Raw genomic sequence first — 71848 nt, 5'->3', positions numbered from 1 at the left:
TGGTGATGTCCATCTACGAGAGGGGATGTGTGATCTACGTACCCTTGTAGACCGTACAGCAGAAGCGTTAGTGAACGCGGTTGATGTAGTGGAACGTACTCACGTCCCTCGATCCGCCCCGCGAACCGTCCCGCGATCAGTCCCACGATCTAGTGCCGAACGGACGGCACCTCCGCGTTCAGCACACGTACAGCTCGACGATGATCTCGGCCTTCTTGATCCAGCAAGAGAGACGGAGAGGTAGAAGAGTTCTCCGGCAGCGTGACGGTGCTCCGGAGGTTGGTGATGATCTCGTCTCAGCAGGGCTCCGCCCGAGCTCCGCAGAAACGCGATCAGAGGTAAAACCGTGGAGATATGTGGTCGGGCTGCCGTGGCAAAGTTGTGTCAAATCAGCCCTAAAACCTCCGTATACATAGGGGGAAGAGGGGGAGCCTTGCCTTGGGGTCCAAGGACCCCTAAGGGCTTCGGCCGAGCCAAGGGGGGCAGCCCTCCCCTTCCAAACCGAGTCCAACTAGGTTTGGAAGGAGGAGTCCTTCCCCCTTTTCCCACCTCCTCTTTTTTTTTCTTTTCTCTTTGATTTTTCTTCCTATGGCGCATAGGGCTCTTTTGGGCTGTCCCACCAGCCCACTAAGGGATGCTGCGCCACCCCCAAGGCCTATGGGCTTCCCCGGGGTGGGTTGCCCCCCCCCCCTGGTGAACTCCCGGAACCCATTCGTCATTCCCGGTACATTCCGGGTAACTCCGAAAACCTTCCGGTAATCAAATGAGGTCATCCTATATATCAATCTTCGTTTTCGGACCATTCCGGAAACCCTCGTGACGTCCGTGATCTCATCCGGGACTCCGAACAACATTCAGTAACCAACCATATAACTCAAATACGCATAAAACAACGTCGAACCTTAAGTGTGCAGACCCTGCGAGTTCGAGAACTATGTAGACATGACCCGAGAGACTCCTCGGTCAATATCCAATAGCGGGACCTGGATTCCCATATTGGATCCTACATATTCTACGAAGATCTTATCGTTTGAACCTCAGTGCCAAGGATTCATATAATCCCGTATGTCATTCCCTTTGTCCTTCAGTATGTTACTTGCCCGAGATTCGATCGTCAGTATCCGTATACCTATTTCAATCTCGTTTACCGGCAAGTCTCTTTACTCGTTCCGTAATACAAGATCCCGCAACTTACACTAAGTCACATTGCTTGCAAGGCTTGTGTGTGATGTTGTATTACCGAGTGGGCCCCGAGATACCTCTCCATCACACGGAGTGACAAATCCCAGTCTCGATCAATACTAACTCAACGAACACCTTCGGAGATACCTGTAGAGCATCTTTATAGTCACCCAGTTACGTTGCGACGTTTGATACACACAAAGTATTACTCCGGTGTTAGTGAGTTATATGATCTCATGGTCATAGGAACAAATACTTGACACGCAGAAAACAGTAGCAACAAAATGACACGATCAGCATGCTACGTCTATTAGTTTGGGTCTAGTCCATCACGTGATTCTCCTAATGGCGTGATCCAGTTATCAAGCAACAACACCTTGTTCATAATCAGAAGACACTGACTATCTTTGATCAACTGTCTAGCCAACTAGAGGCTTGCTAGGGACAGTGTTTTGTCTATGTATCCACACATGTAAATGAGTCTTCATTCAATACAATTATAGCATGGATAATAAACGATTATCTTGATACAGGAATTATAATAATAACTATATTTATTATTGCCTCTAGGGCATAATTCCAACAGTCTCCCACTTGCACTAGAGTCAATAATCTAGCCCTCACATCATCATGCGAATTACATTGTAATAAATCTAACACCCATACAGTTCTGGTGTTGATCATGCTTTGCCCGTGGAAGAGGTTTAGTCAGCGGGTCCGCTAAATTCAGATCCGTGTGCACTTTGCATATATTTACGTCATCCCCTTCGACGTAGTCGCGGATGAGGTTGAAGCGTCGTTTGATGTGTCTGGACTTCTTGTGAAACCGTGGTTCCTTTGCTAAGGCAATTGCACCCGTGTTGTCACAGAACAAGGTTATTGGATTCAGTGCGCTTGGCACCACTCCAAGATCCGTCATGAACTGCTTTATCCAGACACCCTCCTTAGCCGCCTCCGAGGCAGCCATGTACTCCGCTTCACATGTAGAATCTGCTACGACGCTTTGCTTGGAACTGCACCAGCTTGCCGCACCCCCATTAAGAATAAATACGTATCCGGTTTGCGACTTAGAGTCGTCCGGATCTGTGTCAAAGCTTGCATCGACTTAACCTTTTACGGCGAGCTCTTCGTCACCTCCATACACGAGAAACATCTCCTTAGTCCTTTTCAGGTACTTCAGGATATTCTTGACCGCCGTCCAGTGATCCACTCCTGGATTACTCTGGAACCTACCTGCCATACTTATGGCCAGGCTAACGTCCGGTCTAGTGCATAGCATTGCATACATGATAGACCCTATGGCTGAAGCATAGGGGACGGTGCGCATATGCTCTCTATCCTCATCAGTTGCTGGGCACTGAGTCTTACTCAATCTCGTACCTTGTAAAACTGGCAAGAACCCTTTCTTGGACTGTTCCATTTTGAACCTCTTCAAAACTTTATCAAGGTATGTGCTTTGTGAAAGTCCTATCAGGCGTTTTGATCTATCCCTGTAGATCTTAATGCCTAGAATGTAAGCAGCTTCTCCTAGGTCCTTCATAGAGAAACTTTTATTCAAGTAATCCTTTATGCTCTCCAAAAACTCTACGTTGTTTCCAATCAGCAATATGTCATCCACATATAATATTAGAAACGCCACAGAGCTCCCACTCACTTTCTTGTAAATACAAGATTCTCCAACCACTTGTATAAACCCAAATGCTTTGATCAGCTCATCAAAGCGTTTGTTCCAACTCCGAGATGCTTGCACCAGTCCATAAATGGATCGCTGGAGCTTGCACACCTTGTTAGCATTCTTAGGATCGACAAAACCTTCGGGTTGCATCATATACAACTCTTCCTTAAGGAAACCGTTAAGGAACGCCGTTTTGACATCCATCTGTCAGATTTCATAATCGAAAAATGCAGCTATTGCTAACATGATTCTGACGGACTTAAGCATCACTACGGGTGAGAATGTCTCATCGTAGTCAACTCCTTGAACTTGTGAAAAACCCTTTGCCACAAGTCGAGCTTTATAAACGGTCACATTGCCGTCAGCGTCCGTCTTCCTCTTAAAGATCCATTTGTTCTGAGTAGCCTTGCGGCCCTCAGGCAGTACTTCCAAAGTCCACACTTTGTTCTCATACATGGATCCTATCTCGGACTTCATGGCTTCTAGCAATTTGTTGGAATCTGGGCCCACCATTGCTTCTTCATAATTTGCAGGTTCATTGTTGTCCAACAACATGATTGATAAGACGGGATTACCGTACCACTCTGGAGCAGCACGTGGTCTCGTCGACCTGCGTGGTTCGACAAAAACTTGAACCGGAGTTTCATGATCATCATCATTAACTTCCTCCTTAACCGGCGTCGCAACAACAGAGGTTTCCCCTTGCCCTGCGGCACCATCCAGAGGGATGAGAGGTTCGATAACCTCGTCAAGTTCTATCTTCCTCCCACTCAATTCTCTCGACAGAAACTCCTTCTCGAGAAAAGCTCCGTTTTTAGCAATAAACACTTTGCCCTCGGATTTGAGATAGAAGGTGTACCCAACGGTCTCTTTTGGGTAACCTATGAAGATGCACCTTTCCGCTTTGGGTTCCAGCTTTTCAGGCTGAAGCTTTTTGACATAAGCATCACATCCCCAAACTTTAAGAAACGACAACTTTGGCCTTTTGCCATACCACAGTTCGTATGGTGTCGTCTCAACGGATTTTGATGGTGCCCTATTTAAAGTGAATGCAGCTGTTTCTAATGCATAACCACAAAACGATAACGGCAAATCGGTAAGAGACATCATAGATCGCACCATCTCTAATAAAGTACGATTACGACGTTCGGACACACCATTACGCTGTGGTGTTCCCGGCGGTGTCAACTGTGAAACAATTCCACATTGTCTTAAGTGAGCACCAAACTCGAAACTCAGATATTCACCCCCACGATCAGACCGTAGGAACTTGATCTTCTTGTTACGATGATTTTCAACTTCACTCTGAAATTGCTTGAACTTTTCAAATGTTTCAGACTTGTGCTTCATTAAGTAGACATAACCATATCTACTCAAATCGTCAGTGAAGGTGAGAAAATAACAATATCCGCTGCGTGCCTCTACGCTCATCGGACCACACACATCGGTATGTATGATTTCCAACAAGTCACTTGCACACTCCATTGTTCCGGAGAACGGAGTTTTAGTCATCTTGCCCATGAGGCATGGTTCGCACATGTCAAGTGACTCCAAAAGTCCATCGGCATGGAGTTTCTTCATGCGCTTTACACCAATATGACCTAAGCGGCAGTGCCACAAAAATATGGCGCTATCATTGTTAACTCTAACTCTTTTGGTCTCATTGTTATGTATGTGTGTATCACTATCAAGATTCAATATGAACAATCCTCTCACACTGGGTGCATGACCATAAAAGATGTTACTCATAGAAATAGAACAACCATTATTCTCTGACTTAAAAGAGTAACCGTCTGGCAATAAACAAGATCCAGATATAATCTTCATGCTCAACGCAGGCACTAAATAACAATGATTCAAGTTCATAACTAATCCTGATGGTAACTGAAGTGAAACTGTGCCGACGGCGATTGCATCAACCTTGGAACCATTTCCTACGCGCATCGTCACTTCATCTTTCGCCAGCATTCGTCTATTCCGTAGTTCCTGTTTCGAGTTGCAAATATGAGCAACAGAACCGGTATCGAATACCCAAGCACTACTATGAGAGCCGGTTAAGTACACATCAATAACATGTATATCAAATATACCTGATTTTTCTTTGGCCGCCTTCTTATCAGCCAGATACTTGGGGCAATTGCGCTTCCAGTGACCCATACCCTTGCAATAGTAACACTCTGTTTCAGGCTTAGGTCCATCTTTGGGTTTCTTCGTCGGATTGGCAACAGGCTTGCCGCTCTTCTTTGAATTACCCTTCTTGCCTTTGCCGTTTCTCTTGAAACTAGTGGTCTTATTCACCCTCAACACTTGATGCTCTTTATGGAGTTCAGACTCTGCGACTTTCAACATCGCAAACAACTCGCCGGGAGACTTGTTCATCCCTTGCATGTTGTAGTTCAACACAAAGCCTTTATAGCTTGGCGGCAGTGATTGAAGGATTCTGTCAGTGATAGCCTCTTGCGGGAGTTCAATCCACAGCTCAGCTAGACGGTTTGAGTACCCAGACATTTTGAGCACATGTTCACTGACAGACGAGTTCTCCTCCATCTTGCAAGCATAGAATTTATCGGAGGTCTCATACCTCTCGATCCGGGCGTTCTTCTGAAAGATAAACTTCAACTCCTGGAACATCTCAAATGCTCCATGACGCTCAAAGCGACGTTGAAGTCCCGGTTCTAAGCCATACAAGACTGCACATTGAACTACTGAGTAGTCCTCCTTACGTGCTAACCAAGCGTTCTTAACATCCTGATCAGCCGTAGCGGGTGGTTCATCTCCTAGCGCAGCATTAAGGACATAATCCTTCTTCCCAGCTTGTAAGATTAGCTTAAGATTACGAGCCCAGTCTACAAAGTTGCTTCCATCATCTTTCAACTTAGCTTTCTCTAGGAACGTATTAAAATTCAGGGTGACTGTCGCGTGAGCCATGATCTACAACACAAATATATTCAAAGTGGACTTAGACTATGTTCAAGATAATTAGAGTTTAACTCAATTAAATTACTCGCTAAACTCCCACTCAAAAAGTACATCTCTCTAGTCATTTGAGTGGTTCATGATCCACTTACACTAGCTCAAGTCCGATCATCACGTGAGTTGAGCATAGTTTCAGTGGTAAGCATTCCCACGCTAATCATATCATCTATATGATTCATGATCGACCTTTCGGTCTCATGTGTTCTGAGGCCATGTCTGCACATGCTAGGCTCGTCAAGCTTAACCCGAGTGTTCCGCGTGCGCAACTGTTTTGCACCCGTTGTATGTGAACGTTGAGTCTATCACACCCGATCATCACGTGGTGTCTCGAAATGACGAACTGTAGCAACGGTGCACAGTCAGGGAGAACACAATTTCGTCTTGAAATTTTAGTGAGAGATCACCTCATAATGCTACCGTCGTTCTAAGCAAAATAAGGTGCATGAAAGGATTAACACCACATGCAATTCATAAGTGACATGATATGGCCATCATCACGTGCTCCTTGATCTCCATCACCAAAGCACCGGCACGGTCTTCTTGTCACCAGCGCCACACAATGATCTCCATCAACGTGTCGCCATCGGGGTTGTCGTGCTACTCATGCTATTACTACTAAAGCTACATCCTAGCAAAATAGTAAACGCATCTGCAAGCACAAACATCAGTATAAAGACAACCCTATGGCTCCTGCCGGTTGCGTACCATCGACGTGCAAGTAGATATTATCTATTACAACATGATCATCTCATACATCCAATATATCACATCACATCGTTGGCCATATCACATCACAAGCATACCCTGCAAAAACAAGTTAGACGTCCTCTAATTTTGTTGTTGCATGTTTTACGTGGTGACCATGGGTATCTAGTAGGATCGCATCTTACTTACGCAAACACCACAGCGGAGATATATGAGTTGCTATTTAACCTCATCCAAGGACCTCCTCGGTCAAATCTGATTCAACTAAAGTTGGAGAAACTGACACCCGCCAGTCATCTTTGAGCAATGGAGTTACTCGTAGCGATGAAACCAGTCTCTCGTAAGCGTACGAGTAATGTCGGTCCGAGCCGCTTCGATCCAACAATACCGTGGAATCAAGAAAAGACTAAGGAGGGCAGCAAAACGCACATCACCGCCCACAAAAACTTTTGTGTTCTACTCGAGAAGACATCTACGCATGAACCTAGCTCATGATGCCACTATTGGGGAACGTCGCATGGGAAACAAAAAATTTCCTACGCGCACGAAGACCTATCATGGTGATGTCCATCTACGAGAGGGGATGTGTGATCTACGTACCCTTGTAGACCGTACAGCAGAAGCGTTAGTGAACGCGGTTGATGTAGTGGAACGTACTCACGTCCCTCGATCCGCCCCGTGAACCGTCCCGCGGTCAGTCCCACGATCTAGTGCCGAACGGACGGCACCTCCGCGTTCAGCACACGTACAGCTCGACGATGATCTCGGCCTTCTTGATCCAGCAAGAGAGACGGAGAGGTAGAAGAGTTCTCCGGCAGCGTGACGGCGCTCCGGAGGTTGGTGATGATCTCGTCTCAGCAGGGCTCCGCCCGAGCTCCGCAGAAACGCGATCTAGAGGTAAAACCGTGGAGATATGTGGTCGGGCTGTCGTGGCAAAGTTGTGTCAAATCAGCCCTAAAACCTCCGTATATATAGGGGGAAGAGGGGGAGCCTTGCCTTGGGGTCCAAGGACCCCTAAGGGCTTCGGCCGAGCCAAGGGGGGCAGCCCTCCCCTTCCAAACCGAGTCCAACTAGGTTTCGAAGGAGGAGTCCTTCCCCCTTTTCCCACCTCCTCTTTTTTTTCTTTTCTCTTTGATTTTTCTTCCTATGGCACATAGGGCTCTTTTGGGCTGTCCCACCAGCCCACTAAAGACTGGTGCGCCACCCCCAAGGCCTATGGGCTTCCCCGGGGTGGGTTGCCCCCCCCCCCCCCCCCCCTCGGTGAACTCCCGGAACCCATTCGTCATTCTCGGTAACTCCGAAAACCTTCCGGTAATCAAATGAGGTCATCCTATATATCAATCTTCTTTTCCGGACCATTCCGGAAACCCTCGTGACGTCCGTGATCTCATTCGGGACTCCGAACAACATTCGGTAACCAACCATATAACTCAAATACGCATAAAACAACGTCGAACCTTAAGTGTGCAGACCCTGCGGGTTCGAGAACTATGTAGACATGACCCGAGAGACTCCTCGGTCAATATCCAATAGCGGGACCTGGATGCCCATATTGGATCCTACATGTTCTACGAAGATCTTATCGTTTGAACCTGAGTGCCAAGGATTCATATAATCCCGGATGTCATTCCCTTTGTCCTTCGGTATGTTACTTGCCCGAGATTCGATCGTCAGTATCCGTATACCTATTTCAATCTCGTTTACCGGCAAGTCTCTTTACTCGTTCCGTAATACAAGATCCCGCAACTTACACTAAGTCACATTGCTTGCAAGGCTTGTGTGTGATGTTGTATTACCGAGTGGGCTCCGAGATACCTCTCCGTCACACGGAGTGACAAATCCCAGTCTCGATCCATACTAACTCAACGAACACCTTCGGAGATACCTGTAGAGCATCTTTATAGTCACCCAGTTACGTTGCGACGTTTGATACACACAAAGTATTCCTCCGGTGTTAGTGAGTTATATGATCTCATGGTCATAGGAACAAATACTTGACACGCAGAAAACAGTAGCAACAAAATGACACGATCAACATGTTACGTCTATTAGTTTGGGTCTAGTCCATCACGTGATTCTCCTAATGACATGATCCAGTTATCAAGCAACAACACCTTGTTCATAATCAGAAGACACTGACTATCTTTGATCAACTGGCTAGCCAACTAGAGGCTTGCTAGGGACAGTGTTTTGTCTATGTATCCACACATGTAAATGAGTCTTCATTCAATACAATTATAGCATGGATAATAAACGATTATCTTGATACATGAATTATAATAATAACTATATTTATTATTGCCTCTAGGGCATAATTCCAACATAAAGCAATGGTGGGCCCGGATTCCGACAAATGGCTGGAGGCCATGAAATCCGAGAGAGGATCCATGTATGAAAACAAAGTGTAGACTTTGGAAGAACTACTTGATGGTCATAGGACTATTGAGTAACGATGGATCTTTAAAAGGAAGACAGGCGATGATGGTGATAAGTCACTATTAAGAAAAGCTCGACTTGTCGCAAAGATGTTTCCGACAAGATCAAACAGTTGACTATGATGAGACTTTCTCACTCGTAGCGATGCTAAAAGTCTGTTAGAATTATGTTAGTAGTTGCTGCATTATTTATGAAATATTGCACATAGGATGTCAAAACATTGTTTCCTCGATGGTTTCCTTGAGCAAACATTGTATGTGATACAACCAGGAGGTTTTGTCGATCCTAAAGATACTAGCAAGTATGCAAGCTCCAGCGATCCTTCAATGGACTGGTGCAAGCATCTCGGAGTTGGAATATACACTTTGATGAGATGATCAAAGATTTTGGGTTTGTACAAGGTTTATGAGAAACTTGTATTTCCAAAGAAGTGAGTGGGAGCACTATAGAATTTCCGATAAGTATATGCGGTTGACATATTGTTGATCAGAAGTAATGTAGAATTTCTGTGAAGCATAAAAGGTTGTTTGAAAGGAGTTTTTCAAAGGAATACCTAGATTGAGCTACTTGAATGTTGAGCATCAAGATCTATGGAGATAGATCAAAACGCTTAATAGAAGTTTCAACAAGATGCATGCCTTGACAAGTTTTTGAAGGAATTCGAAATAGATCAGCAAAGAAGGAGTTCTTGACTGTGTCGTAAGGTGTGAATTTGAGTAAGACTCAAAACCCGACCACGGCAGAATAAAGAGAATAGACGAAGGTCGTCTTCTATGCCTTAGCCGTAGACTCTAAAGTATGCCATGCTGAGTACCGCACCTGATGTGTGCCTTGCAACAAGTCTGTTAAGAGGTACACAGAGTGATCCAGGATTGAATCACCCATCAGCGGTCAAAGTTATCCTTAGTAACTAAATAGACTAAGGAATTTTTCTCGATTACGGAGGTGGTTAAAGAGTTTGTCATAAAGGGTTACGTCGATGCAAGCTTTGACACTAATCCGAATAACTATGAGTAGTGAAACGGATTCGTATGGTAGAGTAGATATTTGGAGCATTTCCGAATAGCACGTAGTAGCAGCATCTATAAGATGACATAAAGATTTGTAAAGAACGCATGGATCTGAAAGTTTCAGAACCGTTGACTAAAACCTCTCTCACGAGCAAGACGTGATCAGACCCCAGAACTATATGGGTGTTGGATTCGTTGAAATCACATGGTGATGTGAACTAGATTGTTGACTCTAGTGCAACTGGGAGACTGTTGGAAATATGCCCTAGAGGCAATAATAATTAGTTATTATTATATTTCTTTGTTCATGATAATCGTTTATTATCCATGCTATAATTGTATTGATTGGAAACACAATACTTGTGTGGATACATAGACAAAACAATGTCCCTAGTAAGCCTCTAGTTGACTAGCTCGTTGATCAAAGATGGTCAAGGTTTCCTGGCCATAGGCAAGTGTTGTTACTTGATAACGGGATCATGTCATTAGGAGAATCACGTGATGGGCTAGACCCAAACTAATAGACGTAGCATGTTGATCGTGTCATTTTGTTGCTACTGTTTTCTGCGTGTCAAGTATTTGTTCCTATGACCATGAGATCATATAACTCACTGACACCGGAGGAATGCTTTGTGTGTATCAAACGTCACAACGTAACTGTGTGACAATAAAGATGCTCTACAGGTATCTCCGAAGGTGTTCGTTGAGTTAGTATGGATCGAGACTGGGATTTGTCACTCCGTGTGACGGAGAGGTATCTCGGGGCCCACTCGGTAATACAACATCACACACAAGCCTTGCAAGCAAAGTGACTTAGTGTAAGTTGCGGGATCTTGTATTACGGAACGAGTAAAGAGACTTGCCGGTAAACGAGATTGAAATAGGTATGTGGATACTGACGATCGAATCTCGGGCAAGTAACATACTGAAGGACAAAGGGAATGACATACGGGATTATATGAATCCTTGGCACTCAGGTTCAAACGATAAGATCTTCGTAGAATATGTGGGATCCAATATGGGCATCCAGGTCCTGCTATTGGATATTGACCGAGGAGTCAATCGGGTCATGTCTGCATAGTTCTCGAACCCGCAGGGTCTGCACACTTAAGGTTCGACGTTGTTATATGCGTATTTGAGTTATATGGTTGGTTACCAAATGTTGTTCGGGGTCCCGGATGAGATCACGGACGTCACGAGGGTTTCTGGAATGGTCCGGAAACGAAGATTGATATATAGGATGACCTCATTTGATTACCGGAAGGTTTTCGGAGTTACCGGGAATGTACCGGGAATGACGAATGGGTTCCAGGTGTTCACGGGGGGGGGGGGGGCAACCCACCCCGGGGAAGCCCATAGGCCTTGGGGGTGGCGCACCAGCCCTTATTGGGCTGGTGGGACAGCCCAAGAAGGCCCTATGCGCCATAGGAAGAAAATCAAAGAGGAAAGGGAAAAAAAGAGGAGGTTGGAAAAAGGGGAAGGACTCCTCCTTCCAAACCAAGTTGGATTCAGTTTGGAAGGGGAGGACTCCCCCCCTTGGCTCGGCCGACCCCCTTGGGGCTCCTTGAGTCTCAAGGCAAGGTCCCCCCTCTCCCACCTATATATGCAGAGGTTTTAGGGCTGATTTGAGACAACTTTGCCACGGCAGCCTGACCACATACCTCCACGGTTTTACCTCTAGATCGCGTTTCTGCGGAGCTCGGGTGGAGCCCTGCTGAGATTAGATCACCACCAACCTCCGGAGCGCCGTCACGCTGCCGGAGAACTCATCTACCTCTCCGCCTCTCTTGCGGGATCAAGAAGGCCGAGATCATCGTCGAGCTGTACGTGTGCTGAACGCGGAGGTGCCGTCCGTTCGGCACTAGATCGTGGGACGGATCGCGGGACGGTTCGCGAGGCGGATCGAGGGACGTGAGGACGTTCCACTACATCAACCACGTTTCTTAATGCTTCTGTTGTGCGATCTACAAGGGTACGTAGATCGAATATCCCCTCTCGTAGATGGACATCACCATGATAGGTCTTCGTGCGCGTAGGAATTTTTTTGTTTCCCATGCGACGTTCCCCAACAGCTAGGACCAGTTTTTATGCATGTTTTACTTTGCCTAAATACAAGACAAATATTTCCCTGGAATATTTGTTATTGTACCTATTATATATATTTTTTTTGTTTTTTGTATGCAATATAACATCTCTACTATTAAAGAGGGATCTCTCGTCGTCGTGATGGTTCGACCTCGTTCGATTCCCTCCTAGCTCCTCCCTTCCACGTTCTCCCACCAATTTTTTTTCAATCCTTCGATCCCTTCGAAAACCGCTCTCACCCATTCTCTTTCTCCACCTCTTCGCTCACCTTCAACCCACTCCCCTTCCTGCTCCTCCCCGCCGGATGCACCCCCTCCTCTCCCCTTCCCCCTCCTCCCCGCCAGATGCACCCCTCCTCTCCTCTCCTCTGCCGCCCACCCAGATGACAACCACCAATTCCTTCCTTCACCTCCCCTTCTCGTGCCCCATCCACCACCGGATCCGGTCATTGCAGCAGGTGGCCCGACGCCCGCGACTGCACCGTCCATCTCATCTCGCCTGTGCAGGTACTTCCCTTATTTCCCCTCCATGCCATCTCTCACCACCAATTTCCCTCACCTCTCTTACCCTATTTCCAGATCTGGACCGTCAACCACCTTCTCCCGGAACCACCGCGTCCTCGGAACGAGCAGGACAAGAGGAGAGGAGGCAGGAGTGCGACGTCCGCCGACGACCTGGCCATCCTCCTGGATCTCACCAGGGGAGGATGGAGCGAGCAGGGCAATAGTAGGAGAGGTGGGAACAGGGCGACGTCCGACGGCGACCTGATCATCCTCCTGGATCTCGCTGGCAACCTCCTGGAGGCCGCCCGCCCGCCGTCAGTGTGGGGCCCATGACACCACTTCCTCGTGCTCCTCCTCAACACGAAGGAGGGAGGAGGTCGCCCGCCCGCCGTAAGTGCGGGGCCCACGGCACCACTTGTTGGGGAACGTCGCATGGGAAACAAAAAATTTCCTACGCGCACGAAGACCTATCATGGTGATGTCCATCTACGAGAGGGGATGAGTGATCTACGTACCCTTGTAGATCGTACAGCAGAAGCGTTAGTGAACGCGGTTGATGTAGTGGAACATACTCACGTCCCTCGATCCGCCCCGCGAACAATCCCGCGATCAGTCCCACGATCTAGTACCGAACGGACGGCACCTCCGCGTTCAGCACACGTACAGCTCGACGATGATCTCGGCCTTCTTGATCCAGCAAGAGAGACGGAGAGGTAGAAGAGTTCTCTGGCAGCGTGACGGCGCTCCGGAGGTTGGTGATGATCTTGTCTCAGCAGGGCTCCGCCCGAGCTCCGCAGAAACGCGATCTAGAGGAAAAACTATGGAGGTATGTGGTCGGGCAGCCGTGAGAAAGTCGTCTCAAATCAGCCCTAATTGCTCCATATATATAGGAGGAGGGAGGGGGACCTTGCCTTGGGGTCCAAGGGACCCTCAAGGGGTCGGCCGAGCCAAGGGGGGAGGACTCCCCCCCCCCCAAACCGAGTTGGACTTGGTTTGGTGGGAGGAGTCCCCCTCCCTTCCCACTTCCTCCCTCTTTTTTTTTCCTTTTCCTTTGATTTCTTTTTCTTGGCGCATAGGCCCCCTTGGGGCTGTCCCACCAGCCCACTAAGGGCTGGTGTGTCTCCCCAAAGCCTATGGGCTTCCCCGGGGTGGGTTGCCCCCCCCCCCCCCCCCGGTGAACTCCCGGAACCCATTCGTCATTCCCGGTAACTCCGAAAACCTTCCGGTAATCAAATGAGGTCATCCTATATATCAATCTTCCTTTCCGGACCATTCCGGAAACCCTCGTGACGTCCGTGATCTCATCCGGGACTCCGAACAACATTCGGTAACCAACCATATAACTCAAATACGCATAAAACAACGTCGAACCTTAAGTGTGCAGACCCTGCGGGTTCGAGAACTATGTAGACATGACCCGAGAAACTCCTCGGTCAATATCCAATAGCGGGACCTGGATGCCCATATTGGATCCTACATGTTCTACGAAGATCTTATCGTTTGAACCTGAGTGCCAAGGATTCATATAATCCCAGATGTCATTCCCTTTGTCCTTCGGTATGTTACTTGCCCGAGATTCGATCGTCAGTATCCGTATACCTATTTCAATCTCGTTTACCGGCAAGTCTCTTTACTCGTTCCGTAATACAAGATCCCGCAACTTACACTAAGTCACATTGCTTGCAAGGTTTGTGTGTGATGTTGTATTACCGAGTGGGCTCCGAGATACCTCTCCGTCACACGGAGTGACAAATCCCAGTCTCGATCCATACTAACTCAACGAACACCTTCGGAGATACCTGTAGAGCATCTTTATAGTCACCCAGTTACGTTGCGACGTTTGATACACACAAAGTATTCCTCCGGTGTTAGTGAGTTATATGATCTCATGGTCATAGGAACAAATACTTGACACGCAGAAAACAGTAGCAACAAAATGACACGATCAACATGCTACGTCTATTAGTTTGGGTCTAGTCCATCACGTGATTCTCCTAATGACATGATCCAGTTATCAAGTGACAACACCTGCCTATGGCCAGGAAACCTTGGCCATCTTTGGTCAACGAGCTAGTCAACTAGAGGCTTACTAGGGACAGTGTTTTGTCTATGTATCCACACAAGTATTGTGTTTCCAATCAATACAATTATAGCATGGATAATAAACGATTATCATGAACTAAGAAATATAATAATAACTAATTTATTATTGCCTCTAGGGCATATTTCCAACAGTCTCCCACTTGCACTAGAGTCAATAATCTAGTTCACATCACCATGTGATTCCAACGAACCCAACACCCATATAGTTCTGGGGTCTGATCACGTCTTGCTCGTGAGAGAGGTTTCAGTCAACGGTTCTGAAACTTTCAGATCCGTGTGTTCTTTACAAATCTTTATGTCATCTTATAGATGCTGCTACTACGTGCTATTCGGAAATGCTCCGAATATCTACTCTACTATATGAATCCGTTTCACTACTCATAGTTATTCGGATTAGTGTCAAAGCTTGCATCGACGTAACCCTTTACGACGAACTCTTTAAGCACCTCCATAATCGAGAAAAATTCCTTAGTCCATTAGTTACTAAGGATAAATTTTGACCGCTGCTAGTGATTCAATCATGGATCACTCTCTGTACCTCTCAACAGATTTTGAGTCAAGGCACACATCAGGTGCGGTACACAGCATGACATACTTTAGATTCCACGGCTAAGGCATAGAAGACGACCTTCGTCTATTCTCTTTATTCTGCCGTGGTCGGGTTTTGAGTCTTACTCAAATTCACACCTCACAACGCAACCAAGAACTCCTTCTTTGCTGATCTATTTTTGAACTCTTTCAAAAACTTGTCAAGGCATGCATCTTGTTGAAACTTCTATTAAGCGCTTTTGATCTATCTCCATAGATCTTTGATGCTCAACGTTCAAGTAGCTCAATCCAGGTATTCCTTTGAAAACTCCTTTCAAACAACCTTGTATGTTTTACAGAAATTCTACATTACTTCTGATCCACAATATGTCAACCACATATACTTATCAGAAATTATGTAGTGCTCCCACTCACTTCTTTGGAAATACAAGTTTCTCATAAACCTTGTACACACCCAAAATCTTTGATCATCTCATCAAAGTGCTTATTCCAACTCCGAGATGCTTGCACCAGTCCATTGAAGGATCGCTGGAGTTTGCATACTTGTTAGTATCCTTAGGATCGACAAAACCTCATGGTTGTATCTCATACAATGTTTACTCAAGGAAACCGTCGAGGAAACAATGTTTTGACATCCTACGTGCAATACTTCATAAATAATGCAGCAACTACTAACATGATTCTAACAGACCTTTAGCATCGCTACGAGTGAGAAAGACTCATCATAGTCAACTGTTTGATCTTGTCGAAAACATCTTTGCGACAAGTCGAGCTTTTCTTAATAGTGACTTATCACCATCATCGTCTGTCTTCTTTTAAAGATCCATTTCACTCAATAGTCCCATGACCATCAAGTAGTTCTACCAAAGTCTACACTTTGTTTTCACACATGGATCCTCTCTCGGATTTCATGGCTTCCAGCCATTTGTTGGAATCTGGGCCCACCATCGCTTTCTCCATAACTCGTAGGTTCACTGTTGCTCAACAACATGACCTCCAAGACAGGGTTACCGTACTACTCTGCAGCAGTATGCGACCTTGTCGACCTACGAGGTTTGTAGCAACTTGATTTGAAGCTCAATGATCACCATCATCAGCTTCCACTTCAATTGGTGTAGGTGCCACAGGAACAACTTCCTACGCCCTGCTACACACTGGTTGAAGTGATGGTTCAATAACCTCATCAAGTTCTGCTACTCTCCCACTCAATTCTTTTGAGAGAAACCTTTTCTCGAGAAAGGATCCGTTTCTAGAAACAAACACTTTGCTTTCGGATCTGAGATAGGAGATGTACCCAACTGTTTTGGATATCCTATGAAGATGCATTTATCCGCTTTGTGTTCGAGCTTATCAGACTGAAACTTTTTCACATAAGTGTCGAAGCCCCAAACTTTCAAGAAACGACAGTTTAGATTTCTCTAAAACTCAGTTTATACTGTGTCATCTCAACGGAAATACGCGGTGCCCTATTTAAAGTGAATGCAGTTGTCTCTAATGCATAACCCATAAACGATAGTGGTAATTCGATAAGAGACATCACAGCATGCACCATACTAAATAGTGCATGGCTATGACGTTCAGACACATCATCACACTATGATGTTCCAGGTGGCATGAACTGTGAAACAATTTCCACATTGTCTTAACTGTGTACCAAAAACTCGTAACTCAGATATTCATTTCTATGATCATATCGTAGACAGTTCATCCTCTTGTTACGACGAACTTCACTCTGAAACGGAATTGAACTTTTCAATATTTCAGACTTGTGATTCATTAAGTAAATACTCTAGTATCTACTCAAATCGTCAGTGAAGTAAGAACATAATGACATCACTGCGTGCCTCAGCACCCATTGGACTGCATACATCAAAATGTATCACTTCCAACAAGTTACTATCTTATTTCATCTCAATGAAAACAAGGCCTTGCTCATGTGGTATGATTTGCATGTCACTAGTGATTCAAAATCAGGTGAGTACAAAGATCCATCAGCATGGAGCCTCTTCATGCAATTTACACTAACATGACTCAAGCGGCAATGCCACAAGTAAGTGGTACTATCATCATCAACTCGTATCTTTTGGCACCAATGTCATGAACATGTGTAACACTACGATCGAGATTCAATAAACCATTGAAGGTAATTATTCAAGAAAACACAGTAACCATTATTCTCTTTAAATGAATAATCGTATTGCAATAAACACGATCCAATCATGTTCATGCTTTAACGCAAGCACCAAATAACAATTATTTAGGTTTAATACCAATCCCGATGGTAGAGGGAGCGTGCGACGTTTGATCATATCAACCTTGGAAACACTTCCAACACGTATCGTCACCTCGCCTTTAGCTAGTCTCCGTTTATGCCGTAGCTTTCATTTCGTGTTACTAATCACTTAGCAACCGAACCGGTATCCAATACCCTCATGCTACTAGGAGTACTAGTAAAGTACACATCAACATCATGTATATCAAATACACTTCTTTCGACTTTTGCCAGCCTTCTTATCTACCAAGTATCTAGAGTTGCTCCGCCTCAGTGACTGTTCCCCTCATTACAGAAGCACTTAGTCTCCGGTTTGGGTTTAATTTTGGGTCTCTTCATTAGTGCAGCAACTGTTTTGCCGTTTCACGAAGTATCCCTTCTAGCCCTTGCCTTTCTTGAAACTTAGTGGTTTTACAAACCATCAACTATTGACGCTCCTTCTTGATTTCTACTTTCGCAGTGTCAAACATCGCGAATCGCTCAAGGATCATTGTATCTATCCTTGATATGTTATAGTTCATCACGAAGCTCTCACAGCTTGGTGGCAGTGACTTTGGAGAACCATCACTATCTCATCTGGAAGATTAACTCCCACTTGATTCAAGTGATTGTCGTACTCAGACAATCTGAGCACACGCTCAACGATTGAGCTTTTCTCCTTTACTTTGTGGTCAAATAATCTTGTTGGAGTTCTCGTACCTCTTAACAAGGGCACAAGCATGAAATCACAATTTCATCTCTTTAGAACATCACTTATGTTCCGTGACGTTTTAAAACGTTTTCGGTGCCTTGCTTCTAAGCCATTAAGTACTTTGCACTGAACTATCGTGTAGTCATCAGAAACGTGTATGTCGGATGTTCACAGCATCCACAGACGACGCTCGAGGTGCAGCACACCGAGTGGTGTATTAAGGACATAAGCCTTCTGCGCAGCAACGAGGACAATCCTCGGTTTTACAGACTCAGTCTGCAAAGTTTGCTACTATCAATTTTCAACTAAATTTTCTCTAGGATCATATAAAAAACAGTAGAGCTATAGCGCAAGCTACATCATAATTCGCAAAGACCATTAGACTATGTTCATGACAATTAGTTCAATTAATCATATTACTTAAGAACTCCCACTCAAAAAGTACATCTCTCTAGTCATTTGAGTGGTACATGATCCAAATCCGCTATCTCAAGTCCGATCATCACGTGAGTCGAGAATAGTTTCAGTGGTAAGCATCTCTATGCTAATCATATCAACTATACGATTCATGCTCGACCTTTCGGTCTCATGTGTTCCGAGGCCATGTCTGCACATGCTAGGCTCGTCAAGCTTAACCCGAGTGTTCCGCGTGCGCAACTGTTTTGCACCTGTTGTATGTGAACGTTGAGTCTATCACACCCGATCATCACGTGGTGTCTCGAAACGACGAACTGTAGCAACGGTGCACAGTCGGGGAGAACACAATTTCGTCTTGAAATTTTAGTGAGAGATCACCTCATAATGCTACCGTCGTTCTAAGCAAAATAAGGTGCATAAAAGGATTAACATCACATGCAATTTATAAGTGACATGATATGGCCATCATCACGTGCTTCTTGATCTCCATCACCAAAGCACCGGCACGATCTTCTTGTCACCGGCGTCACACCATGATCTCCATCATCATGATCTCCATCAACGTGTCGCCATCGGGGTTGTCGTGCTACTCATGCTATTACTACTAAAGCTACGTCCTAGCAAAATAGTAAACGCATCTGCAAGCACAAACGTTAGTTATAAAGACAACCCTATGGCTCCTGCCGGTTGCCGTACCATCGACGTGCAAGTCGATATTATCTATTACAACATGATCATCTCATACATCCAATATATCACATCACATCGTTGGCCATATCACATCACAAGCATACCCTGCAAAAACAAGTTAGACGTCCTCTAATTTTGTTGTTGCATGTTTTACGTGGTGACCATGGGTATCTAGTAGGATCGCATCTTACTTACGCAAACACCACAACGGAGATATATGAGTTGCTATTTAACCTCATCCAAGGACCTCCTCGGTCAAATCCGATTCAACTAAAGTTGGAGAAACCGTCACTTGCCAGTCATCTTTGAGCAAAGGGGGTTACTCGTAACGATGAAACCAGTCTCTCGTAAGCGTACGAGTAATGTCGGTCCAAGCCGCTTCAATCCAACAATACCGCGGAATCAAGAATAGACTAAGGAGGGCAGCAAAATGCACATCACCGCCCACAAAAACTTTTGTGTTCTACTCAAGAAGACATCTACGCATGAACCTAGCTCATGATGCCACTGTTGGGGAACGTCGCATGGGAAACAAAAAATTTCCTACGCGCACGAAGACCTATCATGGTGATGTCCATCTACGAGAGGGGATGAGTGATCTACGTACCCTTGTAGATCATACAGCAGAAGCGTTAGTGAACGCGGTTGATGTAGTGGAACGTCCTCACGTCCCTCGATCCGCCCCGCGAACAATCCCGCGATCAGTCCCACGATCTAGTACCGAACGGACGGCACCTCCGCGTTCAGCACACGTACAGCTCGACGATGATCTCGGCCTTCTTGATCCAGCAAGAGAGACGGAGAGGTAGAAGAGTTCTCCGGCAGCGTGACGGCGCTCCGGAGGTTGGTGATGATCTTGTCTCAGCAGGGCTCCGCCCGAGCTCCGCAGAAACGCGATCTAGAGGAAAAACTATGGAGGTATGTGGTCGGGCAGCCGTGAGAAAGTCGTCTCAAATCAGCCCTAATTGCTCCATATATATAGGAGGAGGGAGGGGGACCTTGCCTTGGGGTCCAAGGGACCCTCAAGGGGTCGGCCGAGCCAAGGGGGGGAGGACTCCCCCCCAAACCGAGTTGGACTTGGTTTGGTGGGAGGAGTCCCCCTCCCTTCCCACTTCCTCCCTCTTTTTTTTCCTTTTCCTTTGATTTCTTTTTCTTGGCGCATAGGCCCCCTTGGGGCTGTCCCACCAGCCCACTAAGGGCTGGTGTGTCTCCCCAAAGCCTATGGGCTTCCCCGGGGTGGGTTTCCCCCCCCCCCCCCGGTGAACTCCCGGAACCCATTCGTCATTCCCGGTACATTCCCGGTAACTCCGAAAACCTTCCGGTAATCAAATGAGGTCATCCTATATATCAATCTTCGTTTCCAGACCATTCCGGAAACCCTCGTGACGTCCGTGATCTCATCCGGGACTCCGAACAACATTCGGTAACCAACCATATAACTCAAATACGCATAAAACAACGTCGAACCTTAAGTGTGCAGACCCTGCGGGTTCGAGAACTATGTAGACATGACCCGAGAGACTCCTCGGTCAATATCCAATAGCGGGACCTGGATGCCCATATTGGATCCTACATATTCTACGAAGATCTTATCGTTTGAACCTCAGTGCCAAGGATTCGTATAATCCCGTATGTCATTCCCTTTGTCCTTCGGTATGTTACTTGCCCGAGATTCGATCGTCAGTATCCGCATACCTATTTCAATCTCGTTTACCGGCAAGTCTCTTTACTCGTTCCGTAATACAAGATCCCGCAACTTACACTAAGTTACATTGCTTGCAAGGCTTGTGTGTGATGTTGTATTACCGAGTGGGCCCCGAGATACCTCTCCGTCACACGGAGTGACAAATCCCAGTCTTGATCCATACTAACTCAACTAACACCTTCGGAGATACCTGTAGAGCATCTTTATAGTCACCCAGTTACGTTGCGACGTTTGATACACACAAAGTATTCCTCCGGTGTCAGTGAGTTATATGATCTCATGGTCATAGGAATAAATACTTGACACGCAGAAAACAGTAGCAACAAAATGACACGATCAACATGCTACGTCTATTAGTTTGGGTCTAGTCCATCACATGATTCTCCTAATGATGTGATCCCGTTATCAAGTGACAACACTTGTCTATGGCCAGGAAACCTTGACCATCTTTGATCAACGAGCTAGTCAACTAGAGGCTTACTAGGGACAGTGTTTTGTCTATGTATCCACACAAGTATTGTGTTTCCAATCAATACAATTATAGCATGGATAATAAACGATTATCATGATCTAAGAAATATAATAATAACTAATTTATTATTGCCTCTAGGGCATATTTCCAACACCACTTCCTCGTGCTCCTCCTCAACTTCGAGGAGGGAGGAAGCCGCCCTCCCGCCGTCAGTGCACTTCCTCGTGCTCCTCCTCAAAATCCTGTGAGGCTTTGCTTCTCCCCTTCCCCTCTGTTCCACAATGTTTTTTGTAATTTTTGCCCATGATGTTGCTTGCACGGATCAAAAAAATCATATCATCTGTTGGTACTTTGTCCGTTGTGTGTTTTGATTTTGTGATTTTCAGTGCATTGTTTCCTGATTAACATGAATTTAGTTTTATACATCACCTTAATTTTGATTAATTACTGACCATGGTGAGCAAGATCTAAACAACAAGAAATGCACTTATTAACTTGACATTGTTAATTAAAAAAATTTGATGAAGCACAGACTTATTTCAGCAACAGTCTCTGCCTTTGCATGTCAGTTAATGGATCTGGCACCTTTTTGTACAAATCAATGGATATGACACTTAGTGTTATGGATTTTATGAACAACTCACAAATTAACGTCATTGATGTGTATGATATGTATGCATACTTGAACATTATGATATGCGTGTATACTAGCATGGTAGTAACTTGAATGCATCAGTGTTCGTGCCATAGAGTTGTTTTCCGCATCCTTCCTACGCGCGACCAAAAAATCAACCCGCTCGAGAAAACAGTCCACTAAAATAAAAAATAGACCCATGACCCACGAACACATGCCCCTTCCTTATCAAAGGACAACCTCGTTCCTCAAAATTTTCCAACCGAACCCACCTCCTTTTCCGCATGTGCCACCCACATCGTAGCCCTCTCTCGCACGCATGTGCCGCTCGTCCTAGACGGTTGCTACCGCCTCTATCGGTTCTCGACCTCCCGAAGGACGCATCCATCACGCGCGGTCAAGGCCCTGCCATAGGCCATGGTTAGTGCTGCCATCCACTCATCTCCTCTATACAACCCCTTCTCTCTCGGATCCAGGCTGGCCAACGGTGTCGACCCCCAATTGAAGTGGCCCCACCTTCCTTTCCTCGTGCGCCTCAGCGCCATTTCCAGGTACGTATCATAGCGCAAGCGCATGGGCTGACAGCGTCCGTCGCCGAGCCTTCTCCAAGGATGGCAGTCCATCACACCGTGTGCCACTGCATCGAGTTGGTAGCCACCATCGCCGCCCAGTCCATCTACTGGTGAGACGCGAGATCTATCCACCCAGTTCTGCATCCATCAGGCACCCAACCACCAGGTATGGGCCACTGCTATTATTATATTTCTCTTCTGATTTAGTCGGAGATGTTGCTGTTGTGTTTGCAGTGTGAGAGAGCAGAAAGGACTGTGAGAGTGCAGGGGTGGTATGATCACGACCCAATGTCATGGCAGTAGAGGAGGCAACAGATGTCGAGGAGGAGGAAAGGCACATGAGCTGCGGCAGGGGAGGTCGAGGAGGAGGAGGAGGAGAGGTATGTGCTCGGCGGCAACCGGGTCACTGTGGTACCAAGCACAACCTGATCCAGAACAGTGTCGCGCTCTTTCTGACATGATAGACATAACCTGCACATAGGTTATATATTTTTCTAAAGATTAATTTTTTCCGACACTAATTAGAATTAGCCAAAATAGTGATCATGTCTTATTAGTCTCAATATTGAATTTTTCATTTGTTTCAATATTACACAATTCACTTTTGGTAAATGCATGCAAACTGAATTATGCATTAGTTTCCCTGCCAGCAACCTCACTAAGACGGCGAATCTTCTCTATACAACTTCAACAGATTGCTTGTGACAAGGTTTTGTTTGGCCAATATTAGTGATTGCTATCAACTAGTAGAGTTAGCCATAGGCTTAGTGCAATCGATAATGCATTTTTCTGTTACCATTACCATGATTTCAATGACTTTTTAGTAGGGATAGTGAGATTTGTATAGACCGGAATTGTAATTCATTTGTAGTTGGCAATGGAGTGGAGATGATTGGTTCATCTTGTTATGCCTTAAATTTGGCTACACATAACTTTTAAGATCCCTAGCCCCCATATAATAGTACTAATGCTTGTGTTCTTCTACCATCAGGTGATTGAAGATGGTTGTGACCAATTTCACAGGTGCAAAGCCATTCAACATTGTTGGTAAGAATTGGGCTTGGAAGATACTCGATTGAGCAGCTCCTTTGTTGTTTGATTATCGGTATACTCCCATCTTTATGGAAGGTATAAGAAGAATAACAACAATTAACAACAATTGTTCTCTAGGTGTTTTGGTGAGATAATAGAAACAAGCTTCCTGAAGGAGGATATAGGCAAGACCAATTCTCATGTCACTATATGCTCTCATATTGTATATTGCAAAGAGTCGTACCACCTACAGAAAGTACCGATTTATGAGATAGAGCAAATTAAAATAAAAATTGCATTGCCTTGCCAAGTGTCTTCAACACTCCACCGTGTGGATGTTCCTCGGCATTGATTCAACATCATGGACCTAGCAGAAGTGTGGCGGTGGGCAATAATAACCTTTGGCCTCAATGTGAGTCACGACAGCAGACTGGCTCCAGAGAGAATTAGTGGTACTGCATTTCTATTTTTCTGTGGTTGTTCTTGTTCTCCCTCTTAACTGTGAATAACATGCCAAATTCATCTTTAATAGTAGAGATGTAGATACCTTTTTTGCAGCCTCATAATCAGTCCATATACATGTTCTAGACCGTACAAACTAGCATGGTGGTATTCAAAGCACAGTTCTATGAAACCTACAAAAAGTGTCGATTTATGAGATAGAGAAAATAAAAATAAAAATTGCGTTGCCTTGCCAACTGTCTGCAACGCTCCACCGTGTGGATGTTCCTCGGCGTTGATTCAACATCATGGACCTAGCAGAAGTGTGGCGGTGGGCAATAATAACCTTTGGCCTCAATGGTGAGTCACGGCAGCAGACTGGCTCCGGAGAGAATTAGTGGTACTGCATTTCTATTTTTCTATGGTTGTTCTTGTTCTCCCTCTTAACTATGAATAACATGCCAGATTCATCTTTAATAGTAGAGATGTAGATACCCTTTTTGCAGCCTCATAATTAGTCCATACACATGTTCTAGACCGTACAAACTAGCATGGTGGTATTCAGAGCATAGTTCTATGATACCTTTGGGTCACCACACTGGACCAAAAATATGGTGTCGGTTTTTTTATTGTCGATATGTCATAGAAGTAAGCTGGTTTGTTGCTGGTGAGTATCTCTGTGCTTTGTTAAATTTTGTCTGGCAATGATGATGTGTGTGTTCAATTTATGGTTTAATCTTTAAACAAGAGGTGGAAATTGATCTTAGATTCAGGATTATGCACCTGGCTATTTATATGACTATTTATACATGTTTGATCATTCATGCTCGTGTGTACCCAAATTTCATTCTATATCAGATTATCCTTATGGGTTTGAGTAATATTTATCTCATTGGAAAACTATTTTATTTCTTTGAATTGTAGATCTGGTTGTGTTATTGACTTGTCGGTTGTGTACATGAGCAGGCTCAAGTTGTAATGACTTAACACAGGTAAGCATGTTTTTAACTTCCAAAATTGGCATGTAAGAAGGCATGAGGCTGCCTCTCTAACATATTTAAAACTTTTTGTTAATAAGCTTGTTTATAACTTTGTCTTGAAATCTCGTAGCATGGTCCATATACTTATGTTTACATTCTAAACTTTTTTCCTAAACCCTTCACACTCGATGAGGCATTGGTTGATGTGAAGCATGAGGCAAACTTGACTACACATTTGTTCAAATTACTTACTCTCGGTTGCAGGGGTATAGCGGTTGTCACGAGTCCTCCTTGATTACCTATATTAATGTTTGCCCTTCACATGTACCATTTCTCGTAGCAAACAACAAAAGCACTGTAACAATTCTTTGAACTTGGAAGAAATACACACAGAAGAAAGAAGGTATTGCGAGCCAGATGCACATATGAAGGGACAGAGATCAGGTGACATGCACGTTTGCATGTCACCGTGTGTCTCGCGGCCTCCATTCAAATTTAAACATTGCGAAAAAATCTGAAAAAAAATCATGCATGTTCACAACACATATTAAGATAACCCCTAAAAAATTCATATCAAAATTCGAAACATACTTCGAGAAACAAAAAAGAGAAACTCAGATGTGAATAGTCTACAGAGAACCATTCACGAACTATTCATGACAGATTTCTCTTTTTTGTTTCTCGATGTATGTTTCAAATTTTGATCTGAATTTTTTAGGGGTCATCTTAATATGTGTTGTGAACATGCATGATTTTTTTCAGATTTTTTCACGATATTTAAATTAAAATGGAGGCCGCGAGGCACACGGTGACATGCAAATGTGCATGTCACCTGGTCTCTGTCCCATATGAAGACCGGACGGAGAAGTAGTGAAGGAAGATGAAGACCATTTTTTCCTAAAAAGAAGATGGAGACCATCATCAAAGTTTACCTATTTGTGTTTTGGGTGGGACTTACATGCAGTGAAACGGACATTACGGTCTTCGAGATTGTAGCGAAGCCGGAGAAATTCATGGAGTTTGTGAACGAATTTTTATTTTTTTTTATAGAAAAACCAATTGGTTCAATACTTGGTACGGAAACTTCACTCTATGAGTTTGTAAATAAATGATATGACATCCAAAATGCATTAGGATTATTTTTCACATGTCTTTGTGGTTCAAATTCCATTTGGTAGACAATCATGTAATCATGGAGCTATCTTCGGTTTCTATGTATCATCATCAGATTTCAGTAAGAGTTCAAGCATCTTTTGTTATCATCTTTCAGAACCAGTATGTTTTGATACACTTGTTTTCACCAGACAATGCCAATAAGTCAAGCTTAAGAAAATCACATGAAGCATTTATTTGAATAGCCTCGTACTCCGAAATCCAAATAGTTAAGAAACACACAACTACATAGTTGAAAAACAAGAAATGACAATCATAGTAAGACTTAGTTTAACATGCCATACTGAAAATATATGAACTGAAGTAGAGTGATGACATCAAACCTAGAGCAAGGAGTGGACCGAGATTAAAGAGGGCGAAGGAAGAGCAAAATTTGTCTTCTTGGTTAGATGTCAGGACAAATACAATCAAAGCAAAATTTATGTTGTCCCGTGGCAACGTACGGGTATTTAACTAGTTGTTAGTAAATGTTCAACATCTTCTAAATACTTGGCTAACATTTATCTTTCAGATAAAAGTTTTAGTGTGTACATTTATATATAGGTTGTACATTTTTTTATAGGGCAGACACATTTTTTATGCATGTTAAAGAAATCATGGTTAACATTTTTTTTTTCAAATATATGTGTTGATATCTACCTTTTTTTCGAACAGAACATACCTTTTTTGTATATACCTGACATATTTTTCGCAAGTAAATATTTTGATGTCTAAATTTTAATACGTATTCAACACATTTGGGTAAGCTATGAACATTTTTTATACACGTTAAATATTTTGCAAATACATGATTAACATTTTTCCAACACATGCTTTTGAACATTTTTTTCTATGCTTGTTAAATATTTTCCTAATAAACATTGAAACATTTTTTAACTATGCTAACAATTTTTACAGCATGGTCACATAAAAATACATAATGAACCTTTTTCAGATATATATATTCGATATCTACTTTTTTCAGACATGTTGTATACGTTTTTTTCTGTATATGTTTAATATTTTTAAATGCATAATTTATGTTTTTTCAAATATATATTTTACAACTTTTTTTACATGTTAAACATTTCTTCCAAATTCAAGTTTTTTTTGTTTTCAGTAATTTTGAGTTTTAAAGTACGAAAAAACTAACTTGCGCGCACCCCAACTGAAGCGCACCAATTATCGTGAGAGGTGGGTCACTTGCTCCATTTACAAGCGCTGCACACGAGTGTGGCTTCCCACTTGTTATAAGAGAGGTATAGACTCGCCCATTCCCTAGGCCACGACATCGACCCCCCTACTCTTCCACGTTTGACGACCTTTTCGATGGCAAGAGCGGTAGGGACTCATCCGTCTGCTTATTTTTTTTTTCTTAGGTTTTTGTTTTCTCTGACGACATTGACGAGGTGATTGTGGCAATGGTGTGTTGGAATAAGATTTGTCGGGTCTCTGCTTACTCGACTTCGTCCGATTCGGCACCGACAAATGGCCCATGAGAGTTTGTGTCCTCGGATCTATAGGTTCTCTTCAGATGTCGGCAGTTGATGTGTGGTTCCTTTGCAAAATGGTTAATGCCCTTCTTCCTTTCCAACGGTTGCGGATGGTGGTTTATTTCTTGGCAATGAAGAATTCACTGGTCCAAGGATATCCCGTCGCAACGAAGGTGTGTTCAACAGTTTCAGATCAGGGACAGCCCAGCCGCCCAGGTAACTCAAGCAGCTTAAGAAACCTCAAGGCGAATTCCTCTTGGTGGAGTCCTCTTGCGTGTGCATATGGTTCCTTGTTGTGGTGATGTTCTTCTCAATGAGTGGTTCTCGTCAACGACAACTCGTCAATGGATTATATAAAATTATAGTTATATCATTCTTAACTAAGTAAAGCCGAGGACAATGTTGTGCCCATCCTATCAGGTTCAAGTCGTAGATTTGAATCTGATGCTCGTATTTTCTCAACATGATGTACGTTCAATGTTCAATGAGAAAAGACATTCCCGTCGGTCACAAAGACTTATGCAACCTACCAAACACATCCCAATTGATTGAGCCGGTCTATTCTTCTTCTTTTGGCAGAGTTGAGCCCTTCTATTCTAATTAGCTATCACGCACCACATCATCAATAATGTGCAATCAGAAGGTGTTTATTAACAAGATCTAGTCTGAAAAAGTGTTGTGGCAAAACTCGATGCACCCGACATCCGAAACAACCAAACAAATACATGCACCTCAAGACAAGGCTAAATTGCCAGTCGATCAACAACTAGAACAACAAAAGTTAAAGCTGGTCACATGTTCTGGTGATTAAGTACATGAAACTACTAATCAAGTATGTACTATAACCATATTAGCAGGGCATGTATCTAGTTAGACAGGTGCATCCACCTGATATCAGAGCCTACCTCACCCCTTCCAACCGAGAAAACGATGACCAAGTAACACCACACCACACCTCACTTTTTCTCTAAGCAGCTCAGCTCCCAATAGATCCAGATATCATCACACGACATCTAGGGCTAGAGGATGTGCATGGGAACACTCCTGGCGGCCATTCTTGAGTGCAGTCACCCCAGGTTGGTCCTCTGCGCAAATATCATCTGAGCTTTTTATGTGGTTTAGTGCCCTCTTGGCGTAAACTGTAAAGGCAACGGTGAGGACAACAGCAACGATGAACGAGATTATGTTGTATGTTAGCTCCACTGGCGTCATCCTATACTTGCCATACTTCACATCAGCCAAAGTACGTATTAACCGTCCGCTGCATAAGCATTTAGTAAGATTAGTAACTCATCAATACTTCTGGAAACTACTCCCTCCGTACCTAAATATAAGTCTTTTAAGACATTTCACTAGGTGTCTACATACACAGCAAAATGAGTGAATCTATACTCTAAAGTATGTCTATATACATCCGTATGTAGTTCATTAGTGAAACCTCTAGAAAGACTTATATTTAGGAACGGAGTTGAGTAGATTTGAGTACACACAGCAACAGGTGGGGCTACCTCTAATCCAAAATGCATGATGCCTAGAAAGTGTGTGCAATCAAACTTCTCTATCTTTGACAGCTAACTGATGACAAAAACTAGTACTCACGGTTAACTGATGACAAAAACTAGTACTTGGGCTTGTTTGGTACAGTAGAAACTATACCATCAGATTTGGCATAGAAAATAATTTATTCACAGTTAACTTTTTTTGTTATAATTTTACTTGCATATCCATATACAGATTAACAGTACGTCTGGAAATCAGATTGGTGCACTCACAACTCTTGAAAAGACAAGTTCTCTCTGTTTGGGTTGGTTACAGTTCGCCATCCTTATCATGTATTGCTGGAGTCAGCAAAAAAATAACATAGGTTTTTCCAACTTATCAAGAGCACAAATGTATAACTATAACGCTTGTTTACCAAATACTGCTCCATTGTTGAACTCTATTGTAAAATAATCAGTCGCCCATCCATGTACTATTTGGCGCATCCATGTACTATTTGTGAACGGCATTAATCAGATGACAGATGCAGGGCAGATATGAACCTAGATGGCCTCAATAGCCATGACAGAATGATACTCGATTGACTAAATCATTATCAGTAATGTGAATATCTGTACGTACCTATAGATATAGATGAATGCCTCAGGTACCATTCCGGCAACTGAACCACATAGGTAAGGATTGAACTTGATTTCTGTCACGGTTACGGCATAGTTAAAAATTGTATACGGAAATGGTGAGACTCTGAATAGTGCAACAACTCGAAACTGCTGAAACCAGTTCCCTTCACCAGCAAGCTGTATTAGAGCTATCTGCTGAGGCCATCTTTTTAACCATGCCTGCATTAAAAGGGGAACAAAACAGATAAGAAGAAGAACATTAATGCATAGTTCCTTAGTGAAAAGATGCAAGTCTGAGAAATTTTACATGTAGACGTTCGCGGAACAATGAGCCGATCCAATATGATGCAACCATGCCAAGAGTAGTCCCAACCATAATAATCAAGAAACCCCAGCCATAACCGAAGATCATTCCTGCTAACCACATAGAAGGTCCAGAAGGGACTAAGATGAGTGGGAGGAGAGCCAAAGATGCGACGAGGACAAGAGCCAATACTGGACGGCCAAAGGCACTTGCTTCCCATTGCATGATTGGCAACAGAACCTGCAACAAACAGAAGAACATACATAAATATTACCGTAGATGTTCTGTTTCAACAACTCAACTCAAAATAACTCTCATGAAAAAAGGAATAAGATCAAAAAGTACACATGCACAACATAGCTCAGAAACATGACATAATTGATATTTTCATAAATACAAATAAAATTTCCCTCAAAGTTCAGTACGCCACATATGCACTCACTAAGCAAATAGCGTTCTACTTGAACCCTAATATAAAAGTCAATGTACTAGTCTAAAAGTAATTCCAACCATTACAAGCTGAACCCTGAAGCATATGCTTGAGACCTAAGCATATATGTGACAAAAGGAAACATATTCTAACAGACATGTTCAACAAAGAACAAAAGTATTAAGTTGAATGCATCACTGGTGCTGGTTCAAGTACAGTAAAGGACAACCAAAAAAAAATGAGCAGTGTGATAATAGCGTCAAGCTTGGTGATTGTCCCATGGAAATTATATATGCATGCCATCTCAAAGTTCCTGATTATAGTAAGAAAAGAAAATGGACCAAGACTGACCAAGCAAAAGATCACAGCCCAAAATGGTAACTACAACTGAAGAGCCAGCCAACAAGTCAACATCAGTTGGTTCTGAAAGGCATTTGGTGAGATTCAGTGAAAGGTAACTAGAACAATAGACCATGCCTAAAATTACCCTCCAAGGAAGAGATTTACTTTTGCACAGAAAGTATCAGCGCCTCACCTTCTCAAAGGCAAAGGGGACTCCAAATTTCACGAAGATATAAGATGCTAATATAAGAAGGAAGCAGCCAAGCAGAACTTTCATCCACCAAATGAAGTGTCTTGACTTTGGTTGCTCAGGCAAAATCTCTGTGTTGTTGTCAGCTGTTGCATGTTGAGCTGGTATCACCAGCCTCGCACATTCGTCGTCCTTTATGTTTTGCTCGGAAGGCTCAATTCCCTTGCGTGATGCCACAGCTGAAGAGCTTGGCATGCTTACGACCGTCTCACCAGCTCTGTTTTTACAAGCCAAGAAATATTAGGAATTAAATGTACTGATACTGCACACGAACAAATCTTACTAATTTGTGTCATACATGAAGGGTTAAGGTTGACATGTGTGTCCAAATTAAAGTTGCACAGTCCCAACTCCCTGTTATTTCTTTAAAACAATATTCCGTTACAGCTTAGTTGCACACATAACTGAACTCGCACTCAAATGCACTGGTTTGGCCGGCATGTTGTAGACTTGTAGTGTAGCAAATGGTCGCTCAATCATGATACTTAAAGTAGCATGGATGTAACATGCTAGTGTAAGTAAGATTCCCAAATTGGACACATCATTAGTTTCTTCCCAACGCAAAAAATTTGAGTAATGTGACTCATTTCATAGTTAAATGAATCCTAGGCGACACCTGTTATCTCTAAAACCATGACGCTTGGCCACAGGGAACCCGAAGCAGCAATCCAAAACGGAAAAATAAGATTATATAATCTGAAGCCAATATCAGGATATAACACACTCATAAGTTGCCTGAATTATGGTCGAATCTCAGTCACGTTTGTAAACCCTCGGATGAACATCCAGCCATTTTCATCCCAAAACCCAACCTCACCCAACATATCAAACTAAAAAATCATGTCTGCTAAAGTCGCAAACTTACAATAGTACAAATTTTCTGTCCATATATGAGATGTACAATTTTGAAGGGAACCGAGATTTACGGAAACTTTCGACAGACAGCCGAGAATGAGGAAACGGACAACATAAACCAAGCATGAAATCGTTAAGTACTAGGAACCCGAAAAGGATCGCCTCCTCTTTGCTGTCATTCCTCCTAAATTCCGAGTGCATGGGTCATACCGAAATATAGCTGGCGCACGGGATTAGGCTAGTAACAGGTAATCCCATGCCCCCCCAGCTCTAATCAATGGTGGGTAGGCGGCAGCGTGAAACGGATCCCCATCCCGGAGCCACCGCCCAGACAGGGGTGGATGGCCAGCTCCAGGGCAGGAGCAGAGCGAAGGCAGCAGGTGGGTGGGGGCAGCGTGCCAGACAAGAGAGAACCTCGGAACCACACAAAAATCTTAGCAGTACTAATTCTCATTTTATATACTACTCTACTAACTATATCATTGTTCTTCCAACAAACTAGGAGCAGTAACAAAGGTGGATGGGAATGATAATAACCAAAGAATAATGCTACTAGGAAAGTAAGCCGCGATTTGGCGTGCCTAGACCTATATTTCAGCTAGGAACAAGAGAATAACAGGCTGATAACAAAACCTCCTAATGCGATTTGGCCGCGACCTAACCACCACCTAAGCCCTGACGCCCAGAGAAGACGAGCCATCCGCCGGAATCGCTCGCCCCCCCCACCCCCCAGGAAAAAAAAAAGGTGAAAACCCGAGCAGGGAAAACCAAGAAAAGCAGCAGGAACCGCGGCGGCGGCCGGAGAGGTGCGCGCTGGTACCTGGCCGCCTCCCCGGGCTCAATGTCGAGAGGGAGGACGCGCGGCATGCCGTCGAGGGCGGGGATCGGTCCACAGCCTTGCTTCCTCCTCCTCCCCTTTCCCTCGCTTCTGGAAGCTCGCGGTGGAGGGGAACGACGAAAGCAGAGTAGAGAGGGGGAGGGGAAAAGAGAGAGCGCGTACTCGAAACAAAAAGCGAAAAGCGAAAAAAGGATGGGCGGGGCGGGGGAAAGTACCGGAGTGCCCCGCACTAGCGGCGTGGTGGTTAGCCCACGTGGACGGACGGACGAAACTGCCCCTGCCCTCGCCCCGCCTCGGGGAAGCGGAATGAATATTCGCCGGGGTGCGACTCGTGTCACCGATGCGGCGGGTCCACCGTTCCGGGGAGCGGAGGTCTTCGTTCCTTCGGGTTCGGGCCGGGCCGGGCCGGGCCCGTCCGACCGAGCGGCTCAAGGTCGATTCGATTCCCCGTTGCTTTGTGTTGTTGGTCGCCACTTTGCTTCAAACCAAAGCTACGCCTCTAAGATCATCTCACCCTCCCTCAAAAAAACAAAAACAAAATCATCTCACCCAAACAAACAAACAAACAAAAACTAGGCCTCTAGATACCCACCCTGCTTGTGTGGTCAAACCGCCATCCACTGTCGCCGTGAGTCGTGACACGCCGATGAATGAATCTCTAGGAATAACTAGCTGGAACTTTCTTTTGCCTCTAGAAAAACTCTTTTCTTCTACGTTTCCAGCGCTGCTTATCGCATTTCAAGAGGATAAGGCCGAGGGTTGACAATTGCGACTGGCTTTCTTGTGTTGAAAGGCATCGCAATCTTCTGGATTGCTCGGTCAATAGTTTGCAGGTTGCAGCAACACGGCAGATTATCATTTTTTTTTTCTTTTGCGCACTTGTTTGGAAATTCCTAGAGATACCGAGTTTCGTATCGCGCATGCTCATACGACTTTTGTTTAAGAATTATACTCACTCCGTCCTTAAAAAGAGTGTGCTTTTAACTTTGTTGGAGGGTCAAACCATCTCAAAGTTTGACGAGTTTGTGCAAAAATATTATAATGTTTGTGAAAATCAAATACGTATATGATGAAAATATATTTTATCATGTTTCTAATCTACTAATTTGATGGAGAGCGCCAAGAGCTCTGAGTTTTGTCTATGTTCTCGGTCATCTGACGTGGGGTGATGTCACCTTTTTTTTCTCCAGCCCGTTTCTCCCTTGTCCCAGCTCGCCGCCTTTTTCTTTTCTGTCTAGGCTTTGGTCTGTTTTTTTTTCTTTCATATCTTCCTCCCGCTGTCACGTGACCCGAGGAAAAAAGCACCTGGGTCCAGAGACATTTGTCCCTCTCCTCAACACTCTCCCTCCTGCCCATCCCTAGCCCCATGGTCGGCTAACCTTCAAAGGTGTTAGGGCAAATAAATCCCGAGATCTATGACCTAATTTAACTTAAAAAAACTTGGGAAAGAATCAGTGTGCAGGCAAAACAAAATAAAAAACGTGTAGCAGCATGGATCCAGATGTGGGAGCTCAGCAAAACACACAAAGAACTCACCAAGGTAACCTGCTTTGATTTCTTTATCTTGTTTCTATATCTTGCCTGCTTTGATTCCTTTTGACAATTGTTTGCTTGGGCAAAAAGAGGCAAAATGATACCAGCAACATTGTCTGATTAGATTTTGTCTCTCGAGAAAATTTATGATCCAAAAGGTGACAACCTGGATAAAAAGGAAAAGAAAAACTATTTGACCAAATTTTGTCTCCCGCAATGCAACTATAATTAGTGCTTATGGAGGCTACCTGCTTGACAATCAGGTTAGATATGAGACAAAGATATAGATAGAAACCAATTTCATTTTCATTAAAAGGTGGTGCATTTTCGTTGTCTCAAGAAAACAAATTGCTGGAAAAAAAAAGTAGTTTGTTATGCAGCAAGGAACACTTACTTTAAACTGAAAAGAAAATGCTCTTTGTTTGCACGTGATGTCATACATAAACCAACATGGTGAATTTGACTTTGTTGAGTCAAGCACGGTGCGTGCAACATCATATAGATTATGGTTGGACTGTGAAGTTGCTCCTGGTTGTAGTTAGAACCAAGCACAAACAAATACTCATCTGCATAACATGAGAGTTGCTCAATGTTGCATGGATAATATGGATATAGGGCACTGGATATGAGATACATGGATGTGAAAAGGGAAATATGAGATACGACCAATCATTGCCCGTCGATGCGTCCGCGGGCGTTTGAGGGATCGAATTTGCAAGTTTCGGCTGTAGATGCTTTAATGCTACTAATTTGATGGCATAAATGTTGATGTGTTATTGTATAAATACAATCAAACATAAAGAAAATTGACTTTCCAATAAAGTTGGAAGTAGTACATTCTTTCAAGGACGAAGCGAGTACATGTCTATCCATTAGATGGCTGAAACTTTTATTTTTTCTAATCGTTTCTTTCTTGTGAACATAATACAATCATAAAATGCTGAAATATATATTCATACATACACCCTGGCCTTACAAGCACCTCCGAGATACCGTATGCATAAAAAATGTTGATCATCTAAGCTACGCTTTGTTAACAATCCGGCCATTTGTTAGTGCCCTTGCATTTTGCATCCATATCCATCAAAAAAGAGGAATGGGGATTGTTGTTTTGCAATCTTGTTTTTTTTTTCTTTGACACAAACCAACTATTGGGTGTTCTTTGTTTTTACAAAACAATAAAATTTACTAATAGTTAGTCAAGACATACCTAAGTACTTCATGTGTTTGCCAATCAAACAACATACAATTCACATCATCGTTGCAGCTATGGCATATCCATACCATAATTCTTGAGCTGAAATCAAAGTTCCTGTGACAACTCTCACGACCAAGTCTGTGGTTCACGTTTGTCCTCATAATAGCATCCATCAACATTAATGCTTATGAAAACATTGCCAAGTTGTTTACATTTATGCTTACTTTTCGGGCGTGGTGGGGTGGACGCATGGCCAAGAGGTGGGCCGCATGGGCCCCTTTCGTTTCTTCTTTCATATGATGCTCCTTATTTTCATAAAACAAATGTCCAAAATTCTTGATATTTTTTCGAGTGATGATTTTCAAACCTTTTTAAATACCTATTTTTTATGCTAGAGGTTTTCAGGGTTGCCAATAGAATAATATTTAATTCTTCTTCTTGTTTTTTGTTTCCTTTTAAACAAAATGTTAAAACTAATGTATAGCCATTTTTGACATATATAGAAATATTTTTCTCTTTCGTAAATGTGTAAACACTTTTAAAAAGTTCGAACACTTGAGAAAACTTTGTGTATTGTTTCTACAAATGCGTTTTTTTGGAAGTACATGATTTTTTTTAATTGAATGGACATTTATCAAAATAGCGAGCACTTTTAAATTACATGAACATTTTGCAAAAACATGAAACCTTTTCAAAATATCATGAAACAAATTTTGAATGACATGAACTTTTGTAAAACAAGCAATCATTTTTTTTCAAAGATGTGAGCAGTTACACTTGATTTTTTTTACGTCATTGGATTTAGAATTTACATATAGTAAATGAATAATTATGATCATATTGATTTAATACATAAATAACCAGTATAAAAGTAAGATAACATTCATAAAACAAAAAAGTTACATTTCATATAGTTTTTATACTATACCTTCACATTTATAATTTTACATCCTGTAATATATCTTTTCGACAGACACCATTTTCTTACCATATTTTTCCACTTTTGAGGTAAGACAAATTTTACCGGACGAAAAAATATGGCTTAGTGAAGTAATAAGAGAGGGGCGAAGATACATGTATTTTCTTGCAAGGGGGGGGGGCATCTATATGTTGGATTAACATTTATCACATTTAAGAACATTTTTTTTACAATTACAATATTTTTAAAACAAATTATTTATTTTTAAAAATAAACATGAATATTACAAAACGTTTTTGAAAATAAAATATTGGGCATGACTAAATCCGAGGGCTCTCCCTGAAGAAAAGATAAAAAATAGATTAATGGCCTCTCTTGGAAGAAAAAAGTAATGCTATGGTTGCCATGGGTCGTGGTCCGGTGCTGACCCAGTTAACATTGTATTTCCTACATGAGCATAGTATAGCAAGGCTAATCCTATGTGACACATGACAATGAATCCCGTAGTGCATGCGTAAATGGGCCAGGCTCATCAGAAATTAATGTTTTATTATTACTTTTTAGTGTTTCTCCGATCCAGCTGCTCTTGAATTCCTAGCTTGTCGTGAAGCTCTAGCGCTGGCTACAGACCACCTACACACAAGAGTTGTGGTGTCTTCAGATTGCAAGGAGAGAAGGAGGTAGTATCAAACATCTCACAAGGCAATGGTGGGAGTCATGCTCAAAATACGAGAGACATGAATTTAATGTCTTTAGATTTCCAGTTTTGTTCTTTCACTTTCAAAGGTAGAATTTCGAACATCGTGGCACATAGCCTCGCCAATTACGCGCTTAGTCTCCTGATGGTCACCTTGTGTGGCTTCTCCAACCTCCAGATCTTAATTGTATTCCTTAGAACATTCTTGAGTAATAAAAAAAGTGTGGTTTAGCCTAATTTTTTTAAACTTTTTTCCTTTTTGTTTATACTTTCTTTAATGTGTTTGTCCCAGTTATTAAAATTATTTTTGATTTTTTTGTTTTTTTTTTAAATTTTACTCCTTCCGTCCCATAATGTAAGATGTTTTAATTGATTCTCCATTATCTGTTTTTTCTTGAGCGATTTTTCTGCTTTTATCTCTTTTCTTTTAAAATATTTCCATAACTTAATTTTGGTATTTAAATTTGCATTTTTAAGAGCATATTTTTTGTAAAAATAATATAGTTACAATTTTGTAAATCCATGATTTTTTTATTTAGGAATATCTTTGTTCAGATTTATTTTTAAATATATGATGTTTACATTATTTTTCTAAAATATGTAAAAAAACTTGAACACTTTTTTTATATATAGTTCATCATGTTCTAGACATAGTGGTTGACTTGACCAAGATGGAACATCAAGGGAGTGCACTTCTGTGCTAGCAGAAGTATTCACAGAAGTATTATCATTTCCTTGGCTTTTTTCATTTTCCTATTTTTTTTAGCGAATTGCTGCTTTTATCTCTTTTCTTTTAAGTTGTTTCCCTAGATTTCTTCTGTTGTTTAAACTTGCGCTTTTTCCTAAAGGCATCATATATTTTATAAAACAATTGACATTTTAATAAATCCATGAAATTTTTACATTTTGGAATATTTATGTAAAAAATTATTTTTAAATATATGGTCTTTATTAAACTGTCCAAAATACATAAAAAAAGGAACCAGAAGAAATCGGAAGGTTTGTGTTTTTCATATAGAATTCATCTTGTTCGTGATACAATGATTGACTTGACCGGGCTCAAACATCAAGGAAGTGTCCTTCTGTGGTACCAGAAGAATTCACAGAAGTATTATCGCTTCCTCGACCCATGGTACGCCCCTACATCTACTTCTCTCTACTAATGTCGGAGATGCTTCTCAAAAAAGGAAAGCTCAGAGACAAGTGATTGTGACAAAAAGAAATAAAGAAACCCGGGGATACGTCGGGTCGGGCTGGGTTTCGGGCCGGGCTTGTAAAAGCCCGACGTTCTATTCTCAAGCCCAAGCCAGCCCAAAATACACTTTTTTCTCAAGCCCGAACCCGGCCCGGATGCAGTTTTTTCATTGTTTGCACATGTAAGCCGGGCTTCAAGCCCAAAAGCCCGCCCCGAAATCCTTAAAAAGAGAAACCCGAGCCGGCCCAAACTATCTTTTGGGTTGGAAAATGAAGCCTGAGCCCGGCCCCAATGCCAAGCAACGAAGTCTAGTATTTTCGGGCTGGACTCAGGCTGGGTTGTCCATGTCTGGTTTACTAGTAACTAGCAAAAGAGCCCGTGCGTTGCAACGGAAGAGAAAATGACACACATTCTTAGGCCCTGTTTGGAACCATAATAAATTATAATAATCTGGATTATGAACATAGATTATATAATCTGGTTTATAAAAATAATCCAAGTGGGCATGTTTGGAGGCCAGATTATATAAACTGTAAACTGGCTTTTAAATTGTACAATGACATGTTTGCCCTCAGTTTACAAGGAAAAATAGGAAAGTGGCAGTGGCACTGCGTAATTCTCTTGAAGTTTACAAGGATAATACGTCATTTGTAATCCATAATCTCATTTTAGCTCGGGTAGAGGAGATTATGAGATTATAATAATCTGGTCATCTAGTTTATAAAATCTACAATATAAACTGTCCTGTTTGGAAATACAATAGATTATAAAAACCAGATTATATAATCTGGGTGGTTCCAAACAGGGCCTTAATCTAATAACCACGACTCAAGACCTTAGTTGGCCCATGTTTTTTAGTTTCACATGACATCACATTTGTGTTGTCGATAGTGGCTTCAATGCTCACATAATGAAAACATGTTTGATTGTGGTCAGTCCAAAGATTTTTTTTTTCTCTCTCTCTCAGAGAAAAAATTCAATATGTTCAGTGTGCTTAGTTACAGAGGGAGTATACACCAAATCGATGCATATTTAATGAACAAATTAAGAAATAAAAGTATGAAAGAATATTGCGTACACGTATTCCAAACAATTTAAATCCATGTCCTATGGACTTATAGTATTAATGTACATATAATAAATAACGGAAATAATTTGCTACCCATGGTGGTAGGTACACACAGACCAAAATTATATCTCCAATTATTTTGGTACATTATTCTGTACTATGAAAAATAATTCTATAATGAAAATATCATGATTTCGGACCAGTCAAGCAAGCAAACAAGCAATTATGCCAAAAAGGCAAGCAAAAAGACCGAGAGAAATGAGAAACGTCATTTCTACACAACAAAAAGTCACTTGTGTAAAAAAGGTAAATAAAAAAGACAAAGTTAAGTGGAAAAGATCATTTATATACAACAAACATGCACTTGTGCCAATGTCATGGAAACCCAACACCGCATATATTTAAAAGGTAGCTATCACCATGCATATGAAATCGCCTCTCTAATAAATAAACATGGATATGATCTTACTTGATGTTTCAAGTTGCATGGTCTCTGTTCTCCTCAGTGATGCCACACAAATATTTGCATTATGATGAAAATGGCAAAGTATGTTTTGTTAATTAGTGATAGCATATGCATAAGAGCATTATTTTTATCTTGCTGATATATGTGTTTGCATTTGTAATCTAAGTGAAGTCTTAATTTGCTTGCAAACATATTAGGCAGCTACATCGAAAACAATTAATTTGTAAGTACATGCATACAAAATGTTCAAGGTTGTGTATCAACATCGATATTGTTAAAAAATCATTAGCAAAACAATTTATATATATGAAAAATCAAAACTAAGCCATTTGTTTGCCTAAACCTTGTATAAAACTATTATATATGTTTTATACATTAGAAACATTTTTTTGCGTGTGACATCAGAAACATTATTTATTTTTGATGTCTAATTCTTTTATACACATTTTACATATTTTGTATGCATCATGAACATTTTTCATATACATGTTTACATTATTCAAATACACGATTAAATTTTTTGAAAAGTTATATTTTTTACATCAACTTCGTTCCATACACATTATATTTTTTGTATATGTTTTCTTATACCCTGGAAACATTTTTTTATGCACATTTAAAGTTTTTTAAATACACGATCAATATTTTTCAAAATAAAAGAAAAATATATTATTTATTATCCATACGCGCCCTACATTTTTTGTATATGTGGGAAGTTTTTTGTCTACAAATTTGACATAATCCATGATTAACATTTGTACAAAGTTTATCGAAATAAAGCCAAAAGAGAAAAAACAAAAACAAACATATAGAAGAAGAAGAAAAAGGGTTGTAGGCCGGCCCAATCAGGCAGTCAGCGAGACAATGCACATCACCGAATGAGAAAAGGTGAGACAATACTGGGAGAAGATGGGATCAAGCCTGGATATATGATTTGGTTGTGATTAAACAAGGGAACCGCGGCCTTTAGATTAGAAAGAAGTAGCCGAATCGAAGTTTAAAAAACGAATCGTTTTCCTCATTTACGGGTAATTTTTGCGAACTTCAGAAGCAAATTTAATGACGTACGATCAAAAACACCATTTGCTTTTTTATTAGGTAGAGACTAACACACGATCTGTCTGTAGTAGCTTTTTATTAAGCACCATGGGTACATTGGTACCCAACCCAATCATGTGATCATGTCATTACATACAGTTCCAACTAGATAATACATACAGAGGCTAAGGGAACACAAGCAGTGAAAGAAAGTACAGTATGCAAGATCAAGGAGAAAAGAGAGAGGACGGTGGGGCTAAGCTAAGCTAAGAGCTAGCGAGTACAGATCGACCAAACAGTTTACAGTACACTATACCTATCTACTCCATAGTACAATTCAGTTCAATCACACGCTCGATCGATCAGCCGACGACCCTGCAGTTTGTCCTGATGGTGCCGGTGTTGCCGGTGAGCACGCCGATGGCGCCCATGGCGACCATGGCGTTGGCGAAGTCGGTCTGGAAGGTGCCGGGGTTGGTGGTGTAGCCGAGGACCTGGGCGGCGGTGCTGTTGTCGGCGAGCAGCGCCTGGTCGGAGGCGAGCAGGCCGCGGTTGGCGGCGACGTTGGCGTAGTAGTTGGTGTCGAAGGTGTTGGGGGTGACGGGGTCCATGGCGACGGGCTGGCTGGCTCCGGACTGCGGGCACTGCGTGCTGAGCGTGGCCAGGTAGGTCGGGTCCATGCTGGGGTCCTTCCCGCCGCTGGTCCCGTACGAGTAGAGCCGGCTGCTGAAGGAGCTGCACTGCGCCATCCCCACCGTGTGCGCCCCTGCCGATTCCTCCAGATTTCAGTTTCAGTAAATCAACGGTGCACGCGCAAGCCACTCTCGGGTTGGTGACCACGTACCTGAGAGCGCGACCATCTGGGCCTGGGTGAGGCCTTTGGAGCCGAAGATCTGGTTGAGCTGGTTCACGTTGGCGGTCGGCGGCGGCAGGTTCCCGTTGGTCTCCCCGGCCACCGAGACGTTGCCGTCTCGTCGGCCCGCCGGCACCTGGTACGAGTTGCCGCCAACCTGCACACACATTTGCACACATCGTCAGTTAATCTCCGTTCTAAAACTGGCACCGCCATTTTACCCACCCTTGCATGATTGCGATCATCATCCGATACACGGAGATCGACAGAGACACCTACAGTTTAAGGGTGGCAACACAGTACACTGAGGCGTAGCAGCTTGATCTGTATGCGCTCTGGTTGCGTACCAGGATTTGCGAGCGCTGGCCGCTAGAAACCACGGGCGGGCAAGGACGGATGGAGACGCGTCACATGGACATGGTTGGTGAGCCGGGCCATGCCATGCCATGCCATCTATTCTATCCAAGTGGAGGAGAGGAGGAGAGGAATGGAGACAGAAATCATGGCATGTGCCGGCCACATGGGCGTGGGAGTGAAGACGGATCCACGTAAACTAGTCCTGGCGTGCGCCGCCCGACGACGATGACCAAGAACCCCTGCATAAATGGCGCCCCCTCTTTGATTATCGCCGCCGGGCGCACGCAATGCCGGCTGATTGACAGGAACTCCGAACCGCCGGTCGTCGCGCTCTGGTCTGCCATTTTCGTGTCAACAAGGTTGTTAGCCTGGCGTGTGTACCTGTTTCCAGCTCTGAATGTAAGTTTCACTGTCAGTCACACACGCAGCAGTGCAGTGATCGATCGTCTGATACACGGAGTTTTTAGCCTGCAGAAACAAACTAGTACCAGTACTGGTTCAAGCTCAGAAACTGCTCTAGATGGCCAAAATTTCTACTACTCCAGTAGTTTGACCATAGAAGTACCAAGTTGAGATTGGACTTGAAACCGTATTGATGTTGAGAGCGTAGGTCGATTGATGATGGCATTTCCTTCATCGTGCCCATTTCCAGCTTTAATTTAATTTAGGACCGAAACTCAAACTAGAATTGTTGTTACCAACTTGCTTGTCTTGTTCAGGCTTCAGTAGTACAGTAGTACTCCCTTCGTTCCTAAATATAAGGCCTTTCAGAGATTACACTATAGATTTTAAAGTATATATTCACTCATTTTGCTTCGTATGTAGTCTATAGTGTAATCTCTAGAAGGTCTTATATTTAGGAACGGAGGGAGTAATAAACAGTAAACAGTCTGAATCTTTGCCCGGTATGTCGTCAGGTTTCTACTCCATTTTTAAAGCAGGCGCCGTCAGTCAAAGATTTTATCGTTCTAAAAAACATTAACTGCCCCGATTTTAAGCAGAATCCGTCAGCCATTAAGTGCCCCAATTTTACCGTTCCAAATAAAAAACATTAACTGCCCCAATCATCTGTCTGAACATCCACAAACCAGCAGTGCTCTTTATTACTGTACCTACCAAGGGATTGTACCGTTGTCTGCGCGTAACTAACTGAATGAAGAACTAATTTCAAGGCCTGCATCGGGAAAGAGCAGCGGAGATCGCCTAGGTATTTGAACTTGTCCCCCCCACCCACCACCCTGCGCCGGGATGCAGCCCGCGATCTTCCTGCATCGAGACCGGAGCAAAGCTGGGGAATGACCGGCCTCCCTCCCACTACGCCAAGCCATCTTTCACACCACTACTCCTACAACTTGGCAGTGGCCGTGAGGCGTGACGTGGGTCTCCTGCCTGTATACTGCTACGTGCCTACGTGCGTCCGAAGCAAGGGGCCTGCCGTTGCCGTTGCAGAGCGTACGTGCGTGCGGTGCGCCGGAAGCAATGCCAGTGCCGGATTCGCCCCTTGTATTCTCAGCATCCTTCGGTTCGGTGCAGGTTGGCAGCCACGTTCGGAGTAGTACGTTCTAGGAGCAGCAGGAGTAGGACTGCTGCTGCTAGTGCGGCCTTCGGGTGGAAAGGAAATAAAAAGGCGGTCGGTTCCTTTCTCTCCTTCCTTGCTTTTCGAGAAAGATACACAGCAAAGTTATGGTATGGTGGCAAAGAAAGGCTCGGGGATCCATCCATCCGGGCATCGGGAAAGGCTCGATCACATTCCTCTCGATCGAACGAACTCATGGAAGCTCCTGACACATAGCGACATCTAGTCTAGTAGTAAAAGTAACTGAGCGTACCAGGGCGAGGGCGTCTCTGGCGGCGAAGGCGAGCACGTCGGCGCAGGAGACGACGCCGTAGCAGGCCTGCTCCAGCCGCGTCTTGGCCGCGTCGATCACCTCGAACCCCCGCAGGCTCGAGTTGGGCGGCGCGTCCTTCTCCGCCTGGTTCCCCGCCGTCGAGTCCACCAGCACCGACCCGTCGCAACCCTGATTCACGCACCACAAAACATCAGCCATGTTTTCAGTTCATATTTACATCATGCATGCACCGCATCGGCTGTTCGAGCTGGTGACATCGATGGCGCCAGGTCCATGGACGAAAGCAACCAAGCGTGCACTGTCAAGCGTCGCCCCAAAACTTTCCGCCCAACGCGTCACGCTCCAGCGGTTGGGGGCTAGAGTCGAAGCTCTGTCCAACCTTTGCCAGGGAAGAAGACAACAAAGGAAAAAAGAAAAGCAGAGCAAAGGATGGACCGTTGTACTCGTATGGCAACGGCTTGTCAGAGTGGAGTGTCACCCGATCGATCCCACATCTACCACTTGCTCCTGGCTGTAAATAAACATTCAACCGAAGCAGGGCACGGCGCACGGCAAAAGAGGACATTCAGCGGGCATCTCCACATGCAACCGATCCCCACCCACGCTCCATTGACATCACATCACGCCGGCATTGGATCACTCAACGCATCTCTACTTCTCTGTCTAATCTAGTCTACCTCTGACCTCGATCTCACGCCAAGCAAGAAAGAACCGAGCTCTTGTTCATGGAAGAGAAGGGAATTGATTGCTGGAGCTAGCTAGCTGGAGATGTTGAAACTGATTGGCATGGAGTAGTGAGGGACGGAAGGACGGACGTACCCTGACGAAGCAGTCGTGGAAGTGGAGCCGGAGGAGGCCGGCGGCGGTGCCGGGGCTGCCGGACACCCCCTTGCTGACCTCCTGCTGCACGATGATCTCCGCCGCCGGGCACAGCGTGTCGTAGTACCCGACCTGCAGCTGCGCCCGCGCCGTCGCCGCCGCCATCGCCATCACCACCACCACCACCACCACGGACGCCACCGCTCCTCCTCCTCTGGCCGCCGGCGCCTCCATGTACGTATATATCCTTGGCCTAGCTCCCTGGATGACTCGCCGGATAACCAATTCAGCTCTTCCTTCCTTAAGCCAGCGGCAATTGATCCTCCTCCACGATGCCACAGGCCGCAAGAGATATATAGCAGCAGCAGCAAAAGCAACTTTCCGGTGGCGCTATCTATCTATCTACGCGATGCCGACGCCGATGATATCTTCCTGGTTAAGGATGGAGAGGAGGGAGGAGAAATCGGTGCGAGTCCAGGTGGGAGCGGAGCCGGGTTTTGTAGGCAGGCGGGTGAGCCGAGCCATGCGGTACAACTAGCTTAGTGTAAGAGAGAGAGACCCGGGCGGGCCCAAACTTTTGGGCTATCATTGAGGCGATAAAATTACTACTAACTTTTATCGATGTGATCCATTCATTCATTCATTCATTCATTCATCAGTGAAGTTCATCCTCGCTTTTCGAGTTGTGATCTTGCTGCAGCTTGATTTACCGGGGATTCGGATCGACGGACGGACGGTGTCAGCCTGATTTGCAGTGGCCAAACAGCGTGCCGATGTGGCGAGACCGAGCATGTGACGCAAGAGGTACGGTGCGCCAAGCTGGCGCCGCAGATGATTAGTCGACCGGTGGTTTCTTCTTCTTTATGTGGGTTGGAACTTTCCTCTCTGCTCTATCACGCTCTCAGACTGAGAGCCACCCATGCGTGAGTACCGGCCCCAGTAGTTTCTGTTCTGCTGTGCTGCATCGGTATCTGATGCAGAAAACGGGATATGGACGGGCGGACAGGGGCAGAGGTTGCTAGCTCCACCTCCGAGTCATATTTGCTTGAAGCCTATGCAATTTGTGTGTCGTGTCCCTTAGAACGAACATTCGGTGGTAACTTAGAGCAACTCATCCAAACGGACACATTTTTATCCGCGTTTCGTCCGTTCGGATCGGTCGTCGTCCGTCCCTCCCGCATTATGTTATCGAGTACAGTCTTACAGTCATCAGCTGATTTGATGTGTCCTCCATCCGATGTTTTTTTTTTGAAAAGGAGGAACCTAGCCTCCATCCGATGTACCGTCTCCTAGTTAGTTAGTTAGTTAGTTATAATTAGTTGGGTGTGAAATTAAATTGGCTGGCTTTGCTTCAGTTTGCAGCGCACTCCAGCTCCACCCTGCATCTACTTGAGTTAAGTGCATGCTGATGTGCCACGACCATGATCGTCTCCTTGATTACTACTACTAGTAGTTGCATCCGCTAGCTACGCTGTCAGCCAACGCCGACCCATCGAGCTTGCCAGCTCGGCGACACCCAACGTGAACGCTCCTTGATTTGACTCGTGCCTGCTTCTGCTTCACAAAACTAATCCCTTCTCCTTTTTATCCCTCCCAAGATTGATGATGAGAGCAGCAGATATGTACTGTATTAGATAGAGGATTAGCATATTTAACAGAATGACAAGACATGGCAGGAGAGGAGAGGCGCGTCAGTGCGGTTCGTTCAGCCAAATCGAGTGCTAGTCCACAACTGGGCCCCGGACTCGACTGCCTTCCTCGTTAAGGAGTGTGCTCAAGAACTTTACCCAAAGGAAGAATGAAGCATGGAAAAGCAAGCAGGGGCGGCCGGCACCACGTACCTGCAGTTTCTAGGTAAAGTTACACATGATTAGTTAACACCTGGAAGGTAAAAAACAAAAAAGGTTGAGAGCAACATGAAAGCTTGGAGCATCGACCACTGAATGTTCCATGGGTCAAGCCAAGAAAGAAGACAGCGTAGGTTCCGCTCAGTTGATTACAAAATGTGGGCTGGGTTTCAGTCAGAAAACGGAAGAAACAGGAATGCTCATTTCTTTCTTATTAACTGCATGCCTACCTAGTCTAGAGATGATTAATTACAGGTGTGGCGCTGCCTGCACATGTTTGGTGGTGGAAGCTGCGTGCGAGACGTGGCTCCTATTTATAGCGTGTATCGACCGATCAATCTGCCAGGGACTGCTGTCGGTTTGACCGCGATTGGAGGACCCCCATGTTCCGTTTCTAACAACCAGTTTGCAATTCTGTATACAGCTAGCTGTTAGTACGAATAATTCTGTTTTTCCGTGTGGAGCAGTAGTTAGCGTATGTTATTACGCTAATGTTCAGTGCTCAACTTTGGAGCAAAGTAGATCGTTGGATCAAAGTGGCTTCATGGATGAGATGACTTGGATCTGCTTAATTGGTGTTTTTTTAATATCTCAGTGGATTCACTGAATCATCATTTTATTTTAGACAAACGCTGAATCATGGTATATTGACCAGCCACACCACAAAGAAAGAAGACATTGAACCTAATTCACACAAAAACATGAGGGATTAGCTTAATGAGGATTAAAGGAGGCAAGAGCAGCATCCAATTGGTCTCCCGCTGGTAATAAGAAACGAAGAAAGAGAGGAGAAATGCTTGATGAGTGGATAGTTGATAATCTTTCCTGAAAAAAAAGCAAGAATTGGCCTCCATCCATCCAGCAGCTTCTTCCTTAGCCATGTCTCGTGCTGATCCCCACTTTGCCGGCTCCGTTCCAAAGGTTGATTGATGATTGCCTTTCCTTCATCGTGGCCATTTCCAGCTATAATTTAGGACAGAAACTCAAACTAGAATTGTTGTTACCAACTTGCTTGTCATGTTAAGACTTGAGTACCAAACACTAAACAGTCTGAATCTTTGCCCGGTTTGTCGTTAGGTCTCTTCTTCATTTCTAATCAGTGTAACCCAGGCTGTTAGGTAGATCGCCCAGCCCAGGGTTGCTCGACACATGACAAAAGCACGTCTACAGCGTGGCCGATCCACGCCTCCATCACCCATCTATCAGTCGAATAACTAAAGCAGGCACACGCTTTGCCAAAAGCTCCTGCGTACAGTTTTTGGAAACTCTTTCGTTCCTATCAAGAGATAGAGAAAAGAAGATCTCGCACACCACACGTCTCTCACACGCAACGCAATGTACGTACGTGTCCAAAACTCAATCGTCCCATGTATAACTCCATTCCATTTTTGCAAGCAAAGCCGGACAAAAAGATAGTACAGATTAGGAGGAGTGACGTGTGTAGAGGCGCTGCAACAAGTGTTTATCAGTTGACGACCCTGCAGTTGGTGCGTATCTGTCCGTCGCCGCCGGTGAGCGCCCGGATGCCGCCCATCCTCACCATGGCGTCGCCGAAGCGGGTGACGAACAGGTAGACGTTGCCGGCGTTCTGCGCCACGAGCGCGGCCGTGGCGTTGTCGGAGGTGAGCGTCTGGTCGGAGGCGAGGACGCCGTGGTTGGCCAGCAGGGCGCGGAAGTAGCCCGTGTCGAACGCGTCGGGGCTGCCGCCGTCCATGGGCACGGCGTCCGGGCTCCCCGGCGGGCACTGCCGCGCCAGCTCCGCCGCCTTGGCGCCGTCCATGGCCGGGTCCTGGCCCGTGCCCGTGGTGGCGTTGTACCCGTGCAGCCGCGCGCTGAAGGAGCTGCAGTGCGTCAGGCCGATCGTGTGCGCGCCTGAATAAAAATAAAAACGCACGATGTGAGCTGGGCTGTGGGCCGTGAGGAGAGGATTCGCGTGGGCTGGATGGTGAATGGTAGTACCTGAAAGCGTGACCATGTCCTCCTGGGAGAGCCCATTCCTGGCGAAGGCCTCCGTGAGGTGGGCCACGTTCGCCGTGGGTGGGGGCAGGCTGGCCTGCGCGTCGGACGCCGCCGAGGCGTTGCCGTCCCTCCGCCCGGCCGGGACGCTGTACGGGCCACCGCCGGCCTGCCATTGTCGCCATTGTTGGTGTGTAAGCAAGAGCTCGGAAAAGCAGTGTTGTCACCGGAGTAGTTACCAGGACGACGCTGTCTCGGGCGGCGAAGGCGAGTATGTCGGCGCAGGAGACGGTCCCGGCGCACGCGGCCTCCAGGCGCTGCTTGGCGGCGTCGATGACCTCGAACCCCCTCAGGCTCTTGTTGGGCGGGGCGTCCTTCTCCGCCGTGCTGTTGGCCGTCGAGTCCAGCAGCACCGACGCGTCGCAGCCCTGGCATAAACCAAGTCCAATACATCACTTGGCATTTTCAATGGAGCGCACGCCTGCATTGCAACCTGCATTTCATACTGGCTAGTACTAGTAGATACATGTAGCTAAGCACACCAACCTTGACGAAGCAGTCGTGGAAGTGGAGGCGGAGGAGCCCGGCGGCGAAGCCGGGGTTGGCGCTGACGGCCCTGCCGACCTCGTCCCTGACGATCACCTCCGCCTGGGGGCATGAGTGCGCGTAGAACCCTACCTGCAGCTGCGCCTGGCCTCGCGCCTCACCGGCCAAAAGCCACATTGCGACAACCGTGGCACCAACCACCACGACCGATGCCATGACCACTGCTGTCAACTACTAGCTATATCCTCTCTAGGTAGACGAACCGAGACCGCTGCGTCAAAATCTGCACGGCGCGGTCAAATTTATAGGGGTTGTGCAGATAGTGCCAATGCAAGGAGCGCTCTAGCTAGTTACTGACTCTGGTGAGCAAAGGGGCAGTTCGGCAGTGTAGTACAGTACTCTACTCAAGATAGGCATATGGAGTCTGGCTAGAAACACGGCCAAGATTTTGGGGCATTGGCATTGGGATTAGCCAGTAGTGGGTGCAGCCGTACGCGCAAGTAGCCGGCAAATCAGGGCTCCTGTGTTTTTCTTCCGCTCCACTGCGGTTTCCAAGGGCTTTACTGGGGTTTTGGTTCATGTTTACAGATTACTACGAATGGGAGCTTGCTTGTGGGTCGGTCAAGGCATCAATCAATCTGGTTCTGATCGATGGGGACGGAGAGCAGAACACGGAGAGACATACTATCTCGGAAGCGTTACTGAAATGACAGGGCAGGAGTCATCTGGGTTGTGGTGATCGATGTAGTTTCGCGGGGCATGTCATGCTAGGTTTGTAGAAAATCTGGGTGCACCGATCGAGTAGACAGTAGTACTACAAACTAGATCGTGGTTCGCGCCCTTCTATTTTGAATGAGATAGAATAGTCTTAGAAATTTATCCAAAAGCATGGACTTCAAGTTTTTATCAAACATGAGAACGCAGAATGAATGTTCAGCCATTGTGATTGTGATCATCATGTTTCTTTGGCATTGGCATGGACCCCACCTCAAGTCTTATCTCTTCTCTGGTTTCTTTCTTTATTGTTTTAGATGTGGCCTGATTTTCGTAAAAATAAGATTTTCTCTGATTTCTTGTCGTTTACATCTCTTTTCCACAGAGAACCATAGGGAACCTTCCACAGAAAATACTGTATGGTAATCTGGTTGATAGTCTGACATCAACAACACGTGTCAGTTCATGGTTTTCTTGACAAAAATTATAAGGAGTTCAGAGAAAAAAACTTTCACCACAATATGCTTAATAAGTTAGGAGTGCAAACGTCTTAGATCTTGTATTACATCTTGAGTAGATGGATGTGTTTGCTGCACTTTTGTAGAAGAGTATGGTAAAACAAAGTCTCAACGCCAGTGTAGCATCAGAAAGACAAACTTGAACTTTGCAAAGTACCATCTTCTTACAGGGATTGTTGAAGACTTTATTTAACTATCGATATTATCTGGTGGCCGAGGTAACAATATCATCATTGCCAATTCCTGTTCAGGCCGAGGACGCTGAGCAGGAAGGAGCAGATCATGAGCAGAACTGGGAATCTAGGGTTGAAGAAAAACAAAGAATAAAGGATTGAAACCGGTTAAATTGGGAGACAAAACATGATGGGTAATCAGCAATCACACAAGGCCACACAACATAGGGAGAAGCTCTATGCATGGTGAATCCACATAAACCAGCTAAGGGTTCAACTATATTCATGCAAACCAGATTGAAGTGCGGAGATTATGTTCCCAACCTTATTTTCATGAACCCAAAATCATAATCAAAAATCTATTGAAGAGTCGTGGTACATATCTCCTTGCATCTATTGAATTCTTTCTTTGAAATTCGTTGGAAATTTGGGAGACCAAACATTAAAATCAACTCACCCATGGAACATTTCACATAATCACGTACCTGTACAGAGGCAACGAAGGATACAAAAACAGAGAGAAAATCATCCAATAATCCCCACCGGCGAGAGCCCCACATCATCGTGATTGCTTTCAAATTCCAACGATGGATCCCCGCGTCATGTCGGACGTATTGTTTTCTTCTTGAGGGTATCATAGCGACCGATCGCTTCGCCTCTATCTCGTTAGGATCGGGTCCATGATTGTACGCTCATGGACCGTCGGTCGGGATCTAGCAGTGGTGCCCTGGTGGGGCGGCGGCGCAGCAGGGTTTCCCGGTCGTGGAGAGAACGGATGTGGTTGAGGAGATGCTAGACGCAGCTAAACGGGTTAGATTGTGTGAGAGAAGGGTGAAGGGCCAAATGGAGTGGGCTTACCCGATGCTCGACGGGCTGCCTACGGATGCAAATGGCCCAATTAACCACGTAAGTCGGATTTTTCCACCAGAGCAGCTGCCCTCTAGGACAGCTGGCCCATTCGCCGGTAAGCCCGCGATTACACATCGATCAACGGCTAAAAATCAATTAGACACAGGATCTGATGGCTATAAAGTGTGGATGCGTGAGAAGGCTGGGATTTGGCTCAATTTTACTGTCCTAAATGTGACATGTAGCGGTAGTTTTGTTTTTAACGAAGCCTCCGATTTCTACATCAATTGATGCATGTATCCATATTATTAAACAGATATACAAATAAAGTCAAATGTCCACCAGGAAAGCTCACAGCCTGAGCAAGACAAAAGCAAATAATTGAAATAAAAAATTTGACACATCCGGAAAGACCAAAATCAGGTTACGATATCTATACACCTACCTAGCCTATTATTAGCTTGTCGTTCAAATCGACCGAAGATAGCTCATGCATCTGTCTCCCATCGGTTGCATCCAATAATAGTCCGCATGGTTGAGTAACGACCACGTACGGATCCAAGACGTGTCCCTATATATAACTTTGCAAAAAATCATGTCATTTCTAGTGTTTCATATGGCCCAAAATAATGCACATATTCCAATCCGGATATGATTCGCTATAATTCCGTCTACTCCAATGAGCCACGTCCCGAATAGCATATTAATATTCGTTGGTGGAGTGATGTCGAAAGCAATATGAACAGTGTGCCATAATAATTTTGCTAGAGGAGAGTCGAGAAAGAGGTGTCTAATTGTTTCATTTTGATCACAATAGCAACATCTAGAACACCCTACCCATCTTCGCTTTATCAAATTATCCTTGGATAATACAACTCCCTTGTATACAAACCACGAGAATATTTTAATTCTGTGCGGTTCTTTAATTTTCCAAATATGTACTCATCTCAAAGAGGCACAAAGTTAATTAAATCCATGTACATTGATTTCATTGAGAAAATACCATTGGTAGACAATTTTCAGTGAATTTTATCAGACTGATAAAGTTGAACATCCATCAATCGTTTGACCAAGTGCAACCATGAATCCGAAAGTTCTCCCGCTAGAGATCGTCGGAATTGGATATTAAGAGGTACGTATGTAATACTGTGGCATCACAATCTTCCTTACATTGTACAATATTATAAAGGGACACATATTGTAAGGCTATAGGCGTATCCCCAAGCCATGGGTCCTCCCAAAAACTGGTTATGACACCCTTACCTACTATAAACTTTCCCCGGTGAAAGAAGGTTACCTTCATCTTCGTTAACCCCTTCCAAAAAGGCGAGTCGTTAGGTCTAGCAAATATTTGGGCCAATGTTTTAGAATGTAATTATTTATTCGTCAAAATTTGTACCCACACCCCTTCAGTCTCAGTAGAAAGCTTGTATAACCACTTGCTAAGCATGCATTTATTCTTCACTTCTAAGTTTCTCAATTCCTAGACCTCCTTTGTCTTTGGGTTTGCAAATGACATCTCATCTTGCAAATCTGTATTTCTTCTTAGCTTCCTCGGACTGCCAGAAGAAACGAGATTGGTAAAAGTCCAGTTTTTTCCGTACACCTACCGGTACTTCAAAGAAGGAAATAAGAAACATCGGGAGGCTAGTCAGAACCGGATTAATCAGAACGAGCTCGGCCCCGTAAGACAAAAGCTTGCCCTTCCAGCAGCTTAGTCTTTTTTCGAATCTATCTTCGACACACTTCCATTCCTTATTCATCAAACGTTTATGGTGAATTGGGATCCCCCAGGTAACTAAATGGTATTGATCCAATCTCACATCCGAAAAGTTGTTTATAAGCGTCTTGTTCCTCACTTGCTGTTCCAAAGCAGAACAATTTGCTCATGTTAAAATTTATTTTCAACCTAGACAACTTCTCAAATAAACATAGAATAAGCTTCATATTCCTCGCTTTTGCAATATCATGTTCCATGAAAATAACCGTGTCGTCCGCGTACTGTAGTATGGACACTCCCCCTTTACAAGGTCTGGGACAAGTCCTCCTACTTGGTCATTCTCTCTTGCCCGACCAATGAAGACTGCCAACATATCTGCTACTATGTTGAACAGGATGGGAGACATGGCATCTCCGTGTCTCAGTCCATTATGGGTTTGAAAATAATGCCCGATGTCATCGTTAACTTTAATCCCAACAATACGTTTCTGAATGAAGGCATCCAGTTGATCCCTCAAGGATGAACCCCTTCATGCATAAGGCCTGTTGAAGGAAGGGCCATTTGACCTTATCATACGCGTTCTCGAAATCCACTTTGAAGACAGCCCAATTGAGTTTCTTGGTATAAATTTCGTGCAACGTCTCATGTAAAATGACAACCCCTTCTAGGGTACGTCGCCCCGGTATAAAAGTTGTCTGTGTCGGTTGGACTACCGAATGGGCTATCTGCGTCAACCTATTCGTGCCAACTTTTGTAAAGATTTTAAAGCTCACGTTGAGCAGACATATCGGTCTGAACTGCTCAATGCGAATAGCCTCCACCTTCTTTGTCAAGAACGTTATTGTTCCAAAGTTAAGTGAAATAGTTGTATGTGGCCATTGAACAAATCATGGAATATAGGCAAAAGATCATCTTTTATAATATGCCAACACTTCTTATAAAATTCCGTCGGAAACCCATCCAACCCCGGTGCCTTATTGTGTATCATTTGTGCTATTGCGTCAAGCACCTCTTTCTCAGTAAACGGAGTTGACAACACCTCATTCTCGTCTGAGGTGAGCCGTGGTATGTCACCTGTTGTGTTCTCATCCATAGAAACAAAATTATCTTTGGGAGCACAAAAAAGTTTCTTGTAATATTCGGAGATGTACAATTTTAGATTCTCATGCCCTATAATTGTACCCTTATCTTGTTCAAGTTGAATTATCTTCTTCTTTCTATGTTTGCCATTCACAATCATGTGAAAGAATTGTGTGTTATCGTACCCCTGGACCACCTTTGTCACCTTTGCTCGAAGGGCCCATTTCATCTCCTCCTCTCTGAGAAGATTTTGCAGCTTCTTTTCAGCCTCAATCTTAATATTCCTATCCGCCCTATTAAGAAGTGAGGACTCTGCTCTCACGTCTAACTCATTAACGAGTTGAATCAGCCTCTCCTTTTCCATTTTGTAAAGCCCACTTTGATTCTTGGCCCGCCCCCCAAGAACTAGCGCAAGTGCCTAATTTTTTTGCCACCTATCCATACTAGATGACCCACTAGATTTCCTGGCCCATTCTGTAGCAATGAGATCCATGAATTAACTCAATTCGAAAGAGAAAATATTTTTTCCCACATGATTCGCTTCCCGAGAGTCGACAAGAATTGCTGTGTGATCCGATATGGCTCTCTGTAAAGCATGGACAGTGACCAGCGGATACTTCTGCTCCCATTCTACACTAGTCAGAATCCAGTCCAACTTCTCATATGTTGGCACCGGTAATGAGTTAGCCCACATGAATTGTCTGCCAGTGAGGTCTATTTTTCTCAAATCGAGACTCTCAATGATCATGTTGAACATAAATGACCACCTTTCTTCGCAGTTGTCATTATTTTTCTCTTCTTGTCTTTTTAATGTTTATTTATGAGTAGGCTTGTAAAATACAGTTGTACTAAAATACAAAATACATGGCTTGATTGCACGGTGCTCACTAGTGAAAAACGGGCCTTTGGCCTGGACCCTTTAGTCCCGGCCTGCCTCTGGGCCGGGACTAAAGGCCCGTCCGCGTCGCCCCAAATCGCTCCACTGATGGAGAAGCCGGTGGAGAAATAATAAAGTCCGACGAGGTATACATATGAAGTTCGACAATCACTTGTAATATGTGAAAAATATTGGAGATAGCTCTATATTGTATACATATACATTCATTTGATGAATGTTTCTCCCTCTTAGGCCTCCATATCGAGCAAAGCTACGAAACGAGGCCCGACTAGAAAGTTGGATGCACGTACGCATTACACCTTTGAGGTGATATTGCCTACGGGCGAACCCAAGCTTCCTAAGAATGCTGCTGACACATTCAAGAAGAAATGCGGAGTTCTCGTTAGGGATCACGTCCCGATCAGCGTTCGGGAGTGGAACAAGCGCAAAGGGGCAGCCGATAGTGACTATGTCGCCGAAAGGTACAAAGATAATCTTTGGAATGATCTCATGTCACATTTCAACCTGCCAGAATGTGAGAATGAAGACGCCGCAGACAAACTGAGGGCCAAAGTCAAGCAGTGGACTCTAAAGAAGATGGCCGAACTGTTCCGTAGCTGGAAGAAGAAGCTATGGAAAAACTATGTGAAGACAAAGAAAGTGCCAGTATTCGAGGGGTATCTAGCCAAGCAGGCGAATCACTGGAAGGCATTTCAAGAGTACAAGGAGTCAGAAGATGCCCAGGCATTATCAGAAAAGAACAAGAAAAATGCCGACAAGAAGAAATATCACCACAAGCTGGGGCCAGGGGGCTATGAGACTGCCATCCCAAAGTGGGATAAGAAAGAGCAAGATCTGCTAGCTAAAGGCATCATATCTGAACCACTCCGTGATGAGTGGGAATTGAGAGCAAGAAATTGGTTCCTTGCGCATGGTGGTTCGTACGACGAAGAAACAGGGGACCTCATCTGCAGTGACGGTCTTAGGATACCCAGGGAGAATTGGAAAAAGATAGTGAAAGAAATTAAGGAGGGAAAAAGAAAGTTCACTGCAGATAGAGAGAAAGATTTGCTCACACTGGTCCTCGGCAATGACGAACATGGAGGACGAATGCGAGGCTTGGGTCCTTCTTACCCGTGGTGGCTTGGGTTTGCCAGAGACCAAGACACTACAGAAGCCGAGCGAGAGCAAAGAAGCGGCAGCAGGATGAGGAGAATGACAAGTTCAACCAGTTGCTTGCCAGGATTAACGAGCAACAGAAGCAGATTGGTGAGCTTAGAGGAGTAGCGCGCCAGGAAGATCCTGCACTTGATATTACCGGCGCCCCATCTAAGCGGAAAAGCAGCGTGGCTGAATCTGAGGCCCCGCCCGACGATGCACTAAGAATGATAGAGGGCGGTCCCGGCTACCCCGTGGATGGAATCAAGGAGTCAATATCATGTGAAATCCATCAGAAATTCAAGAACATATCCATGAAGGTGGCCGTCGAACAAGCTTTACCTTCTGGCCCTGATGCACGCTGGCATGGCCGTGAGATTCCAACTGGCTTTGCTAAAGTCGGGGTGGATGAAATCATGGCGGGGTTTCATGATATGGAGCTCGACATAGCTGGACCCGAAGATGAGAGGACACTCAGAGAAGTACTGGGTGGAGTTATCCTATGGGACAAGAACTACATCAAGCTTCCAGGCTCGGCCCCAAGGACAACACCGCCTCCGAGTCGTCGCAGGTCACCTACACCTCCATTACCTCCAAGCCCTCCACATGACGTCGGCCAGCACAACACGAGTCCATCTCGATCACCGCCGCCGGACTTGGGTCGTCCGTCTCCGCCGCCGCCCGCTCCGGATACTAAGCGGAAGCGTGCCAGCAAGAATGCTCCGCCGATGATTTCTAAGCGACGGAGCCCCCCAAAGCGCAAACTGTCGCCCCTCCCAAAGGTACCTCATGCTAATCTTCCTATAAGACCTTATGATCGTACCCCCGAGGAAAACGCCAGGATAGCAAAGGAACATCATTGATGGGGTTATAGTCCTAGGGTAGGGTCATAGGCCTACCCTATAAGTCCTACCCAAGGACTACCCTTCATAAGGGGTAAGGCCCTTAGTCAGTTCCGACTGAATTAAGGACTTCCCATCATCCGGTTGGTAATGAATCCTCCACCATCCAGTCGGAGATGAGCATTCGGAGTGTACCAAACTAACCGACTGGATTCCACTCTGTACACCATAACCCCCCCTGGAGGGAAACGGTCATACGTTTCCATGTGCCTTTATTAGCATTTAAGACATACATTACCCGTAACGTAGACATTTATTCGCCACTACTCCACCCTTGTGCACCTAACCGTTGTGAAGGGCAGCGCACTCTATATAAGCCGCCCTTCCCCACTGGTGCAGGGGTTAGCAATTCACTGTAATCCATATTCCACTGGACAACAAGCTCCCAAGAGCACTGAGACGTAGGGCTATTACCTCCACCGTAGAGGGGCCTGAACTCATACAACCTCGCCGTAGCTAAGGCTCTGCCCATCCTTTCGTACCCTACACATCTACTGTCAGACTTATACCCACGACAGTTGGCGCCCACCGTGGGGCAGGCGTCTAAGCGACTTCCGGAGAGTTTGCGACTACATCTTTTCGTCATGTCATCCGGTGGAGATTTGAGCATGGGTCACGAGATCCTCTTCGGTGCTCTCTCCTTCGTCGTCGACGATTCGGCATGGCTTCGGGATGCCCCTCTCGACGTCGAGGCGCTCCCCCGTCGCGGGGCTATGCACTTTCGTGCCGGCGCCCGCGGTATTCTTCTTCTCCAGCAGTCACCCTTCATAAGGGGTAAGGCCCTTAGTCAGTTCCGACTGAATTAAGGACTTCCCATCATCGAGTCGGTAATGAATCCTCCACCATCCAGTCGGAGATGAGCATTCAGAGTGTATCAAACTAACCGACTGGATTCCACTCTGTACACCGTAACCCCCCTGGAGGGAAACGGTCATACGTTTCCACGTGCCTTTATTAGCATTTAAGACATACGTTACCTGTAACATAGGCATTTATTCGCCACTACTCCACCCCTGTGCACCTAACTGTTGTGAAGGGCAGCGCACTCTATATAAGCCGCCCTTCCCCACTGGTGCAAGGGTTAGCAATTCACTGTAATCCATATTCCACTCGACAATAAGCTCCCAAGAGCACTGAGATGTAGGGCTATTACCTCCACCATAGAGGGGCCTGAACTCATACAACCTCGCCGTAGCTAAGGCTCTGCCCATCCTTTCGTACCCTACACATCTACTGTCAGACTTATACCCACGACAGTTGGCGCCCACCGTGGGGCAGGCGTCTAAGCGACTTCCGGCGAGTTTGCGACTACATCTTTTCGTCATGTCATCCGGTGGAGATTTGAGCATGGGTCACGAGATCCTCTTCGGTGCTCTCTCCTTCGTCGTCGATGATTCGGCGTGGCTTCGGGATGCCCCTCTCGACGTCGAGGCGCTCCCCCGTTGCGGGGCTACGCACTTCTGTGCCGGCGCCCGTGGTATTCTTCTTCTCCAGCAGTCGGCTCTGGTGTCGACCTTCACCGCCGTCACGCGCCGCAACAAGCGGTCCCGCCGTCCGCGGCTCCAGCGTTGGGTGCAACACGCCCAGGCGCGCCAGAACGCGACTTCACAAGTGGCGGTCCTAGAGTCGGTTGTGGTTGCCCCGCCGTCCCAGCGCTCGGACTCGGTTCCGACTGAGTTTCCTTCCGAGTACTTGGGTCGCGGGCCTGCAACAGAAGTGCACATGGCCAACTCCCATGAAAGTCCCCGCCAAACTGGCCGGAATGAGCACGAGATCGGCGAAACATCCGGCGCTCGCCATCCGCCCCGCCGTTCTGCCAGTCGGCACACTCGGCGGAGCAACGTGGAGGTGTTCCGCACACCCATCCTCAACTTGGCTGCCGCCGCCAAGATAGCCGATTCCCTTCAGCCGACTGATTCAGAGGGTGGCAGGGGGATCGAGCAAATCCGCGCCCTGCTGCACACGGCGCAGCAGCAAAATTCGGCGGTCTCCCAGTCGCACAACAGGATCCACAATAGTTCTGTTCATGCGAACACGCATCGGTCAGTTCACAGCCCTGGTTCTCATCAGCGACACAGGGGAGGCAACCATTCCATAAATCCCGAAGATCGTCGCCGTTCACGCACCCCTACGCGGGGTGGGCCCTACGGGCCCCGACATCATGATGATCGGCGTTCAGTCGGTGACACTTACGACCCAAGGCCCGACGCGAGAGGGCATATCGCCCAGCGGAGGATCGACAGGGGCCGAGCCCACCGCGATGGTCACGATATGGACCGTCCGAGTGGAAGCAGGACCATCGTCTCTGGTCCCGAGTGTTTCAGTCGAGCCATCCGGTTGGCTGACATCCCTCCCAACTTTCGATTGGCGACGGGGATCAGCAAGTTTACAGGAGAATCCAAGCCAGAAACGTGGCTGGACAACTACCGAGTGGCGGTCCAGATCGGAGGAGGGGACGACCACGTCGCCATGAAGCACCTCCCTCTGATGCTCGACGGCTCGGCACGAGCGTGGTTGAACCAATTGGCTCCCTCAAGCATCTACAACTGGGCAGATCTGGCCCGAGTGTTCATCAGGACCTTCGAAGGGACGTGCAAACGCCCTGCTGGCCTCGTGGAGCTCCAGCACTGCGTCCAGAAGCAGAATGAGCCCCTACGCGATTTCATTCAGCGTTGGACGACCCTCTACCACACGGTGGAGAACGTCACGGAGCACCAAGCAGTCTGCGCCTTCAAGGCAAGCGTGCGGTACAGAGAGTTGTACCTGAAGTTCGGTCGAACAGGCGACATCTCCATGAGCAAGATGATGGAGATAGCAGCACGCTATGCAAATGGCGAAGAAGAGGACCGCATCCGTAGCGGCAAGCACAAAGCAGTCGCCGATGGAGATGGGAATAACACTCGGAAGCAGAAGCAGAAAGCTCCGTCCACTCCGCAGGCAGAAGCCGCAGCTGTTACCAATGCCAAGTTCAAAGGCAAGGGGAAGGCTCAATTCACCCCCAAGAAGAAGCAGTTCAGCAACCCCATCCTGGACCAGCCATGTCCGATCCACACGAAGATGGATGAAGAGGGCAACACCATATATCCGAAGCACACCACTCGGCAATGTCGCCTCCTGATCCAGGGGTTCGGCGAAGGGCAACCGAGTGAAAAGGGAAATGAGCAGGATTAGGAGGACAAGGAGGATCCGTTCCCCCAAGTCCATGCAACACTGATGATTTTTGCTGACGTTGAGAGCAAGAGTCGACTGAAGCTGGTGAACGGGGAGGTGAACATGGCCACGCCGACCAACCCCACGTTCCTCAAATGGTCTCAAACTGCGATCACCTTTGACCAGTCGGATCATCCAGCACACGTACCCACCCCAGGGAGGCAGGCTCTGGTCGTCGATCCGGTGGTGGAAGGAGTCCGACTGCGCAAAGTCCTCATGGACGCGGCAGCGGCTTGAACATCATGTACGCCGACACTCTCAAGGGGATGGGCATTCCGATGTCCAAACTCAGCGAGAGCAGCATGCAGTTCCATGGAGTCGTCCCTGGACGAAAGGCCAAGTCACTCGGCCAGATCGCGTTGGACGTCGTTTTCGGCTCCGACAAGAACTTCCGCAAGGAAAAGCTGATGTTCGAGGTGGTGGACTTCCAGAGTGCGTACCACGCGATTCAGGGCCGCCCGGCGTATGCGCGTTTCATGGCCCGTCCATGTTACGTGTACCTGAAGCTGAAGATGCCAGGCCCGAAAGGTGTGATCACTATCACAGGAAATCGGCAGCGGGCCGAGGAGTGTCTGCAGCAGGGATCGAGGATCGCCGATCAGCAGATGGCTGTCCTCGAGCTTGACGAGTACAAGAAGACAGTCGACCCCGCTGACTTGATGCTTTCGAAGAAGCCAGCTTCGGAGTCCGCATTCCAGTCGGCGGGAGAGACGAAGAAGGTCAGCATCCACCCGACGGACGACACCGCTGCCCCGACGAACATCTCCACCACTCTCGATCCTAAATAGGAAGCCGAGCTCATCCAATTCCTCCGTGAGAACTGGGACATCATCGCATGGAAGCCCTCTGACATGCCAGGTGTACCCAGGGAGTTGGCTGAGCACCGACTGCATGTGGATCCTGCCGCTCGGCCTGTCCGAGAACGCGTGCGTCGGTCCGCCGCGCACAAGAGGAAGGCAATCGGAGAAGAGGTGGCCAAGCTTTTGGCAGCCAACTTCATTCGCGAGGTACACCACTCCGAGTGGCTCGCCAATGTTGTCATGGTGCCCAAGAAGGACAAGTCGCTCCGAATGTGCATCGACTTCAAGCATCTCAACAAGGTCTGCCCGAAAGACCATTTTCCGCTCCCCCGCATCGATCAAATTGTCGATTCGACTGCGGGTTGCGAGCGTTTGTCATTTCTTGATGCCTACTCGGGCTATCATCAGATCCTTCTGTATGGCCCCGATGAATTAAAAACAGCCTTCATCACCCCATTCGGGTGCTTCTGCTACACCACTATTGTGACAGCCCGAGACCGACGTTCCAGAAGATTCCCCCTTCTTTTCCGTTTTCGTCGTGTGATTAGAATTATTCGTTGCATCGTCATGTAGTTGCATCATCGCATCATGCATGGCATCATGTCATCGGTGTTTTGTCGGTGTTGCTTGTTGCTTCGTGTTGTTGGGTGTTAGTGTTTCGTGAGTGGCGTCGTTTGTTGGCGCGATGAGAGAGGGAGCGTGAGAGCCACCGCTAAACCCCGTTGCACCGCCGACCTAAACCTTCTCCCCTCTTCTCCCCTCCTAAGTTGTTTTGCGGTTTTGCTATAGATTTCTAACTTTACCCCTCTTCCAAAATATTCGTCTTCTTTTAAAAAGTCCTTTTTATTAAACGGAGGGGCAACCCTTAGGTTTTAATTTTACTCTCCGTTTGTTTCATTTTTTTAAAACCCTACTGTTTTATTTTCTCTTTTAAAAGGCTCTTGTTTATTCTTTGAATAAAGGGGTTTTAATTAATTCTTTCGAAAAAGGGGTTATTTTTATCTTCTTGTTAAAAGAGCTTTATTTTAATTCTTTTTAAAAGGGATTTGATTTTTTTTTAAAATTCTTTTAAGTAGGGTTTTATTTTAATTCGTAAAAGGGGTTTCATTTTCTGTTTAAAAAAAGAAGAAGCCCAAGCTACTTTAGAGTTGGGGTATAATTTACAAAAGGAGTGAAACATTATTTTATTTTATTTTATTTTATTTTGTTAAAGCATTTTTTTCTTTTCTTTTTCTTTAGTCTTAAAAAAAAGCTGTTGTTTTAAAAGTGTTTAAAAAAAACATATGGGGGAGGAGCCAGCCCAGGCCGAGCCGGCCCAGGCCAGCAGCCCCCCCAACCCTAGCGAGCCTCCCGATCCCATCTCCTTTCTCGTCCTCCCCAGCGCCTCCTCTTCCCCGCGCCGCCAGCAGCCCCTTTGTCGCCGCCTCCTCCTCCCGCGACGCGCCGCCGCCTCCTCCTCCCGCGACGCGCCGCCGCCTCCTCCTCCCGCGACGCGCCGCCGCCTCCTCCTCCCGCGACGCGCCGCCGCCTCCTCCTCCCGCGTCGCGCGCCGCCTTGTCCTCCCGTCGCCAGCTCGCGCCTCGCCGCCCAGTGCCGCCTGCTCCGCCTCCCTGCGACGCAGCGCCGGCGTCCCTCCCTGCCGCCTGCGCCCGCACGCCGCCGTGCCGCCCGTCCCGCGCGCCGCCCTCGCCTTCCGCCGCGCCAGCCCCGCGTCGCCGGCCTCTCCTCCGCCGCCTCGCTCCTGCCTCGCAGCACGCCGCCTCCAGCCGCCTGCTCGTCGGCTCGAGCTGCGCCATGCCCGCCGCCACGCGCCGTCCGCCGCGCCGCCTCGCAGCTGTGCTGCGCCCGTCTCCCGCGCGAGCCCCTGTCGGCGCCCGCCGCCGCGGCCTCCCCGCAAAGGAGCTCGCCGGCCCCGAGCTGCCGCAGTTCCGCTGCCGGAGCTGTGCTAGCGCTAAGCTTGCCTCCCTCGGCCCGGGTCGCCTCCATGCTCTCTGCCATGGCCGACCTGAGGGTCCCCGCGCGCCGCCGCCTCTGGCTCCGGTGGTCGCCGCCCTCGCCTACGGACCTGCGCCGCCCCGTGGAGCCGCCTCCATCTCCCGGCCGGCCCGAGGTCCCGCCGGCGCCGTTTTGCCTGCTGCTGCTGACCCTGTTGATGTAGCTGCTGATTTTGTCCTGCTGCGCCACTCCCGCTGCTGCAGTTTGCTGTTGCTGTCGCATGAGGTATTGTGCTGCCGCTGCTGCACCGTGTTGCCGAGTTGTGGAGTTGTTGCTGCTATGCTGTTGCTGTAAAGGTTAGCTAGGCTGCTGCTTGCTGTGATGCCGCTGTAGTTGCTGGTTGCTGCTGCCGTTAGCCGCTGCTGCGTTTTGCTGTTGCCGGCTGATGCATGTTGCTGATGCGTTTGCCTGCTGTAGCTGCTGTTGTGGCTCGCCGCCGCTGCTTGCCGTATTGCTAGTTGCTGTCTGTTTTGCTGCTAGCCGAGGTTAGATGATGCTAGCTTGCTTGTTGCTGCCGAGCCTGTGCTCCTGTGTGCCTCGCTGATATTGCTGCTAGGTTGCTGTTGCCCGATTTGCTAGCTGCAGTTGTTGCTTGCTGCTGCTTGCTTGCGTAGCTAGTTGCTAGCCGTGTGCTGCTAGGCTAGAAGCTGCCGCTGTCGATGCTTGCTAGTAGATGTTGCTTGCTAGTGCTAGTGCCGCTTTGCCGTTGTAGTTGCTGTCGTGACGCGTGCGTCGCTGCGTGCATGATCACTGCCTTCGTGGGTCCTCGACAAGATCGCCGAGTACCACGACGCCCCGACGACCCCGGACATCCACGGATTCATGAACGACTACCGACGCCGAGTGAACGACTACCGTCGATGAGACCGTGTACCACTACTTCAACTACCGGCGCGTGTACGACTACTTCCACGACGACCATGACGTCTGCTTCGACCGAACCCCTCCGATTCGCACGCGTCGAAGGTATACCGATGGGACATGTCGTGTACCGTGTGCCAGTGTTGTACGGATGTGAGTGTTGTACAAGTCGAATGCATATATGCACCGTTTTATGCACCGTTTGTTTGCACCGTTTATTTGCCGTGCACGTCGTCTACCTTTTCGTCGAGCCATCGACACATGGGAACCCGAGATACGGGATCACCCCATCTTTATTTACCGTTCCCGCACGCGCTCCCTATTCGTTGTCATCGATATCTCGTTGAGTATCGGGATAGGAACGTTGCCGTGGCATCGTTTCCGATTCGCCGCCTTGTTTTCCTCTCGCTCGCCAGGGCGACACCATGCTTATTTCCCTCTTTGTCGTGATGTGTTGAACTCTCATGCATGAAGCATTCATGGCATATGATTTTGTGTTGCTTGTTCTTGTGCCGTAGCCCCGTTCAAAGTCCGACGTGCTGTCGACTAGGTTGTCATGTAGGTTCATCGCTTCACCCGTGCCATGATAACAACATTTAATATTGCCGTGATAATTAACGGGAGTTAATTAAATATTTAAACGTGGAGTTTCGTCGATATGCAACCCGTTGCATATCAAGCTTCATTTAATGTGTAGTATATGTGTGAGGTGTTCTGCCGTGCCATCCCGCGCATCGATGACCTGTTCATGCATCATATTAGGGTAGCATCATGTCTTGCTTTGTGGTGGTGAATACTTGTGTTGATGTTGTTTCCGGTTTCCTCTGTCTCGATAGAGTTCCGCAAGCGTGACGGAATGTGAGGACCGTTCGACTACGTCGGTTCGCTGACTTCACCGAGTTGTTCTTCTTCCAAGCGGGATCTCAGGCAAGATGATCATTTCCCCAGATACCATTACTATCATTGCCATGCTAGTTTTACCGTTGCTATCGTTTACATCTCGTTGCCTACCACCTGTTAAATATCAGCCTCTCTACAATGCCATGAAACCATCAACCTATTCGACCTAGCAAACCACTGATTGGCTATGTTACTGCTTGCTTAACCCTGTTGATAGCGTTGCTAGTTGCAGGTGCAGTTGCTTCCATGCAAAGCATGGGTTCCTGGTTATATCACCATACTAATGCTATTTAATTTAATGCACCTATATACTTGGTAAAAGGTGGAAGGCTCGGCCTTTCTAGCCTGGTGTTTTGTTCCACCTTTGCCCCTTAGTTTTTGGCTACCGGTGTTATGTTCCATAAACGAGCGCTCCTAACACGATCGGGGTTGTTATGGGGACCCCCTTGATAATTCGTTTTAGATTAAAGCTGGTCTGGCAAGGCCCAACTTTGGTACTACATTTGCCTAATAACTAATGAACTGCATAGGGAGTAATTAACCCGAGGAAATTTAATCAACCCCCGGGCCAGTGCTCCTCATGAGTGTTGGCCCCACCTGCGCGATGTCCGGCGCCCCTCTGGTCACCCGGAGGTTTAGCGATCCCGACGTCTAGCTCATCCGCCGTGTCCTGAGAACGAGGTACGCGACTCCTATCGGGATCGTCGACACGTCGGGCGGCCTTGCTGGATTAGTTTTACCTTTGACGAGATATCTTGTGCATCGGGATTCCGGTGATGCTTTGGGTAATCTCAGAGTTGAGGTTTTCCACTAGGGAATCCGACGAGATCGCGAGCTTCGTGATTGAGGATTTCTATGCGGCTTGTGGTAATTTGTGATGGACTAGTTGGAGCACCCCTGCAGGGTTAAATCTTTCAGAAAGCCGTGCCCGCGGTTATGTGGCAACGTGGAAGCTTTGTTTAACACTGGTTCTAGATAACTTGAAGTTAACTTAACTAAAAAACATGCCAACTGTGTGCGTAACCGTGACTGTCTCTTTCGTGAGTTCCTTCTCCGATCGAGGACACGGTGGGGTTATGTCTGACGTAGGTAGGTGTTTCAGGCTCATTCATTTGATCATCAGTAGACACGTCCGTTTCGCGTAGGTCTTCCCCCCTCTTATTTCTGGTATTCGTAAGTTAGCCACCATATGTGCGCTTAGCCGCTGCTGCAACCTCACCACTTAACCATACCTCACCCATTAAGCTTTGCTAGTCTTGATACCTTTGGAAATGAGATTGCTGAGTTCCCTGTGGCTCACAGATTACTACAACACCAGTTGCAGGTACAGGTAAAGGGTACTTGACGCGAGCGCGTTGTTTGTTCATTTGGAGTTGCTTCTTCTTCTTCTTCTTCATCGATCTAGGATGGGTTCCAGGTCGGCAGCCTGGGATAGCAAGGATGGACGTCGTTCTTCTTTTGTCGTTTGTTTTCGTCCGTAGTCGGACCCTGCTCTTACTCTTGATGATTATGTAATGTACTGATGTGACTCTGATGTAGCTTGTGGCGAGTGTAAGCCAACTCTTATATATCTCTTCTTTTCATTACATGTACTTTCACAGAGGAACCAGTACAACCAAAGAGCTCGACAGATCCGACTGGAGTCGGCGTACCTGCTATGGTTGATTTGATCATGGAGATTCTTGGTGTCATCCCTGATTGGACTGTGCCGATCATTGCATACATCCTGAGGCAAGAATTACCAGAAGACGAAGTCCAAGCGAGACAGATCGTCCGCAGGTCAAAGTCGTTCACTGTCATCGACGGCCAGTTGTACAAGGAAAGCGTTTCAGGCGTCCTTCAACGATGCATCTCCCCAGAGGAGGGACAGTTAATCCTGGTGGAAATTCACTCGGGAACCTACGGTCATCACGCCTCTTCAAGAGCAATCGTCGCAAAAGCATTCAGAGCCGGCTTCTTCTGGCTGCAGGCAAATGAAATGGCGAAAGATATGGTCGACCGATGTGAAGGCTGTCAGTTCTACTCTAACAAGTCCCACAAGCCAACATCTGCGTTGAAGACAATCCCTCTTGTTTGGCCGTTTGCGGTATGGGGATTAGATACAGTCGGTCCATTCAGGACAGGCCAAGGGGGATTCACACATCTGTTGGTGGCAGTCGACAAGTTCACAAAGTGGATCGAAGCCAAGCCCATCAAAAAGCTCGATGCCCTAACGGCCATCAAGTTTGTCAGGGACATCATCTCTAGATTCGGGGTACCTCACAACATAATCACTGACAATGGAACAAACTTTGACTCGGACAGATTCAAAGGTTTCTGTACAGGCCAAGGTATCCGAGTGGATTTTGCATCTGTGGCGCATCCCCAAACAAATGGGTAAGCAGAGCGGGCGAATGGACTTATTCTGCAAGGTTTGAAGCCTCGACTACTGCGAGAGGTGGGACATGCCGCTGGCGCATGGGTCACCGAGCTACCTTTGATGCTTTGGGATCTCCGCACAACCCCAAATAGATCTACAGGGCGATCCCCGTTCTTCCTCGTTTACGGAGCAGAGGCAGTCCTTCCGAGTGACTTGCTTCACAACGCTCCACGAGTTGAACTCTTCTCCGAAGCTGAAGCAGAACAAGCAAGGCAAGACAGAGTGGATCTTCTAGAGGAGGAGCGCGAGATGGCACTGACTCGCTCAACCATTTATCAACAAGATCTGCGGCGCTTTCACGCGCGACACGTCAGGAGTCGTACATTCCAAGCAGGCGACCTGGTGCTCCGAGTGGATCAGCAGAGACCTCACAAGTTGGCTCCCGCCTGGGAAGGACCCTTCATCATGTCCAAGGTGCTGAACAACGGAGCATACCGACTCTACAATATCGTTAGGGAAACGGACGAGCCGCGAGCATGGAACGGAGATCTCCTGAAGCGCTTCTACACGTGACCGTCGACTGGAGCAATGTAAAGAACAAATATCGTTGAAGTAATACAAAGCAGATTGAGTTTTTGCAGATTCCAAATTCTTCCGCGGTCGCAGACTCCGGTCTCAAAAAAAAAAGCTGCGATCAAGAATCGCCTAAGTACAAACATTCTCTGAGTGTGCACTAAACATCGCACTCGGGGACTTAGCTGCGATCAAGAATCGCCTAAGTACAAACTTTCTCCGAGTGTGCACTAAACGTCGCACTCGGGGACTTAGCTGCGATCAAGAATCGCCTAAGTACAAACTTTCTCCGAGTGTACATTAAACGTCGCACTCGGGGACTTAGCTGCGATTAAGAATCGCCTAAGTACAAACATTCTCCGAGTGTGCACTAAACGTCACACTCGGGGACTTAGCTGCGATCCAGAATCTCCTAAGTATTAACTTTCTCTGAGTGTACATTAAACGTCGCACTCGAGGACTTAGCTGCGATCAAGAATCGCCTAAGTACAAACATTCTCCCAGTGTGCACTAAACGTCACACTCGGGGACTTACTGCGATCCAGAATCGCCTAAGTATTAACTTTCTCCGAGTGTGCACTAAACGTTGCACTCGGGGACTTAGCTGCGATCAAGAATCGCCTAAGTACAAACATTCTCCGAGTGTGCACTAAACGTCACACTCGGGGACTTAGCTGCGATACAGAATCACCTAAGTATTAACTTTCTCCAAGTGTACATTAAACGTCGCACTCGGGGACTTAGCTGCGATCAAGAATCGCCTAAGTACAAACATTCTCCGAGTGTGCACTCAACGTCACACTCGGGGACTTAGCTGCGATCCAGAATCGCCTAAGTATTAACTTTCTTCGAGTGTACATTAAACGTCGCACTCGGGGACTTAGCTGTGATCAAGAATCGCCTAAGTACAAACATTCTCCGAGTGTGCACTAAACGTCACACTCGGGGACTTAGCTGCGATCCAGAATCGCCTAAGTATTAACTTTCTCCGAGTGTGCACTAAACGTTGCACTCGGGGACTTAGCTGCGATCAAGAATCGCCTAAGTACAAACTTTCTCCGAGTGTGCACTAAACGTCGCACTCGGGGACTTAGTTGCGATCAAGAATCGCCTAAGTACAAACTTTCTCCGAGTGTGCACTAAACATCGCACTCGGGGACTTAGCTGCGATCAAGAATCGCCTAAGTACAAACTTTCTCCGAGTGTACACTAAACGTCGCATTCGGGGACTTAGCTGCGATCCAGAATCGCCTAAGTATTAACTTTCTCCGAGTGTGCACTTAACGTCGCACTCGGAGACTTAGTTGCGATCAAGAATCGCCTAAGTACAAACTTTCTCCGAGTGTACACTAAACGTCGCACTCGGGGACTTAGCTGCGATCCAGAATCGCCTAAGTATTAACTTTCTCCGAGTGTGCACTTAACGTCGCACTCGGAGACTTAGTTGCGATCAAGAATCGCCTAAGTACAAACTTTCTCCGAGTGTGCACTAAACGTCGCACTCGGGGACTTAGCTGCGATCACGAATCGCCTAACTACACACTTTCTCCGAGTGTGCACTTAACGTCGCACTCGGGGCCTTGTCTGCGATCAAGAATCGCTTAAATAGAAAGCTTCCTTCGAGTGTATCTCACAGATCCACTCGGAGGCTTAGCAGACCCTCATTGAGGCTCATGTAGATGTCAAGACCACTGACAATCACATGAGTAGCAGAACCTCATTGAGGCTCATGTAGATGTCAAGACCACTGACAATTACATGAGTAGCAGAACCTCATTGAGGCTCATGTAGATGTCAAGACCACTGACAATCACATGAGTAGCAGAACCTCATTGAGGCTCATGTAGATGTCAAGACCACTGACAATTACATGAGTAGCAGAACCTCATTGAGGCTCATGTAGATGTCAAGACCACTGACAATTACATGAGTAGCAGAGCCTCATTGAGGCTCATGTAGATGTCAACACCACTGACAATTACATGAGTAACAACTCGCTCCGAGTACGACCTCACAGTCACACTCGAAGACTTAGCCGCGATCCCGAATCGCCTAAGTACTCTATTGCCTTCGAGTGTATCCTACAGATCCACTCGGAGACTCAGTAGACCCTCAGTGAGGCTCATGCAGATGTCAAGACAACTGACAATTACATGCTCCGCATGTTTGCCATTGGCTTCACCAAGAAACGCCAAACAAACACCACGAGCCAAAATCGTATCAACAACTCTTTGGCAAAAGAAGAGAAAAAGATTCGATTCAAATTCAAAGTTCTTCTAAGGATAGTTGGCTCGGTGTAGATCAAGCTTATCCACACCAAACCACGAATGTGATGGCCAACAGCAGTGGCCAAAGTTTCTTACAACCAACACTCGGCATACCGAGGTACAAGTTTTCTTAAACGTCGTCAGGACTGGCACTGGGACTGGCAGGCTCCACGAATGTGTCGAGGTTGATCCCGTCGGCGATGCGAGTGGCGCTCTCAAGGAAGGTCTCCATGAAGTCTTCGAATCGAAGCTTTTTCATGTTGGCGACCTGCAACGCCTTCAGCTTCTCTTCGCGAGCTTCCTTGCAGTGCACTCGGACAAGCGACAAAGCAACGTCCGCACCACAGCGAGCCGCAGATTTCTTCCACGCCTGCACTCGGTTCAGGACTTCCTCCAGCCGATTCATCAAGCCTTCCATCTCGTGCCGAGACTCATCTTCAGGCCAAAGCTCCTTGTCGATTCGGTCGACGACCTCTCTCAGTCGACCGATGAAAGGTCCCACTTTGCCCAGGCGAATGTGCGCTCGGAGCATATCTCGATTGGCGTCCTCGCCGAGTGGAACGTTCGCAAGAATCGACCGCTCAACGTCAGCTGCTTCCACCTCAGCGTCCATGCAAAAATCTGCAAAGACAGGACGAGCAAACAATAAGCGCAGAATGAAATGCACAGTCCACAAGCACCCGGAAAAACAGAACATACCACCGAGAAGCGCTATCATCTTCCGAGCCTAGTCACTGACGTAATTTTCCTGTGCTATGCACCGCCTGTTCAACTCTTTCATCTGTCCCATCTGCTCGGTCCTTTGTTTCCCCATTTTATCCACTTCAGCAGTCAATGCCTTGTTTGCCTCACGGGCCTCCTCCAAGGACTTTTCTCGTTCAGCCAGAACATCCTTCATACCAGCCAACGCAACCATTGCTGCATCCAGTTCCCCAGCAAACTGCACCTTTTCAGCCCTCAGAGTCTCGTACGCTGCTCCCATCTCGCAAGTTTTCTGCAAGTCAGCGCCAAGAGACGATTAGACAAATTCGACAAGGACAACAATAAACATTCTAAGTTCTTCAGACCCCTGCCGACGCAAGCAGTCGACAGCGGTCTCGGGGACTACACCCAGTGGGTTCACTAAGAGTGACCCCACTGGCATGAAGCTCAAACAGGTCCGCCCTATTGAGATACATGACAACAAACAAGCCTATGAGGTTACTACTACCCGACCTGAGTAAAATTACTCTCGGGGACTCATCCAGTAGGTGCACTCGGAGTGCCCCCACTGCTAACATTCGAACAGATTAATTTTTGATCTCATCAAGTTAAAGAAAATGTGTATAAAGACAACTGCCGGTGCAAGCACTCGACAGAAGTCTCGGGGACTACATCCACTGGGTTCACTAAGAGTGAACCCATTGCAAAATAATCATACGATATCCGAGTGCATTGATCAAACACCCAGTGGGTTACAAGAGGAAAGTAAATACTTACTAGCCCACTTACTCGGATATCGTCCCGCAGTTCCAAGCTTCGCTTGTACGCGGACGCGATGGAGTCGTACGCTTTCTTGGCCTCTCCCGCCATCAGCTCCGCCTGCACCATGGCCCCCTTGGCAGCTCCCACGTGATCTTCCGGGAGGCGCTGGAC

The 71848-nt window shown here is 46.1% G+C and overlaps 3 protein-coding genes across 4 annotated transcripts; all 3 read right to left on the bottom strand.

Annotated features, from left to right (window-relative positions):
• Positions 1 to 28478: 28478 nt before the first annotated feature.
• Positions 28479 to 33074, bottom strand: LOC123449887 (TVP38/TMEM64 family membrane protein slr0305-like). Its single transcript, XM_045127247.1, has 5 exons — positions 32897 to 33074; positions 31165 to 31438; positions 30203 to 30439; positions 29897 to 30114; positions 28479 to 29036 (listed from the first exon to the last, which is right to left on the bottom strand). Exons 1-5 carry the CDS (start codon positions 32941 to 32943, stop codon positions 28778 to 28780), a joined length of 1035 nt encoding a protein of 344 aa, XP_044983182.1. The 5' UTR covers positions 32944 to 33074; the 3' UTR covers positions 28479 to 28777.
• An 8035-nt stretch (positions 33075 to 41109) lies between these two features.
• On the bottom strand, positions 41110 to 45427 carry LOC123449885 (peroxidase 5-like). The gene is made up of 4 exons (XM_045127246.1): positions 44909 to 45427; positions 44069 to 44257; positions 41874 to 42039; positions 41110 to 41795 (listed from the first exon to the last, which is right to left on the bottom strand). The coding sequence occupies exons 1-4, from the start codon at positions 45140 to 45142 to the stop codon at positions 41392 to 41394; spliced, it is 993 nt and encodes a 330-aa protein (XP_044983181.1). The 5' UTR covers positions 45143 to 45427; the 3' UTR covers positions 41110 to 41391.
• Positions 45428 to 47615: 2188 nt separating this feature from the next.
• On the bottom strand, positions 47616 to 49693 carry LOC123447403 (peroxidase 5-like). Of its 2 annotated transcripts, XM_045124000.1 has the most exons (4): positions 49258 to 49688; positions 48951 to 49139; positions 48715 to 48880; positions 48108 to 48627 (listed from the first exon to the last, which is right to left on the bottom strand). In XM_045124000.1, exons 1-4 carry the CDS (start codon positions 49471 to 49473, stop codon positions 48221 to 48223), a joined length of 978 nt encoding a protein of 325 aa, XP_044979935.1. In that variant the 5' UTR covers positions 49474 to 49688; the 3' UTR covers positions 48108 to 48220. The 2 variants fall into 2 exon arrangements, with proteins under 2 accessions (XP_044979934.1, XP_044979935.1); XM_045123999.1 differs by having other exon boundaries at positions 47616 to 48627; positions 48715 to 49139; positions 49258 to 49693.
• Positions 49694 to 71848: the final 22155 nt, after the last annotated feature.

This window comes from Hordeum vulgare, chromosome 4H, assembly GCF_904849725.1.
Source record: "Hordeum vulgare subsp. vulgare chromosome 4H, MorexV3_pseudomolecules_assembly, whole genome shotgun sequence".
Lineage (NCBI taxonomy): Eukaryota > Viridiplantae > Streptophyta > Magnoliopsida > Poales > Poaceae > Hordeum > Hordeum vulgare.
Note: the sequence above shows the minus strand (reverse complement) of the source record. Positions and strands in the feature narration are given on the sequence as shown.

Excerpts from the sequence above, each read along its gene's own strand:
- LOC123449887 (XM_045127247.1), bottom strand. The coding sequence starts at position 32,943 with ATGCCGCGCGTCCTCCCTCTCGACATTGAGCCCGGGGAGGCGGCCAG. Across the intron at positions 30,440-31,164 it reads TCCCCTTTGCCTTTGAGAAG|GTTCTGTTGCCAATCATGCA; the intron begins GTGAGGCGCTGA and ends TGTTTGTTGCAG. Across the intron at positions 30,115-30,202 it reads TGTTCCGCGAACGTCTACAT|GCATGGTTAAAAAGATGGCC; the intron begins GTAAAATTTCTC and ends CTTTTAATGCAG.
- LOC123449885 (XM_045127246.1), bottom strand. The coding sequence starts at position 45,142 with ATGGAGGCGCCGGCGGCCAGAGGAGGAGGAGCGGTGGCGTCCGTGGTG. Across the intron at positions 44,258-44,908 it reads TCCACGACTGCTTCGTCAGG|GGTTGCGACGGGTCGGTGCT; the intron begins GTACGTCCGTCC and ends TGCGTGAATCAG. Across the intron at positions 42,040-44,068 it reads CCAGAGACGCCCTCGCCCTG|GTTGGCGGCAACTCGTACCA; the intron begins GTACGCTCAGTT and ends ATGTGTGTGCAG.
- LOC123447403 (XM_045123999.1), bottom strand. The coding sequence starts at position 49,473 with ATGGCATCGGTCGTGGTGGTTGGTGCCACGGTTGTCGCAATGTGGCTT. Across the intron at positions 49,140-49,257 it reads TCCACGACTGCTTCGTCAAG|GGCTGCGACGCGTCGGTGCT; the intron begins GTTGGTGTGCTT and ends GGTTTATGCCAG. Across the intron at positions 48,628-48,714 it reads GGACATGGTCACGCTTTCAG|GCGCGCACACGATCGGCCTG; the intron begins GTACTACCATTC and ends ATTTTTATTCAG.